This window comes from Camponotus vicinus, unplaced genomic scaffold, assembly GCF_025532165.1.
Source record: "Camponotus vicinus isolate PSW18456_S1 unplaced genomic scaffold, iyCamVici1.0 SCAF_10, whole genome shotgun sequence".
NCBI lineage: Eukaryota > Metazoa > Arthropoda > Insecta > Hymenoptera > Formicidae > Camponotus > Camponotus vicinus.
The window spans coordinates 15,385,158-15,457,246 of NW_028141946.1; the positions used below are offsets into that span (position 1 = coordinate 15,385,158).

The window sequence follows — 72,089 nt, forward strand, 5'->3', positions numbered from 1 at the left end:
CCATTTGGAAATCCGCAGCGCCAGGATACGATCGCGAGTCTCGTTTCGTCTCATCGAGTCGATGAGCATCGATGCGAAGATACCTTAACAGAAAAAAATAAACGTAAATTCAACGTGACAGGATGAGAAAGATTGCTTAACGAGATATTTTAAAGTCGAATATAATTAAATACAATTAAAATTACTTATGAAATAATAATTCGATTTTTTGGCGCATTATTTACGTTATAATTACATTAATATTCTCATAAAAATAATTTTGAAAATGAGCGGAAGACGAGACAATCGTGATTGCATCAACACCGGATGATCTCGATGATTTCGTTTCCCCTGCGCGAATCCCATCACCATCCGCATTTAAAGAGCCCCGAAGAGTGAAAGGGAAATAACGATTTATATATACAGGGTGTCCCAAAAGTCCCGGAACGGTCGAATATTTCATAAACTATGCACTTTAGAAAGAAATGTTTCAGACAAAAGTTGTATGGCTTGAAGGGGGCCATAAGATGGCGTCATTGGTTTGACCTTGAAAAGTTGTTTGAAGGACACGTGAAGGTCACCTTTAATTTCTTAAATAGAACCCCCTATTTTTTGTTACTTATTCTTATAGCTTATCTCAAGAGCTTTCCAAAACACTATAATAAAGTATTTCTTTATTGAGTACTTTTCGAGTTATGAGGCTTGAAATAATTTCTTAATTTTACATAAACCATAAAATATCTAGTAAAATATTCATTTTTCGATTATCTTACCTTAATACTTTTATGTACAAAATAATGAGAGGAATCAATTGGTGTAAAGAAAAAACATAGTTGTTTCGAAGAAAAAATATGTAATTTGCAATTAACAATTACATATTTTTTCTTAAAAATAACTATGTATTTTCTTTACACCAATTGATTCCTCTCATTATTTTGTACATAAAAATATTAAGGTAAGATAATCGAAAAATGAATATTTTACTAGATATTTTATGGTTTATGTAAAATTAAGAAATTATTTCAAGCCTCATAACTCGAAAAATACTCAATAAAGAAATACTTTATTATAGTGTTTTGGAAAGCTCTCGAGATAAGCTACAAGAATAAGTAACAAAAAATAGGGAGTTCTATTTAAGAAATTCAAGGTGATCTTCACGTGACCTTCAAACGACTTTTCAAGATCAAACCAATGACGTCATCTTATGGCCCCCTTCAAGCCATACAACTTTTGTCTGAAACATTTCTTTCTAAAGTGCATAGTTTATGAAATATTCGACCGTTCCGGGACTTTTGGGACACCCTGTATATAAAACGTATTTAACATAGTTCTTGCTAATTTCTAACTCGATGTGCACGTTTTATGATCGATTTCTAATCTGCAGCCTTTTGATTAATTTTATTCCTCGTTTCGCTACAGTTTCTGCAAATATGTACAGATATTTTAAACGCAAAATGTGTAAAATTTATTTTTGAATCGTCTCTTGAGAGAGGGACATGTCCTCGATAAATTTATTCGATTTAACATTAATATGTAAATCAACAATTCTAGAAACAAAATATTATTGATGATACTAAAATATATAAATTGAGAATTATATAAAAAATGAAATATCTGATTCAAATATCCTCTTTTATTCAATCCTTTCATAAAATTGATTACATACATTCCGCGGAATAGTTGCAGAATAATATGATTAATGCTTCCATAGGATTCTGTGAGGAATACAGTTCTGCAATTTCTCAACGTAGCTTTCGCGGTGAAATTATCCCGAGCAACCGCAAATTTTCTGGACGGCCTCTTTAACCGACTCATTTTTCAGGTTGTTGATTACACGGAGAAGCAAATAACGCGATTTTACGTGACGGGTGTAGAAGCGAGGAGTTCCGAGCAGGCGAGCACCGAGGATCATCCTGACGCCGATTCGCTCGAATCGGCGATTCGCGCCGATGAGAGAGGCTCGAGTGGCATTTTTGCGAGCGATTCTTCCACACCGGAAGCGATCTATGCGACGCCGCTCGCCGAAACGATCGATGATTATTCGTTTAAAGAGCGAAGTCGCGAGTTTGGATACATCGAGCCAGAAGAGGTCCTTCTCATCCAGAATGCCGGCAGTTTTGGACAGAGGATGCGGCAGGATCATCTGAGCAACAGGAATACCGTTCGGCCTGTCGGCGACAAAGGTCGAAAGGATGACGGGTATGCGAGTATCCGGAAGCCCTTCGGCAGCACCGTGTCGCCGTCCGAGGACGGGGACGGTCGAGCTTACATGTCCGTCACATCAGAGCCTTACGTGTTCGCGTTGAAGAAAGGAAGTGATTCGACATATGATCCGCCATCTTTCAAGGACTCTGATGAACCGAAAATGTACAATTCCGAGGAAATTTTCAATGTCGAAACCACGACGGAAGTGTCTTCGGCACCAGTGGAAACCGATGTCGCTTCGATTATAGATGAGAACGATGTCGTGCCCGAAAATCTTCAGACCCTACAAGCGAGGTCGTCCCGAGCGTACAACGATACTGCGGACAAAGTGACGGAGAGGTCTGCGGAATCCGTCGAGAAGAGCATCGTGCGAGTGTCATCATCGACGTCCGTGGAGATCAGTCCTTCGTTACAGTCAATGAAATTTTCAGGTCCCATCGTAGTACCTGATTTAGTTGATAAAGAGATTCCAGAGATTATGGTTGATTATCTGGACGATAGTGATGCCGGAGCGTTTAGGTCAATCGAGGACTCGGAAATTACGCCGGAAAACTACGCCGAAGGCTCCAGACCGGCGACTTCAAATGTCATACAGACTTCCTCGATCGTGCTGAACCCGCTGCAGGTCGGGATCGCTCTGATGAACGCCGACGAGATCGGTTCGATGGACGACAGCGAGCAATCCGCCGCAACAGACACCAAGGACTACCTCCAGGATTATCTCCAGGACGATCTACAGCGTTTGTCGGCGGATAAGAAGTTTGTCGAGAGTGACGTCGAAAATCGATCGCGGATCGATTATAAGGATGAGAGTTTTCAAGGCAAGAGAGAGGGAGAGAAGTTGGCTGAGGCCGTCACGCAAAAAGTATCCGACAATTCTGTCGAAATTCAAAAGTCCGTCGAGATTTATCATACTGCACCGGTGCACGAGATTCATTATCCTCCGGTATACATCCAGCAGACCTCCAACCTCGGTGTCATCGATACAAACAATATCGGGAAATCGAACCAGCCATATGGTCAGGATGAGCAATCAGAGTCACGGTCGAATTACGATATCTATCGAGGTAAGGTTACATCGATCGATATTTCTTCCCTCGTCGATTGATTTTTTATGTTTTTTTATCCTATTTAAATTAATAAATAATTTATATGTAAGATATACAAGTAGTCGATATTAGAAAAAAATCAGATTTTAATCGCAGCGTTTAAAATTGTGATAAATATTATAAAAATTGACGTTGAAATAACACGCGTCCCAGACAGCACTCATGTCCAAAAGATATCTAAAAGACGACTTAAAGACGCCTTAAAGTCCTCTAGACGTCTTTAAGACATCTTTTGGCCTTTTTGTGCTGTCTGGGGTACTTTCTATTTTTATTTCTTAATTAATTTTTATTTATTAATTTAATTCTCTTAGTCATTGTATTCAATTATCCGGTCCATAAAATTGAAAAACCTTACTAATACATTTCGAAGAAATATTAACTTTCGTTATATTAAAATTCGCGGATAAGAGCCGACATTTGTGTATTACGCAAGTTCTAGCTTAGTTAACACGCAACATCGAAATTAATGCTCGCCCGTATAATGCGCGTAATAATACGCGCGCATTTTACGGATCGGAGCACGCATCGTAAATTGCCAGGTTTCACCCGCGAGAGAGGAATGCGGCAGACAACACGTTGATATACCGAGTACTTCCGTTCCAGGTACCGAGCAAAGCGTCATTAAGGCATCCGAGCAGAAGTTCACCCGACCTAACCAATACAACTCTCTCGAGGATAACCTTGGTAAACCAACGGCCTCGACTTTGATCGCCGAATACCCGACAAGCGTCCGCGAGCAATCACCTATCGAGACTTCTGTCGAATTGCAACCGTACAAGTATAACGACATGCGGCCGATTCTGCTGGTACCGAATCAGTTCGATGACACGTCGTACGATCAGTCATCCAACGTGCGACATAGCTTCAAGGATGATGGCAGCGCGTCATTGCAGGCTACAAAGGTCCTCACTTATGCAGGTACTACGAGGCAGGAGTCAGCAAGCGAGACGTATCGATCCGAGCAACAGCAGCCGCAGTCGAATCAGCAGCCGATAATCGATCACCAATTCCGAACGCCGGATGTAAGACGACCGGAAGTGCCGCAGCTCCTCCTCAAGATCATTCCCGACGGTTCGTCCACCAACGGCGGTTTCGTGGTGCCGATCCCGCGACCCTATCCGATCGAGAAGACGGTTCATGTGCCGCACCCGATCGAGGTCGAGAAGGTAGTCGAGAGGAAAGTGCCATACCCGGTGGAGCGGGTGGTCGAAAAACGGGTGCAGGTGCCGGTGCCCCAGCTGTACCACGTGCACGCGCCGCTGGTCGAGAAACAGATACGTGTGCCGCACGTCTATCCCGTCCACGTGGAGCGGCTGGTCGAGAAGAGGATGCCGTACACGGTTCAGCGGCTGCTGGTACAGCCTGTTTCCTCCTATCATCCATCGCTGCGACTACCGACGCCGACGGAGAGGCCAACGACACTCGCACGGTTACCACCCTCTCCTCGACCGTATCCCCCGGACGCGGAGAGACCGGCCGACAGCGGCGGCTCGATCGATCCGAGCAAACTCAACGATGTTCAAGCCAAGTATCGACAGAAGCCAACTTCCGGGAATCCTCGCGGCGGCGATTCCGTCGCCTTCGAGCCGCAGATCGGGACGAACGCGTCCCTCGGCATCCCTCCTTACGGCAGACCGGTGACGTACGATTATAATATCGACGTCGGCAAGAGCTACGTGCCCTTTACCGATGTTAAATTGATGATACTGCCGAGGAAATACAATAGCCACGTAGTGCTGCGGCCGCAAGCGGTCGCGTCGCCGACATACACGGCGGTACCCTTCCGACAGCAGATTGTGTACAATCTGGTGGAGAGAAACAAGGACAACGTATACGTGGGCCTCGCGCCCCCGCGTAAAACCTCGCAGAACAAGACAAAGTCGTCGCCAGCGTCGGCAACTACCCTCGCCCTGAGGAGGTCCAGGCAGCCGGAAACGCAATATCCCGGAAGCTTCAGGCAGTCAAAGATGGAGTACGGCTTCAAGCCGCCTATGGTACCATCTGTACAATATGATGAGCTGACGGCTACTCAAGTGGAGAATTAACGCGATCATAAATGATAGCATGATTTAAATAGTAGGGCGTCTGAAGAACATCATATTAGATATCTAAAGAAAGGAGAAATATTTTAGATGTCTTGCGTTATTTAAATTTCTAAAAAAAATGAAGACTACTGAATCGACAGAGAAGGATTAATTTACAATTCTTCCTTCGTAACAAGAAAAAAATTTTTCTTTGTAACGTAAATTTTATCACATTTTATTCTATGTGTACTTATTATTGGAAATTTGCACTTTCAATCATTTGTTGTTCTAATTTATTTCGATTTTAATGATCTAACATTAGTTTTTTATAGTTTTTTCATTTTAATCGCAATATATTTGTTATATATTTTATAAAACGTTATATTTTGTATATATTTTATATTTTGTGTAAAGTGAAAATATCTGAAATTGTTGTCTACAAAATATTGTTGAATATAATGAAAGTAAAGTAACATAGTTTTGGAAGCGCAAAAGAATAATATTTACATGATTTTTTACTATAATATTGTTGAGATCGTATATAAATAATAAATATTTAGATTTAATATACATATTAAAATCAATTTAAATAAATAAACCGTGCAAAAATAAGAATCCAAGTGCAACAGCAGAGTTGGGAATGTTACTTCAAAAAAGTAACGTGTCAATAACCGTTACTGTTATTTTTCGTAAAAATTCATTACCGTTTCTCGTTATCAATTTTGAAAAGTAACTCGTTACTGTTTCTAAAAAAGTAACGTTCTGTTACGTTTCTTAGTTACTTTTTAATATTAAAATTTTTCGATTTCAAAGAATCGGGAATTACAGAATTACGATTGAGTTATTAATATCATATATATTTTTATTTATAACGACTAAAGAGCAATAAAATTAATTAGTTTTTATGATTAGTTTTTACCTTTGAAGCCAACCAATCACATTGCTACTTAGCCATTAACAATTAGTGAGCAATCATGCTGTTGGATGCATCCACACTGTTATAGTTAAGCTAATCATTGATTTTTAACATCGATCAAATCATCGATAAGCATTTATTATGTAACTATGTATATTCAATATAACAACTGCTCATGCTGATTTAAATAGAGATAATTAGGTAACAATAAAAGTAACGGTTAAATTCGTTATCATTACTGTAAAAATGTTACCGTTACAGGCAGAAAATAATAATGATCATTACCGAAAAAAAGTAACGGTAACGGACGTTACTTCCCAATTCTGCGCAACAGTGTGTAACAGGCGCAAATAATATAATATTACTAATAAAATTTCAGCTTATTTAATATCATAATCATAAACGTTTTAATCTTCTTCAGTACGAAAAGTTAATAATCTGAGAAAATAATATAAATTATGAATATTATGAACGTCCGAACGATGAGTGGTCAATTTCCGGGGTCATAATCGAGTAGTTCAATTATTTGTTACGTCCTTAAATTTCTTTCTCTCTCTCTTTTTCTCTTGTTTCTTACGTTGAAAATACTTACATTTACTATCATAAATGTATCATATATATCTATATGATAAGAAAATTAAGATAATTCATTACGATATAAACGCAGCACATGATAATATCTAATTAAAAATCATTCATGCAATAGTGCAACTATTAAGAGATCCGAATTATTTTCTTTATATAATTAATTTAACTTACAATTTAAAAAAAGATTGATTTCAGGAATGAATCATATTAAGAGACAAAAAAATATAATTTAAACTTGCAGAGCGATACCAATTTGTTAAAATATTTATCGATTACAAAAAGTCTAACTAGTGTTTGACATTGATTTGTAAATTTTATTTTTGTAACTTTTAATTTTTAAAACTTTTATAATAATTAACATTCTCACGAAGTGTGATGATTGCGTTTCATGTACTCTTATAATATTCATATTTGTTACTCATGTTATTCATGTTAAATCTCCAGATTGTTAACCTACTGAAAGTAGGATCGAAGAGAATCAAAATGTTTATGATTATGATATTAAATAAATTGAAATTTTATTAGTATTATTATAATTTTATTAGTAATATTATATTATTTTTACATTTGTTATTGTTGCGCTTTTATTTATCTGGTTTACTCATTTTAATTGCATTTAAACAAAAGAGTTTTATTCTAATTATTGTAAAAGCAATTTAACTTCTTAAAGGTTTGTTTTATTAGAAAAATTTTTGTAATGATATCTTTTTGTATTTTTATATATATATTAGACTTGTAGTTTATACATATTAGAAGTTTGTATCTTTTTATATCTTTTTTATATATATTTTATATATAATTTGTATTTTTTTTATATATATGTATATTTAGACTACGCACATACTATAAGCGTTTTGTTTCGGAGCTGTTTTACGTAAAATAACAAGAGAAAGATTCAATTATCGAATTAAAGTAACTTTAATATGTGTGTTTCACTGAATAAGATTTTTATTTTTCACCGCAACAAAATCTGAGTTTATAAGTGAATCATTGAGATAAACATCATTTGTTTACATTTTACAACAACGAATTGATTCGAGATCGCTAATTATTATCATACTAAAACTCGAAGTTTTATTCGATTAATTAGCAATTATTGGCTGTGGAAGACCTAAGTAAAGATTGAAATTTGTTTTTGAAATTGAAATTGAGTTTTGTTACAAAGAACAACTTACTCAATTTATATATTTTATACACAATGCCTAATTGACATCGTTATTTAGACAGTTATCGATTTAACAACATTGTTACTAATGCAAATTACGAAAATAAAATATTTAAATATAAGAATTGTATATGTATAAGTTTTGTACAATACATTTTCTATTTTCATATATTCTTTGCTCATTGTTATTTATTTCATATCTTCTAATATTATTCCTTATTCCTTTTCATGTGTTATAAAAGTATATGTAAAAATATTTCCATAAAAATAGAGACATGTCATTAATAATTACATAATTATTATGTAATTGTAAAAATTTAGGAAAGTCTATTTTTCTCTTTATGTATCTTTTTATACGATTTATAGTGCTAATCTTCAATTTTGTTCTTTGCATTATATCTTTATAAGAAAGTCACCAAGTGTTATTATTAGTAGATATTATACCTGCAATAGATACATGAATTTACAACGATATTACAAGACTTGGGGAACTGAATTATCGACATAGACAATGTTATAAATAGAGAGTAGGCTAAAACTTCGACTAACGAAGTACAGAAATAGAAATTTGATTTGTCGTCTCGATGTAGCTTGTTTCATTTATCGATAAAATATCAAAAAATTGTATGTTATCTATGCAAATGTTTATTACTTTAAATATTTCTCGCAATATTTTCTATAAGAAAAGAGCTTATTACGACGCTTACAACAACACAGCAGGGAAGAGCACATTTTTCTCTTCCCATATTACCCAATTTGCTTCGTTTCAGTCTCGCCGACTGCATTTTCTATTTGCGATAAAATTTGGCAACACTTTATATATCTTTGAAGGCATCGTTGCGTATCGTTCAACAAACCGCGACGTAATTTTCCATAATACCGATTGTGCATGCAATCACGAATTACAGCCTGTTGTAATTCTACCTGATTAAAAATATTTGCTATGATGATTTGATAATTTGCCCGTTTATAACGTTAACGAGCCATATAAAAAAATCTCTCACCTTCACGCGTTTCGATCGCGGCAAATAAGTCATCTATGTATGATGCGAGCGTCACACCTAAGTAAATATATTAAACAGATATATCTTATTCTCTGTGTGATTGTCTGTTAAGTGTAAATCGTAGTATTAATTTTATTCCTACTTTCAACTTTAATTTTGTCAAATTTAATTATTTTTATCAATTTTCAAAGATCTTGATAGATTTAATTTATATAGCGTGAATTCTTGTTCTTATACTTCAAATAGGCAGTAAACGAACAGTTTCACTTAAGGGAACTTTCGATAAAATGATTAGATTAAATAGTTTCAAAAGAGGATATTCTGTTGAAAATATTAAAACAAATGTCTGATATAAAATTAAGATTAAAAAGTAGAGGAAAATTTCGACTTGGAATGCTCGGAATTCCGATGCTAATCGGCGCGTCAAACGAGATCGAAAGGAAATGTTGGCGTGGGAAAACCTCGAGAGAAACGAAATAATCTTGTTGAATGCATCATTTTAACAGAATACGTTTCTGCCGCGTTATTGAGGAATTAGCTGTGTCATTAAAGCCGAGCGAAAGAAAAATTATTACAAGCTCGCCTGAGGGGAGATCTATCCTAGGAATAAAATCGCATCTCGCGGAAGAATTTCGGAGGATATCACTCTCTTGAATCCGACGATCAAAAGCGGAGCTATTTATCCGCGCTTTTTTTTTCCTCTCGCAAAAGACGCATGAATCGGCAATCATCATCCCAGATTATGCGCCGGGAGGTGGATCCCCGATGGTAGACGCTGATGAGGGCGAGATTGCGTGACCGTGCGCGGCGCGTGTTGCAAAACGAATTATCCGCCGTTAGGTAATCATAGGTAAGAAGAGCAAATAGCGTCAAATTTAAATCAGATTGTATCGCCGCGCGGCATTCCTGAACGCGTGGCTCTCCAGGTAGAAAGCAAGCAACGCGTGAAACGCATCGCTTAAAAAAGACGAGTCAAATGCCTTAAAGGGATCTTAAAGTGACTTTTTTACCGATATAACATTATATTTCTTTTTTTATCGAAATCTTTTTATTAATTGCACAGAATAGTAAATGCTTCTCCACGATTAAAGTACACACAGAAACAAACCGGGAACCCCCGATTTTATGTTAAAAACCAAAAAAAAAATTGAAAAATCGTAAAAAAGTCGTAACAATATTTGCTTAATATAAAAGTTTTGCAGTTTGTATGTACAAAATAAGATAGGTTCCCGCTAGATATTGCACGAAGGAATATAAATAAACTTTTAGAAATGAGTTAGAAGCATAATGAAAAAGATTTCGGTTTAGAAACCGAAATCTTTTTCATTATGCTTCTAAACTCATTTCTAAAAGTTTATTTATATTCCTTCGTGCAACATCTAGTGGGGACCTATCTTATTTTGTACATACAAAGCAAATATTGTTACAGAAGCCGATAAAAAAATTGTAATTTTTCAATTTTTTTTGTTTTTTAACATAAAATCGGGAGGTTCCCGGTTTGTTTCTGTGTGTACTTTAATCGTGGAGAAGCATTTACTATTCTGTGCAATTAATAATAAGATTTCGGTACAAAAGAAATATAATGTTATATCGGTAAAAAAGTCACTTTAGGATCCCCTTAACACGGGTGCCCCGTCCGACATGGCCATCCCTCGGAGATGATTGTCGTGTTGTGTACGAAAAGAATCTTCCCTAAACGATAATAATATTGATTTTATTATATATAATAAAGATATAATGTAGATTAATAATTTAATTATATCTACATATATTGTATTCTTTAATTATTTATACACGGAGAAAATTTTATATCGAAGATTACTATAATGTGGTAGTAGCTGCGGACCATCGAGAATTTATAAGCTTAAATGCTAGTCATTATTTTAAAAACAAGAAAGCAACGTAAATTTTACACTTTCTCATAATAGAAATTATTATGTTTTAAAGCAAAACTTGCTGGATAAAAGTTAGTATTGAAAAGAAAAATAAAAAATATATACAAAGTCAATTTTTACTGTATACTATAGTAAAAATTAACTCTTCCCACCTTAGAATATGGCTTGAGTGTCGGTTTAACAAAAATTACTTTACTTATGTGATAAAAAACAATGTTGCCATAGTAAAAGTTACGTCAAAATCATGTACTAGTTGTTAAGAAATCGGAGAGAAGAGGAAAGCGATAGGTGTCGCCTGCAAGAATAAGCCGAAACACGCAGAAGCTTGTTTTATCATACAGTGTACACTTCTGGCTGCAGCTTCCGCATGTCGCATTCAATCATTAACTCGATAACGTATGCGTTTTGTTGAGCTTTGTTTAACGCTTATTTTATTGTCTTTCTTATTCGTTATAGAAAAATAAAAGAAAGTGTTGTGAATGAAAATGCTGTGAAGATAAACGAAAAAGAAAGCGTAAGTATCTCTTCGATAAGTCGATTTGCAATCTTTATTATTATATTACATATTTATTTATTGTTTTCTATCTATTATTTTTCTGTTAATGTATCTCATCTATTTATAATTAATATCTCTGAGTGCTGTTAAATTAATTAATAAGGTGTATGGGAAAAATAGCTTTACAGCACATATAATAGTTTGATCATATTTAAGAGATCTTAGATATAAGATTCAATTATAAATACTTACAGATACATTTTGTATCTGTCTTTAATAAATTTTTATTAGATTAAATAAAATTGTATATTATTTATTGTGCCCGTTCAATAATGAATGAAATATTATTAATTATAAGTAAAATTAATAAGAAAAGCAAAAAAGAAGAATCCGGAAAAAAGTAATAAAAGAAAGAATAAAAAATACATTTATCGAAGTTGAGATTTAGTATTATAATGTTTTACAATAATACATAATAAAGATTACAATTTAGCACCTACGAATTTTTACTATGGCAAATAATGAAACATGTTATGTAAGTGTTAGTTTAAAATTTTACTATGTTGTACTGTAATTTATTCTATAAAGTCATGATGGTCCACCGATCATACAAAAAATAGTAAAATGTGATATAAAATTGTATTACATATTAATATAAAATTTTCTCCGTGTATGTACATCTTCGAAACAATATATAATAGAGTCCATTGATAGAAATCATAATTAAATAGTAATTTATGCACGGATTTACGCAACTAATTTCACTAAAATCCTCTGTAAAATAAAAAAGAAAACAAATACTAATTTAATAAGCATTTCGACTGATGGAGAATTAAATGCTTTAAATTCACGTCGCGTGATGTACACGACGCCTCTGCTATCTATAAATGGAATTATAGAGTCGACTGATGTATTAAACGCATTCATGTAATGCGCCGTCAACCCGCCAAACAGATTGCGGGATAATTCACGAATACGAGCTGTTCATGGAGACGAACGTCATTAAAAACAAATAAACCTCCGCGGGATTGTATCGCGTGTAAGGAACAACGTACACGATCCGACTGGGTGGTCCCGTTGCTTTTGTCATCTCCCATTAAATCTCGATAACGTGTTTCTCAATCAATAATACAATTCAGATGAAAAACGAACTTGGTAATAATTTCGAGGAAAATCGATATTCGCCTCTTAAGCGATATAATCCTTTTACAAACTACTTCCTTTATTCTATTGTCTGATTAATTTTGAAAGTGAATTTGATTTTAGCAAAATCTCAATTTTATTCAGATATAATTTAATCTTAATTTTATTCATAATTTGATTTTAAATTAAAAAATAAACGCGCGAATTAAATTTTCATAGAGGAAAGGAAGGATGTGCATTTTCGATAAATACATATATCGGCCCGTTCACCGAATACCGAGTATCGAGTATCTCGCTTGGCAAATCTCTCTCATACATTTCTGTAACGTTGAACAACATGAAGATGAAGTATGCCCATAATTGGATCCCGCCATAAGCGAAAGGGGTTAACCCGTTAAGCCGTTCGGATCTTACGCGGTCTAACTACTTGACGTAACGAGCTACGTACGTATTGCGGCATTAGCATATCGTTACGGTCGTTGCACGTCGGTGCACGTCGTATTAATATTACAGGGAGGATGATGACACGCCAGTGTCTTGCGTAGAGCGTGGAGATCTTTCAAGGACACCTTTCAGGGATCGGCGTGCGTGTATTCGCGAAAAGAAAAAAAAAACGAGAGGTGAGAGCGCGAGTCGTCGTTAGCGATGCTCCAGATGAGCGTGGGCCCTTCCTTGCGATCGCGCACGCTTTGACGAAGCGTTACAAAGGAGATCGAAAGGCAGGATTTACGGCAGGAGCGAACGTGCGGGCATCTCCTGCATAATTAAGGCCCCGAGATTTTGCGCAAGCGTTGAAACAGGAGCGATGTCATTTCGCTCGCTGCTCGTATCTTCCCGCTATACTTCCGATTGAAAGACATTCTTTTTCGATTGAAAGACATTTTTTTTTCGAAACTTCTACGATAGTCGCATTACGATATCACCGACACTTCAATAAAAAAATCTTTAGCCATCTAATTATGTAACTTTTTATACAATTTGCATAAAAAACGCACGCTCCTAAATTAAACAGTCAAGATTCTGTCTGCAACTCCATTAATATGTTTAAGATTTAATTCAATAACACAGGTCTACAAAAAATGGGGTCATGATTGTTGTTGGGCAGCTGGGGGTCATTTCCGAAGTAATTTTCTGCGTAGAATCCGAATCCGAGGTCAGAATTGGCCCATCACGTCAGGATTTTAAGATATTTGAGGTTATATACTCGAAAAATGGCTTTTTGGGCTACTTTTGAGGTTATGTACAGGACGCACAAAATTTTTTAGCTCTTTTCTTCTAATTGCATCATTTAGTACTACTCTTTCCCTTCAAAATGAGCTGTCGAATGGTCATCTACGATTTTTCCTTGCAACTATAGTTGTGGATTTAGTTATATAATAGGTTTGGGGTCGATCTGAGATCAGATTCGTAATCAGCGACCCCAAAAACCCATATATACAGTTTTCAGTCCAGGTTTTTGGGTTTATAGTTCAAAGTTTACAGGTTTAATGTGAATGCTCATGAGGTTGTTGGGCTGTAACGGCGCAGGGTTTGGAATTCATCATGTCATCTTAAAATGGCCGTAACTTTGCAAGGAAAAATCGTAGATGACCATTCGACAGCTCATTTTGAAGGGAAAGAGTAGTACTAAATGATGCAATTAGAAGAAAAGAGCTAAAAAATTTTGTGCGTCCTGTACATAACCTCAAAAGTAGCCCAAAAAGCCATTTTTCGAGTATATAACCTCAAATATCTCAAAATCCTGACGTGATGGGCCAATTCTGACCTCGGATTCGGATTCTACGCAGAAAATTACTTTGGAAATGACCCCCAGCTGCCCAACAACAAAACCTTGTAGACCTGTGTAATTAATATTTAATTGTTATTTAATTACTTATATATAATTTATATTTATATTACATATTATTTAATTAGAATTTTTTCCGCGATTCTTTGTTTCTATTTAATATTTAATTTTCTAAAAATATTCGCAGAAACATTTTAATGATAATTAGTGCACTGCTTTATCTGATCAGTGCTAACTACTCTTTTCCCATCGCGGTCCTCTTTCGATAACTAAGGAAGCGAGCGCGGGAGGATCATTCGTCCCGTTCACGTGGACCGTCGATCGCGTCCCCTGTCCTGCGGCTTAATTAAGTCTCAATTGCCTAATTAGTTCGCTCGCTCGCGAAGAAGGCGAGCAGCGGCGCGCCGCGGGCTGTCCCACGCGATGAAGTAATCAGCTTTCTCCGCGGCTCGCTTGTCTCGACTCCGCTCCGTCTCGTCTATCCTCGAACGCGTCTCGTCCTCGCTCGCCTCTTCTCGTGGTTCGGCGTTCTCCCCGAAATAGCGCACGCCGCCTGAGAACAATGGGAAATGAAGCCGCGGGGGCTTTCCACACGCGCGGCTTCCCTATGTGAACTGGAGTACACACGGCCGCCGTCTCTTATACTACCTACGCCGCTCGAGCGAATCCCTCGGCACGTTCCCCCGATGGTGACGACGACGACGACGACGATGGAGGTGGTGGCGGCGGCGACAGGAAACGGATCCTCTCCGGCGGCGTGGAAACGGAGAGCAAGAAGGAGAGACAGAACTCTCTCTATATATAAGCACCGATATGCCCACCGAAACGTCACCACATTTCAGCATTCAGTCTTTGGTGCTCTTCTTCCTCTCTACTCTCTATCTGCACGGTACCTGTCCGACGCGTCGTCTCGCACCACCGCCGCCTTCACCCACCCCCGCGATCACTGTTCCCCGAGATATGGATTTGATAGTGCGACAGGTAATGCATCGTGTGACGAGGGTAGCGAACGACAGTGTCGGATACGTGTTTTTTTTACGATAGACCCATCGGCTGTTACAAGTATTTATCGGTTGTACCTTTTTTCCCCCCTCTCCCTTTTTTTCTCTTTCGGCCGCCGGTAAAATCGCGGGTGTGCTTCCAGGGCGAATCATAAATGTGTCTAATCAAACGGCCCACTATGAGCTTCTGATATTGGAAACACGCTTAAGCTGTTAATCGAATTGACGCCGGATATCTGTATCGGAATTTTCGTTTCGTAAAACCTGTAACTCTAGCACATAACAACAACATGTATTCAAGTGACAAATTTCTAACTCAACAACTAACATATTTATTAGTGACGGATCAAAATTTTAAGATCTTAATCTGAAACCGGGAGAGATGGGGAACACAATATGTACCGTGAGAAAACTGGGACAAGGTAAATGTTTTATTATCTCACTTGTGCATGAGAATTTTGCTAGAATGTGGACCAAGATACAAACTGTAGATCTGTAGCAATACAGATGCCCGAAATATTTTTCATTTTGTATTTTGACGTATTTCTTATTTTATTTATTTAGCCGTTATTTAACGTAGAATACTAACATACATATCTTTCACATTCTTGATCTAGTATTGCAAGTTTTCTAGATTTATGAAATAAGATCTAGACTTTTTTTTAAAGTTTATTAATGCGGGAATGTAATGTGAAAAATATATATCGACTAATATGTATTAACTAATTATATGAATTCAGATTTCAGATGTACATTTATTTCCGGAGATATATAATAAGTTTAGTGTTTGCATTCAATGTTACGTGTGCACATTCCATATCATTCTATTCAATTCAATTCTCTCTTTTCCTTTGAAGAAGATTAATATTGATATCGCTTTTAATCCTTGTGCTGGAAAAAATTAAAATAATATTTTTTTAAATATAGAATATATATCCATTTAATATTAATATTTTATTTATTTACAAATATTAAATATTTATATTTTATTAATTTACAAAATATTGGGCTGTCTTTTATACGATTAAAGTAAGATAAAATTCGAAAAAAGTAAAAATATCCATTGCAATTTACAATTCTTAATTTATTATGTATATTTTTATTATATATATATATATATATATCTTTTTTTTATTCCGTAATTATATTAAAAATAAGAAAATTTGGATTACTGTTGTATATAAAATTTTACATGTTAAACATGTATGTTCATTGCAATGAATGGCACATGTTAAATTATTTAGAAAGAAATTATTATAGCAGAGAAAGGAAGAGTCAAAAGCTTTTTAGTCTAGTTGCAAGTTTAAACACTAGAACAATAATCTAAACCGGACTGTTAATACGAAAAAAAGTGATAATAATACAGAAGAGAAAGATTATGTAGATTACATCTTTAACATGCAATATCTCTTACTAACAAATGTTAACATACTTACTAACATTGTCATTACCAAGACCGTAATTGAATCTACATATTCGTACAAGATACGCATTGAGATACATCATCATTATGCTAATGCATATAATCATTACGTTTCTATATTCATTAAAGTAGAGAAATGTGATTAATTAAATGGTACGGAAGAACTTGTCGTTAGTTCAGATTGTTTTCACTAATATAGCATTTTCTTGCACAAAATAATGATTTGTATAATAATTATATATACTCTAAAGATTTATTGAGTCTGTCTTTTGCTCACAAATTTTGTAAATATAGATATCATATATATTTTATATTAACTTTTTAATAATATTAATGTGTATACATATATATATATATATATATATATATATATATATATATAATATACATATTAATATTATACAAATATATTAATATTAAACGATTAATATTGTACCAAATATTAATCGTTTTATACAAAATGTTACACGTTAAACATACATTTAAATTTTGATTATATACAATAGATAATTTATATATTAATATATATTAATTTATATATATATATATATATATATAATATATATATTAATATATACTAATTTATATATATTATAATTATATATTTATTATAATATACTATTAAATATAATATATATACATATATATAAAATCATCTAATGTATATATAATCAAAATTTAAATGTATATTTAACATATAAAATTTTATATACAACGATTAATACTTTTGATGCAAGTACTTTGCTTGATTTAATAGCAATAATTACAAGACAAGTAATGCAATATAATAATAAAACAATAATAATAAATATAATAATAATAAGAAATATAACATCTCTTTCATAAATATCGGCTCAAATGAATGTCGTAGTTTTGCATAACCGATTCACGTCCACACGAGAGTTTATCCTCACTCATTTCTAGTCATTAGCACGTTAATGTAGCTGCTTAATTATCTGAAAAAAAATCATTTGCGTTTTCCCGAAGAAAAGTCACTTGGGATTATGCGCCTAAGAGTTCGCTGATTCTTTTACAGTTATGTTTAGTCTTGCGTCAGTTTTTAAAGTGCCGGTGATGTAATATCGTGCACCTTCTCACGATACAGCGTAGAAATGGCGAGGGAAGAAAAGATAGAAGCGCGTGACTCTAATTTCCCGCCTACGCAATGCGCGCGTAGCTGATCATCTGACGTTCTCATCTGACGCATGAAAAGCATCCCACGGAAAGTCATCGGAAATTTTTTAGGGTCCCGTTTTAATTACCCGTCCGCCGACTGCGCATTTTTAATTGCTCGCTTTCTGCCTCGCGCGAGCTCGTTTATTACTTCGCTACATATTTAACGAATAACGTTATAGTTATACGTAGCATGTACTTGTTTGATAAATTGTTTTTTTTTTGTTCTCACACTTCTTATTCTCAATCTTAGTCTCAATTGTCACACTTATGTTAGCTAATCTTGAAAAGATATTTCCCAAGTCACTGAGAAATTTTTGAAATCTTATTAACCGCGGATCAGTAGCAACTTTTCGACTATATTCGTACCAAAACGTAAAGAAAACGTAAAATCAATAAATGTCTAGTTTTTCTTATTATAAGATTAATTATTTATTAATTTAAAGATAAGATTAATTACTTATTAATTTATTACTTAATAATTAATTTATTAATTATTTATTAATCTAAGAATATTCATTTTTTAAAGACAGAATTATTATAAATATTTGTTTTTCATTATAATACGTTAAATATTTTTAATAAACTTTTAGATGTATATTAAAGTTATTTATTAATCTAATAAAAATATATTTGAAAAGGTACTGCTCGCCCTGATGGCGAGCATCAGCATCGTGCATTGCGAGCCACCCCTCAGCAATCAGTATGGCGTTCCCGGAAATTACGCAGGTGGAAGTCATCATGGTGCACAAGGTGGTGGGAACGGATTCGGGGGCCATTATGATGGACATGATAATCAAGATTACGCAGATAATGAGGTATTTGTAATATATATCTGAGACTCTAAGCAGCCTTCAACGTAGTCGCACGCATGATTGAGAAGACAATGTACCCCATTCATAGTAATTCTTTGCTTTAACTTCATTATATTTTGCAGTCTTCCACTTACTCGGACCTTCTTTGACATAAGAATGGATCTTTTCTTACTGATCATTAGTGCTATACGTTCATTTACAATCTTATTACTTGATGATGTAAATTATTTGTCTAATCGTTCGAATCGCGATTCTGTCAAAATCATTTCTTCAATCTCAGTCCTTTCGTATGTGACACCGATAATGCCGATGTATCAATAAAATGTCAAGATAGTAATTTTCACAGGTACAAAGTATTGCGCATATCCGATTAAAAATTCTTGCCGTATAATCCGATATAACGTGAGATTGAATCTCGGTTTACCATGTTCGATCTTCGTTCGACGATTGCCAAACACTTCAATAGCTGGTGCAGGCGTGTTTTGCGCAATCAGGCCTCAAATTGCACGATCGATAATTAAGCCAGATGCTTGTTGCGTAATTAAACGGGGTGCGTTTTTCCATTGATAAATTGTTCGTAAAATGATGCAAAGTTTATTAATATCGATCATCGCGAGGGAACATCGGAGGGAACTTGTATATTCTTGCTAGAAAATCTCTCGTTGTTAGAAAATACGATCGGATAAGACTTTCAAGTTCTCAATTTCGTGAAATTTAAGATGACTCGCGTGATATTCCGCTGTCGATGATTTTGACGATTGCGCGATGCGAGGGGGAGTGCCTCGTTTGACCACGTTGCGATTGACCGCAGCCAATTATATCGACCTGTACCTAGGGTAACCAGCAACGATTGACCAATCATAGAGTCCTATTTTGAATTGGCCAATTGGCGACGTGGTCAATCGGGTGTCACCCGATGCGAGGCATTAACCTGAAAAAGTACATTACGTCATCGGAAAAAGACAGACAGCTCTTTTGTTCGAGTATAATTCAATGTTGCTTTCTAAATCTAGATTCCCGCTCCTAATATACGTACATACGATATCGCTGATCATTTTGACGTCTCTTACGAAAACGCCAGGCACTCCCGAGGTCAAAGTTGAAGACCTCGGATCTAGATTCGATTGTGTCTTAAAAGTAACATTGAACTTTTCGGATAAAAAACTGTCTGACCTCATTACGTAAAACTTTACTTAAAGTAGAATGCAAACCCGAGCTTGAACTCTACTTGTCGAGTGATCTTATGAAGTTAGATTTTTTTTACAAGTCGATAATGATAATGTATCTTGAGATATTTTGCATTTTGTATACACCGTGTGCCTCGATGTTTTTCTCATATCTTGTAATCTTTAATAATTACGATCTATACAACTAATATCAACGTAAGAAATCAACGCTACCCCTTACTTCGAGCTGTTATTGACATCAAGGCTGCATCACCTCTCATACCTCTGATATTTATCTTTACCGGTTTCATCACCGGAAGGGAACCTTTCGATGTGAAAAACAAGTATAAATTAGATCAATCGATAATTAAAGATTAATATAACGATTATATAGCGCTTGCGTGTAATTAAGAACTCGCTTATGTTGAAATACTTCGACATATGTAAAACGTCAAAGTACCGTTTATCTATTTATTAAAGTAACTTAACTATTACAACGAAAACTAATGAATTACATTTGAAAAAAAGTACGCGTCGCGGAGATAAAGGCGGCGAAATACATTTCGCGGAATAATTAACTCCGTAAATTGATTTCTCCTCACGATTCACATATCCATACCTAGACAAAAAAAGAATCCCTATAATCTCTCCGTACAAGAGCAAAGAGCGTCGCTTTTGCGCAAGAGACGCCTTGCACAAATCCAATCAACTCGGTTAAAAATCCACGATCAAAGGATATGTTCTCCGCTCTCGATTAGTACCTAACCTATACCTGAGCATTGTTTGGACGCGCGCGCGATTACGTGAACTTCGAGGGGGATCCGACGCGACGCATAGGGAATGTCTCGAACGAGGTTCGGAGAGACGGTACTACAAATTCGAATCCGGCATACGGAGCGAGAAGAAGCGTGGCGCAAACGTGCCACACGGGGAGATGACGTAACAATATTAATAGGGTGAACCGCGACCACGGGCATAATTCATGGTAAATCGTTATTGCTGGTTAGCTAATCGTTCCGGGGAATCTGAGCACTCGGCGAGATGCGCACTCGCGAATCTGCCCGTCGGCCAACAAGCGAGCGAGCGAGCGAGCGAGTTGCCGCGAAGGTGATGGTAGGGCGGCGATGATGGTGTGCGTCGTGAGCCAGATTAAATCGCGGCCCCTCTTCTCAAGCATCATTCGCTCCACTTTACCGGGGCAAAGGAAAGAGAACCGTCTCGCCTGACGAGAGGTTGCGTCGCATTATTAATACGTTCATTCGTTACCTTTTCACGTTTATCTCGCTTTTATCAAGGTGGGAATGTTCCATATACACTTTTTTTCCACTCTCTCCTCGACCTCTCCCGCTTCTCATCGTCTCCCCAAGCGAGAGAGAGGAAAAGGAGACTCACATTCTGATCTCTGCCCATTTGCCTCAGCCCAAGAGCTACGAATTCGGCTATTCCGTGAAGGACGACGCTACCGGAAACGACTTTGGCAGACGCGAGACGAGCGACGGCGAGACCGTGCGCGGCGAGTACAGAGTGCAGTTACCAGATGGTAGGACTCAAATCGTCACCTACACTGCCGATTGGAGGACCGGTTTCCACGCGGACGTGAGGTACGAGGGTACTGCGACCTATCCGGATCAATACAACACACAGGGGTATAACGCCGGTCAGGGTTTCGGTTACCAGGGGAATCAGATCGGCGGCGGTGGAGGCGGATTTACCGAAGGTAGCGCGTAGGATCTTTCTTTTTTTTTTGAAGATATCTGATACGTAATTTTTATTCGACTTTGAATCCCCTTTATTTCGACGTTTTTTGCCAGCAGGTAGCCAGGGCGGTTACAATTATCAATCAAGCGGTGGACAGTACGCAAACAGCGCCAACAACTACAACTATCAAGTCGGCTCCAACTCTATAGACAGCTATTCTAACAATTTCGGTGCGAGGAATACTTACTCGGGAATACCATCACCCACATACGGTCCTGCTTTTCACTAGAATATATAAGACAATATTATCGTAGGATTACCGATTTCGTTTGAGAGTGTAATCTTTTTTTTAAATAAAGACACTTTTTCTTAAAAATTCCTTTACTGTGTATACGATTTATTAGACCTTTAAATAATTAATGTATTAAGTTTAACAAGAGAAAGAGAGCAAACTGCATTTTCGTATTCAATTGCTCTCTCTCTCTCTCTCTCTCTCTCTCTCTCTCTCTCTCTCTCTCTCTCTTTTCTTTCTCGAATATATCTTTCGTTGATATTAATCTTCGGTTTTAAGTTAATTATCCGTTTACGATGAAAAATCATGGCGACAGATATACATACGTGATCGAAACAACATTGCAACATTGACTAATAATACATTACATTTCCATTATAATTATACAGCTGATGAGGAAGCATTTTGATTATTCAATTCTCGTGCAATTCGTGCACTGCATTTATCGTGTGTGTCGTTGGTAATCTCGGAGAATAGATATTAAACTCGCATATTTGTCTTATTTTTCTCTCGCATAAGTGAAATGAGATAAGATTCTTTTGAACAATAACATATGCTCGAGGTTTTATCTTAGTTTTCTCTCTCGCGTAGATTGTGTGTCGAGAAATTTTGTGAAAGACTCGTATACTTTTGTCAATTTTAACGATATTTTCTAAAAATATAAAATGATAAAATATTTATTTAATAAATTTATCTTAATCAAATTCCACTTTTCCATTATTTTTTTTTTGTAATACACTTTCTAATGTATAATAAGAATAATCATTTTCGAAAATAAGACAAATTTGCTTTCTTTTTCTTATTATGTCAAGTTCACCGCTTAGATTACTTGTAAAAATACTGTCAGTCGATGCTGCTGTTTTCCATTATGTCATCAGGAAGTTTACGTACTCTTCATATCTGCAGAGATAAACTTTCTCCAATGTGTAACATACTAAATTGCACACTCTAAATTTCATTAAATCGCGAGCACACGTCATCGCACGTATAAAAATATCTATCCAATTGCCATCATCATGAGATATACGAATATATCACCATAGCGCGACATTAATAACATCGTGGAAGTATAAGTTTGCAAAATTAGAAGTCATATATGTATCACAATAACATTAATTATCATTAGATAGTTTCTTCACATCTCATGTTGCAAACAAATATATTATATATATAAAACAATTCTCAAAATAAAAAATTGTAAAATAAGATTATTGAGGAGCTAAGAAACACATATAATAAAATGTTCTTTTCAAAAGATGTTCTTTTAATAACATTCTCTGATCAACCTAAAGTCGACTTTTTCTTAGCAAAAATATCAAGAAAGATTCATTTTTATACTAATTTGCAATTTTTCCATCATATATGTTTGCAATTAAGCCTCAAATTAAATTTTCTTAAAGTAAATTCCATCTCAAATTGACTAAAGAATGTAGTTTTGTTAATCTTTTAATTTTATAAAGTTTAAGAAACCCTTTTTTTTGATCATTTATAACTTGAAAATTATCGATCTCTCGATATTTTCGATTAAAAAAAAAATGTCTCTAAATTTGCTAAAAAATTTGCTATTAAAAGAACATCTAATGGCAATAGAATATTCCGTTAATAAAAATTAAAATATATAAAATAATAAAAATTAAAATGTATAAAAAATCTGTATATTATTATATTTTTAATAAAGTATTTGAAAGGAAATGGGAGTATGTGGCAAATTGGATAGTCGATCGCCTACTATAGATCTTTCGAAACATTTTTTACAAAGTGGGTTGTCCGCTTGTCAATGTTGCACAGACTTATTAGATTATGTAGCATAACCATACCATTCGGACAAAAGAGTGACATAACGGAAGTAAAGGTGAAGGTGATCGTGAGTGTCCTTGCCGCTGATCCGGACCATTTAAAAACGTTGAACATACGAATCGAATAGGTTTGATATTTGGGACGATTGTGCACGCGTGAAAGGAGTTCGCCAGAAGAGCTTACGAGTTATTAGCAAACAAACAAGCCCGGGATGCTCCGACCGTGTGTTCATCAGAGAAAGTGCATTTTCGCCTATGCGACTTGTGAATCTCCGAATCGATTAGGAAACGTTAAGGAATTTCTGATCTCATGCCCGCGATTGCTCCAATAATATATTTCTCTGTGCAAAAATTCCTCCTCTTCTAATTGACTCATAAGAGTGTCGAGAGTGTCGAGCATATAACGAAGGAAGTAATCCATCATAACGTTTTTTAAATTCTTCTACGATCGAAGAAAAGAATATGAAATCTTGCAATATTTTGTAACATCTATTTCTCTCTCGTTCTCATAAAATTTGATATGTATTTAAAATATTATACATTAAAAAAATCTTTAAATATGTTTCGTTTGTATATAACGTACATGTTAATATATATGTTAAATCTGTACAATATATATTAGGACTGCTGAATTACTTCGAAGGTTCGAAGATTCGGAGCTTCGGTATTAAAATCTTGGAAGATTGAAATTTCGAAGTTTCGAAGCTTCGCCGGTTATATTACTGCGATAAATAGACATTTATAAAATTATATGACAAAATTTGTAAACGTTTCAATTATGTTGCTAAATTGAAATGTCTAAAAATTTTGATTTTCAATATTTTTAATAATTTTTTAATAATTTATTTTTTAAATAATTTTTATGTATAATATGTATATATTAATTAATACATTTACAATATTTTCAACATTTTTTACATGAATTTGCAAGATTATATTTTTCGAAGCTTCGAAGATTCGAGGTTAATTTTGAAATTCGAAGATTCCAAGTTAACTTCGAAATTTCGAATTCTTTCGATGTTTCGAATCTTCGAAGTTGTCAAAAATAACAGTTCATAAATAAATAAATAAATATATATATATATACAGGGTGTCGCAGACCACCCGTATCAGCCGAATATCTCAAAAACTGAGCGCGGCAGACAAAAATATTTCAGACAAAAGTTGTAAGGTTTCAAGTAACGCATCACATGGCGATATCAGTATGACCTTGAAGAGTGTTGTCAAGGTCACGTAAAGGTCACCTTGAATTCTGTAAATGGAAACCCCAATTTTTTATTGCATATTCTTGTAGATTATCTCGAGAGATTTCCAAAGCACTATAATAAAATATTTTTCTCTTAAGTACTTTTCGAGTTATGAGGCTTGAAATCATTTCTTAATTTTACATAAACCATAAAATATCTAGTAAAATATTCATTTTTCGATTATCTTACCTTAATACTTTTATGTACAAAATAATGAGAGGAATCGATTGGTGTAAAGAAAACACATAGTTGTGTTTATGAGAAAAAATATGTATTTCTTAATTGCAAATTACATATTTTTTCTCAAAAACAACTATGTGTTTTCTTTACACCAATCGATTCCTCTCATTATTTTGTACATAAAAGTATTAAGGTAAGATAATCGAAAAATAAATATCTTGCTAGATATTTTATGGTTTATGTAAAATTAAGAACTGATTTCAAGCCTCATAACTCGAAAAGTACTTAAGAGAAAAATATTTTATTATAATGCTTTGCAAAGCTCTTGAGATAAGCTACAAGAATATGCAATAAAAAATTGAGGTTTCCATTTACAGAATTCAAGGTGACCTTTACGTGACCTTGACAACACTCTTCAAGGTCATACTGATATCGCCATGTAATGCGTTACTTGAAACCTTACAACTTTTGTCTGAAATATTTTTGTCTGCCGCGCTCAATTTTTGAGATATTCGGCTGATACGGGTGGTCTGCGACACCCTGTATATACAGGGTGTATCTGAAATGATGCACTAAACTTTAGGAGCGTATTCTAGAGGTCAAAATAAGACTTTTTTTTCCTATAAACATAGGTCCGCAAATGAACCCCCCTTCGAGCTAGAGGCCCCTAAAGTTTGGGGAAAAAATTGAAAATTGGCTGTATTATGGATTGCCTTATTATTTGACATTGGTTTTGACGTTACCTATCACCCTCTCTTGAAAGATAAATAAATTTGCGTTGCGGGTGTTTGGTCAATTTCACACATTTTCGAATTTTAGCTCGGAGGGGGGTTCATTTGCGGATCCATGTTCATAGGAAAAAAACGTCTTATTTTGACCTCTAGAATACGCTCCTAAAGTTTAGTGCATCATTTCAGACCTTGTATATATTCATTAAGGCTCCTTGAAAGAATATCTCAATGAAGTGAAAAAGATTATACGTTTTTAAAATTCAATTCATAAAAGAATTCTTTATTTTCAATGTATTACTATTCAAGAATCAATCGTTCGAAACCTCGAAACTCTCGATAAGAAGAGATCGTCACGGAATCTGTCAGTGAGAATCCTTCGATCAGAGATCTGGGATATCTTATGTAAACATATCTTTAGAAACGAATGTGAGCCCAGTGGATCCAAAAGTAGACGTCGAGTCAATTAAACAACTCTCTAACATTTTTACATCAGGTGTCTAGACATACCGATTCATCCCTGACTTACTTTACATACAGAATCTTCTCTTTACGAGAGATGATGTAGCGGGGGCTAGATCGGATTTTGCGCTGAAGAGGCAAGAAGAATAGTCGACACACACATACACATATATACATACATATACATGTATTTACTGGTGCACGTGTAGCATACGAGCAGCCTTCCGCATCGCATAGAAAATTGCGTAACGCCATTTATCCCCGATTACAGAGCAAACCGCGCATCCAAGCCTTCACTCGCACGAGTTACGCGGCCACTTATTTACACCGCGATTCTATCTGTCGATGCCGCGCTCGACGTCGAGTGTAATAATTAGTGGCAATTATGCTGAGATTAATTAACATCTCCTCGATCGCGCCGTTTATCGAAAAATCGAATTGTGAAATTGGATTTAACTCTTTACGATTCGCGAAGGGATCAAATCTATATCTTTTCCATAGTGAACCACCTCTGATACGTATTTACGACAGAGAATTCTCCGATGTATTCCGCTAGTAGAGAAAATCACGTTTGCGTAAAACTCGTCTTAGTTGGACGATGTTTTAGATTTTGACGAGATTAAAGAAACTCCTTGCTACTCAAGTGTGCTTGTATGCGTAAAGTCGTTAACGAAGCAGTGCGCACAAGTAGGCTGAGGTAGATGAGCGTGATGAATGGAAAGATGGCCCACGCATATGCCAGAATCCGACAGTGTTTGCGAAATAGCTGATTAATGTGGTGATCGATGTGTCGGAATTAACTTTACCTGGCGCGTGCCAAATTTTATCTCAGCACAAGCTTTATCTCTAGCATTAATTTTCTCGAAAAAAGGGAACCTTCAAGTTTCTCCTGCGACAAAAATATAGATCAGAAGAAAGTGAGAGAGAATATAAAGTCTTGATATATTCGTATTATAAATATATTTCTATGACGTTGATATAATTCTAAAAAAGAAGCTTTTAAAAAATCAAGCAATTTTCGAATCAGCAAATTTATCTTAATTATATAAATTATTAATTCAGATTAGAACGTAATTATAAATGCGATTAAGAGATTCTCTTTTTATTTACAATAAATGTTACATAACATGGAAAAGCGCGAAATAATATTCTTAAAATGTGGGGTAAAAGGTAACAGCATATCTCTTTTCGATAAACACTCGGCCTATCACGCCAATGAGGTTCGCAATTTCGATGAAATTACTGCCGCATGTATATTTGTTTTATGGTAATATGGCCGCGAAACGACCTGGTATCTATTGCAATTACATTGAAAAAGATGCTCGAAGTTCGCGTATGCATTAGACAATTGACGGTTAGCCAATCATGTACACGCACATGTCATATAAAAAAAAAAGAATATATATATATATATATATATATAATATAGATTAAATAATATCGCTAATTAATAAATTATGTATTTATGTGTATTTTATAATTATATATCCGTTTTTTAGATAGTTTAATTTAACATCAAAACGATTTGATTTAACTATTCAAGAAAATTATATCTCATTTCTCAAGTACGAAAGATAAGAATTGACTTTTAAAAAATATTAAGATTTTTCCTGTCGAGAAATATCTCGTTAATTGATATATGATAGAAGTACAAATTGATTAAAAATGTGTTGTTTTCGTTGTTAGGAAAAAATTATTTTTCCATCAAATAGTTAATTAGCTCTTTTTAAGATTTTTTTAAGGAGATTAAAGAAAGAATTATATAAAAAAAATTTAATAAAAAATGTATGTATATATTTTTAAAAATTTAATAATAAAATGAATGCTCAAAATTATTTTGATTATCATTAATATGTAATGTCGATAACAGATATAATAATTGAGGCAACGCGTGCATTGCATGCGAAGGAGTAAGAATGCACTTTAAAAAATGTGCGTACCGCAAGATTTTTATAAGTACGTTGTTAATGATAGTAATAACATTCGTTAATCATCTTCCATTAGGTTCTATACCGCGTAGGATAGCGTGCTCATTGAAATCGTCTTCCTCATGTACATACATGTGGTTTTCGAGCGAACACTGTGTCATTAGAAAAAAAACGACATAATAATATCTCAACTGATGTTGGCGTCCATTTTCACAAGTGTTAATATTAATATTATTGTTTAAACGATTAAAATGATTATTTAATATTAATATTGTTGTTTTAAAGAAGAAAAAATTAATAAAAATATACTTGCTTTTGCCAGAAAGATAAGAACAATAATCTCCAATTGAGGTAAAATCTTAATACATAAATATATTCGATTTAAAGTCTATATTTTTTTTATTACTCATCGATTTTTTGAACAATCTTAGAAACCGAATGCATCAGTAACTTGTAAATATATATCGTTGCATTTAAAGACATTATACAAAATTGACGATGCCACACGATGAACGGATGTTTAGCCAAAGATGTTATGTTATGTTTAGCCAAAGATGTTATGTTGTCTGGCGAGAGGAGTGTGTCTCACATTAAAGCAGAGCAAAGACATCGAGAGCAATTAATCGCGAAGATACACAGACGTAACGCTCTTGATCGGCATTACGCGCGAAATATTATGCAAACCATATTGCACATGCAATCTGTGCGAAAACTTTGAATCTTAGAGAGTGAATAATAGTGATCTATTATTATTCGCAGTTATCTTCAAGGATATTTTATCTTCAACGCGTACAAGAATCTAGAGAGTGGATGAACAACAAGAAAGAGAAAGAGAAATCAAACTCTACTCATATGTGTAATATAAAAAAATTTAAAAAAACTTTCATGCAGCTATCGGTGGCTTTCACCGATTACAAAAATCGAAATCATCCCGATGAAAGAATCAATGATTGAGAAAGCAGATCGAGTAGCAGCCAGCGTATTCCTTTCCAACAGATGTACATCACAGCTATATATAACGCATCGGATACAGTGAAGACGACGTTATTTTAATAAAGCGATATATACATTATTATATTACAGACATCCAAATGTTTATTGATTCGCACGCGCGTGCGGGAGGCACGCGCCTGATAATCCCGCGTGCGGCGCGTATGATCGACGAGCGGAGCCGTTTCGTGATCGTAGATTCGCGCTATGATGTATCTCCCGGAGCAGTTCTCGTAACAGCGTGGCCAATCGCATACCGGGCGCATATAAGGAAACCGGCATCGAAAAAGAGAGAATCAAGCGTGCACGCTTCGCGCGTGATATACATCGATTTATTTGCCGGCAACTAAAATTGCGTTGCGTTGCAATACGTAATATTTATCTGCATTCGCCGTAGATACACACGCAACTCGGGATGGGATACGGCGTGGGTCTTTGTCCCTTCTGTATCGGGCAAATTTTACACTGCGGTCATGATGGACCGACGATGGTTGTTGCGCGTCACAGCTGATTTCACAAATGCGGTAGGGTTGCACCACGATTCGACATCCAACGCCGGCGATGGCGACGAGACGACCGTGCCTGACAAATGAAGCGCCGAGAACGAGATAGGTCATTGTAGACCCTGAACCAGGCTCGTAAAAGAGCTGGCGCTGAGTCAATACACCTCGTCGAGAAATGCTTCCTCGGTTTGTCTCGATTACTCAACGCGACGTTAATGTCGAAATGATATCATATTGAGTGACATCGCCAATTGTTATTTCAATGATGAATATCGTTATCCGCGCGCATGAAATATCGATAGGCTAATTTAGCGAGGATCAAAACGAAGTGTCCGATCCTAAATTGCGTCTGATTCCCAATATAGTCAATTTGCAGCGCACTTATACGATTTTTATGAGACAACCGATGATTACTCAAGTCGCGATCATATTTTTAGAATATTCAATACCTCATTCATCGTGTGTCTATATGAATTTTGAATATCCTTCTTGAGAGGGCTACTATAAATTTTATACGTATAAAAACAATATCTTTTTTTTTGGATTTTTAAAAACTTCATTAGACGGGTTACGTCAATCCTAGATCTTTAAGTACTGTATGTGTTATTAAACGATAATAGCTACCAATTTAGAAAGAAAAGAATGTTTCCAGAAATGATTTAAAGATCCTGGCAAATTTGTCGACAATATCACCGAAGGCTTGATCAAATCGAAAGATACATGCGGGATATCGCGAAGACGCGTATTGAGACGTCACTCCGCGCGCGGCTCGGGTGACGTCGGATTACTCGTAAATTTGTTAAACGTTTACATAAGACGTAGCTGTCGAGAGATTTATGCTCGCCGCTCCGATATCGTCCGCAGATCGAAGAGCTTAACGGCGAGGACGGTATACCGGATTTTAGATCGGATTTATGTTCCACTACTTCGTCCACTACTTCGCGCGTCCCATCCACCACCATCTCTCTCCGTGATCCAAGAGATTTACCGGCAGGCCGATTTCTTCACATCCACCTTTCATTCGTGGCAGCCACAACAACCCGGTAATTGGTTCGATACACTTCGGCCCGGGGATGAGATCAGCGTTTGCCTCCGTTTGCTCGCGCGAGGCAGTTTATTTTTTTTTTATTTCGAAGGTCGTCTTCGGGAAAGTAGCAGGGATCCTTTTAGATTCTAGGTAGAGATTCCTGGAGCCGAAAAGGGTGCATCAGAACGAATTTTTCTAGAGCGTCTGTGTGCAACCGCATTCTTACGCGCGCACGCGCAAATTCGCTCGTTGCCACGTGCTCCATGGATTTTTTTTTATTACGTGATGTGAAAATAAGTCCACGCCGACGGAGGCTGATATTACTCAATCATCTGATGATGATTCGCGATAGTTTCGATAGTTTCGATTAGCTCGCGTGGCGAGGACATGTCTCTTTTTCACCCTATCATCTTCTGATGGGGAAAATTAATTATTCTCTCAATTTCGTACATTCGAGTATATAATGTTTCCGAAAATTTTCCAGAGATCTATTAAAACTGACATATAGATCTCCGCCCATCGCGCTTTATATAGCAAAGCTATGTCTAGCAATACGGCATCGTCGACAAAACAATTACTATGGAAATGTAAGGATGTCAAATTTTTTGACCTCAATTTCATTTAATCCATATATATATATATATATATATATATATATATATATATATATTGCGAAATCTTTTCTGTACGCGCATAAGACAACGCTCAAGTAATCATAATTGCAAATTTAAGACGTATCAAACCTTTCACTAGCCCGTCACTTTTTCCTCGCCCAACTGATCTGTATCAATCGATTGATACATGATATATTTCGATATAAAAGTAATATAATTTTTTCATATTATGTGAAAATTCAATTACATACAATGTATGTAATATTCATAGAAAAAAATTAAAATCTTCTCCCAAATGTCAAACATCAAATATCGTCTAGTAATAATCATTTAATAATCATCTGATATTCTTTTAACATCTAAACCTTCTAACAAAAATACAAAAAGACATAAATATTATAATTAAAATAAATATAATTAAATAACAAATATAATATATATATAATTAAATATATTCTAGCTTTTCTTTAAACGCTACAAATTAATTTATTCTATAGAATCGAAGTAAATAATATTTTAAAGTACCATATCTCGTTAACTTTACTTAATATTCGTTCATGCGCGAAGGAGATGAGATTCGTTCGATTTTTTTTTTAACCTTGGCACATCGGCAATTGATTTGTACGCGGTGCTCCCGGACGTAAGCGTTCTCTCGTGCCGTGGATGCCCCGATCGAGAAACCGAAGTCACGTGCGTAGATCCAATTAAAATTTTAAAGCCATTTCAGTCATCAACGGGCTATCTCTTCCCATAATGCATCATACGGAGTGAAGGGAAGATGCGCACCTCTCCACCTCCCACACCCTCCCACAGAGCGGTCGGTCATTCTAATACATGCCAGTTAATACATGGATATATATGCAGCACGAAAGATAAACTGTAACAAAGGGTCTGCGCAGTATATAAACTCCCCGGAGGATCATCTTCTCAGTTCACTTCGCGTCTTCAGTTCTACAGCAATATGAATAGCCAGGTAGGCCATCAGATAGTATCGTACACGATGTTGGGTCGCTTTAACCCTCTCAGCTACAAAAATTGTAGCCGTCGGATAACACGCATTGCAACTAATTCAATAATCTTAAATATTGCTAACAAAATGAATTCTGAAATCTTGAGCCACTCATGTTCGCTAGTAATTTTTATTTGAATTTATTTATTAAGATTTTTTTTTATATTATTTTTCATTATTATTATATTATTTATTTTCATCATTTCTCATCTTAAATCTTTGTACATGCATATGTTACTTAAAATTTAAGAAAAATGAAAAAATAATATTCTCTTAAATTATTTCGGTTGAAAAGAATCAAAAGGCCATCGAAATGAGGCGTTTTATATTATAGTATATATTTTCTCTTATAGCGTGTCTCTCGCTGTTGGTAGAATTTTAATTTTAATTCGTGAATGTCATGTTAATTATCCGTTGATAAATTTTAATATGTGATGAAATGATTTAATAATTGTAATTTTTCTATTTTTATAATACATATAACGTAAACAAAAATATGATTGATTAGGAGCGCTTTGTATACGCAATCGATCATTGAAAAAAAGAATACTTAATTTATAAATTATTATAAGTTGCATTGTTCTTTTGCGAACAGATTATATCTTCATGAATAAGCAAGAGCAATTATAATTACCTTGCACAGATAGCTTTTAAGTTTGCTTGATGGGAGAAGATGGAAGTAGTTGTAATGAGAATAAGTTGCAACAGTGTGATCGCTAATCTAAAGTCCTCTATAACGCTTGTGCTGTATAACGTACATATGCAACAGAATTTGTAATTATCTTCCATTGTGGCGGCGATGAATACCTGAATCGGTGACAACGCGTCGCAATCGTGAAAGGTGCGACGTTTGTGACAAATGTTGCAATTTATTCCGATCATATGTATATACAAGTTCCATCTTTTCTCGCATACCGCAATAAACATTGCGGTAAAAGCCAATGTTTATTTTTAAAAAATTCAATAATCGGGTGAAAAAATTGCCACATATGTAGAGAGATGCTCGCTTTAAGAATCGATCCGACAGCAACGCACTTAAACGACGTCTTGAGAGACGTTTGAAAAGAATTAGATGCCTCTTTAGAAGTCTTTACGACTTCTTTCAGACATGCAGGCGTGCTGTTGGAGAAAGAGCCGTTTCTTAACACGTTCGTGTAAACGGTAATAATATGTGATGAAATACTTGATTTTTCTATCGCGAGAGACATATAATAACGTAATCAGAACCAGAGATTCCGTGTCGATAGCGGCTGAATCTTCCCTGCATACGCGATGACGAACATATAACTATACTTAACGGAGAGATGTCCGATTGTGCCCCACTTTCCCTCAGTAGCACACGATTATCACAGCGGACACCGTCATTTCTCGCGTGTCGGACATTTCTTTCGTGATGATCCATCGAGACGGTTCACACACACACACACACACACACACATTCTTCCTGAGAATAAAAAATGTCAAGATTGAAACCAAAAGACAAATCTATTGCGCGTCTCCTATTTTTTTAATGATGCGATTAATAATACTCATTTTTAATAATTTTACAATATTCAGCGAATAACTAAAAAATAAAATATATACTTTACTTTGATCGTGTAAACATTTTCTTACGAATTCATCATCGAAAGTACCACAATCATCGATTCAATCGATCGATAAAATCAATCGATCCAAACTTATCCGGATTAATCGATTTAATTTCTTCATTATAATTCATGATTTATTTTGTTATGCCGAATTGTCACTCGCCGTTTGTTGCAAAACTACAGAAACGCTTTCTGATTGCAGTTGGCCAAGCTGGTCGTCCTGGTGCTGTCGTGCATCGGCAGCGATGTTCTGGCGGGTCTCCTGCCGGGGGGTGCTGCAGGAGGCGGTGGAGGATATCAATACAGTCGACCGGGTAGTGGCGGATTCGGTGGCGGTGGCGGAGGCGGCGGCGGAGGATTTGCAGGTGACGCCGGTTTCGGCGGCATCAGTAGAACAAGACCCAGCCAGGCTTACGGCCCACCCGGGAGCCAGGCTTACAGCCCACCCGGGAGCCAGACTTACGGCCCACCTGGGAGCGGCGGCGATACTTTCGGCAGACCGAGTGCTTTCGGTGGACAGCCATCGTCCTACAGACAACCGCAATTCGGTGACAGTGGCAGCGGTGGATACCAGGATCGTGGTGTTGGAGGATTCCAAGGAGGATATGGATATGGTGGGCGCGATAGTGAGAGGGTAAGATTATTTACATATTTTCGGAGAGTTCCGGAGAATTGAACTGTACATCTCTATTTCACATGAGAGACAATGAAAGAAAATAATTTCTCTCTCTCTTTTGACTTTTGAGATTTACTTATTTGCACGTGCTCAAAATTTAGAAAGATAGAGGGAACGATGTGAATGTCAGAAAAAAGGTGTTTTGTTTCCATCATTTTGCTTTCGTTTCCCTAACAGCACATGATATCATTCGAATATTCTATACTCATACTGTAAATATACGTTACAGATGTAATATACTGAGAATAATCTCATAACATCTCTTGTTGCATATTATTTTTCATATATTCTCAGAATATACTTTGCATATCTCGTATTAGTATATTCTTTCTCGTATATTTTCAGGATATTCTATAATATTGCATGTGTTTCCTCATTTTGCCGCTACGCGCGCCACCAAACTCGTACTTAATTTTCGGTGAAATGGATATAAAGGACTGGTACTAACTTGAGTTCCAAAGTTTCTTCTTTTTTCTTTTTAGTCAGTTTGATTTATATTAAACTTTTTTTTTATAGTAATTTTATATTAATTTATATTAATTTATATTAAACTGACTTAATTTAAAATTTTTCATTTGTTTAGTAGTTTAGTTGTTCTGGATTCCTTGTTGGGATTCAGAATACTAAAAAGATTATTTAAAATTAAAATGAGAAATAGTGTGTTTACTGCATTTATTAAAAGTATTTCTATTACATATATGAATTATATTACAAGATATTCTCAGTATTTACTATTAACCAAAATAGGCGGACATTAGGGCATTCTTAATATATACTTAGTATATCGTAGTATGTATCTCGAATGTTCTGAGAATATATGCATTGTACTTTTGCGATATTCTTCGAACATTCTCAGTATCTACATGTGCTGTTAGGGTTATTATCCATACAGTATAGACTATTGTTGTTACATTGCAGCAATATCGCAATATTGCTGCAATGTAACAACAACGGTCTGTGCTGTATGGGTACTTTTGTTTCACTATTCTTTATCGCCACTTGTCATGTATGCGATGATAGCTAGTCTATTACGTATTGTCACGTGTTATTTTCACTTAGCCACAGCCGTACAGCTTCCAATACGAAGTCATCGATCCGCCGAGCGGCAATGATTATTCTCAACGCGAGAGTAGCGATGGTAACGTCGTTCAAGGAGAATACAAAGTTTTATTGCCAGACTCGAGGACGCAGATCGTCCGATATACAGCTGACGATGTAAACGGATATAACGCGGAAGTTCAATATGAAGGGCAGGCTCAATATCCTCGCGCTGGAGGCTATGGCGGCGGTTATCAAGGAGGTCGGTATATTTTTAATACAAAACAGCTAAACATTGGATACAATATACGCATGCAAAATTATAAAATCATATGAAATTACATTAATAATTATGAACCTCTCTGGTTTTAAGACGTATATTATCTTTTCTAAAAAAGTCATCTGTTCTAAAAAGTTACAAAATAATTCTAATAATATATATATAAATAGGTGACACCCGATTGACCACGTCGCCAATTGGCCAATTCAAAATAGAACTCTTTGATTGGTCAATCGTTGCTGGTTACCCTAGGTACAGGTCAATATAATTGGCTGTGGTCAATCGCAACGTGATCAAACGGGACACTCCCATATAAAATATGCACGCAGAATTTAAAACATTAATGATTGTACACATTAATGATTGTATATTAAATTAAAAGAATCTTAGAAAAATGTCCAATTACATGTCACTATACATATTTTTTATATTTATAAAAAAGAGATTCTTAACTTTTCGTATATTATATCTCTTAGCAGGTAGAGGCGGTGGCTTCGGCGGACCTGGAGGTGGTTTCGGCGGATCCGGAGGTGGTTTCGGCGGATCAGGGGGTGGTTTCGGCGGAGACAGTGGCAGCAATCAATATTTGCCGCCGCGCAATTCTTATCGCAAATAATCGTCCACAACACGGGCTATCTTACCAAAATAACGACATATGGATGATGCGCGCATTTACGGAGACAACCGTCACGGACCTCCCTCGGCTTTTTTATTCTGAATACGATAATTCGCACCCAATACAACACACATAAAAACACACACATATATACCCCCTCCTCCCAATCACCTGCGCATCCACAGATCACTTTCACCCGTATTTAACATTTACACGACGACTAATTAGGGTAACTTCATACGCATGCATGAGTGTGTATGTGTTTATATATATATTATACGACATATTTTTTTGTATACATGATATAATTGTGTACTGTAAAACATACGCTTCTGTACTTTTCGTTAAGCGATTATCAATCTCTTATGTTATGTATTTACGTATTTATATGAGCTTTGTAGTAAAATATGAATGAAGTACCGTACGCGGCGTGAACGCCTGGTGGCGGAGTGGGAGAGTCGGTGATCAAGTCAATTACGCTATAAATTTATTGTATTTAACAATTACTAAAATAAATTACAAACTAAGCACAAGTATATTATCTCGAAACTTGCTACTTGGATTTACCTATAAAAAAAGATCGAGCTGAGTCGGATTGAAAAGAAGGATTCCAACACATGTATGGTAATTTTAGATGCCCACTGAGGGGCCTTTTGTCTCTCTAGTAGAGTGAGATCGTTAAAAGCGATCCCTGAAAGTTTCTTTCTACCTCAACTCCACATATGGTTCTCTCCCCAATTCGTCTTTCCAATATATCGTCTTTATAATCAATCTATTATATATATCTTTTAAATTATCTCTTCTATTATATCTTTTCAAATAGCAAGAAAAGACATGTTTTACTTTGTTTTAATTAATTTTCTGCGGAAAGTGTTTATAAGATAATGATTTAGACTTGAGCAAGATATTAATAGAATATTATAATATATTAATTTGCAACGCGCGATTTTAATTTCACAATTTTTACTTTTTACACCTATTTAATATTTCATAGATAATTATCTTTTCGCCGTTACTATATATTTGTTTACATCAACTATTTATTTTTGCTATGATATTTATTGAAAAAACGTTTGTGCACAGCAAAATTTTCTAAATTACGTAAACTTTGAAAAAAGCTATCTTCAATGTAATCTTTCGTGTAGGATAATGTTCGCAATATTTGCAAGAATTTTATTAGGAATAAAATAATTTTAATAATAATAATCTTATGTCAAAAATAATCTTCGAAAAATTCTCTACAAAACAGAATATGATTTTTCAAATACAAGATTAATAAAAATAATTACGTGATAATTGTAATGCGAGGAATATTAGTTCTTATTACAATTATAATCTTTAATAGCAAAATCAATATACAAAATGTTATCCATCAGTTATAATCTACATTCGAAGATATAATCAACATGATTATAAAACGCGTTGATTTGCACGCACATATCTGGCGATGATCGCGGATCAATTAGTCGCATCCTTACTTTAATGAAATACAATAACGATGTTTAACATATTACATACAAGGAGCACTCAACATTTTATAAGATTACTCTCATTTTCTGCACTTGATAGATTGACTCTTACGTTACAATTTATAAAACTCTTACGTAATAATATGGAAACAATTGTGAAAAATGCGCGTTTGATCACTGCCGATGATTCAAAATTTAATCTAATCAAACGACATTGCGATTCTAGAAATATCGAAAGGGTGCACTTCACCTGGTGCCCAAATCGACCAATCAGAATAAAAGTAGAGTTAGTAGCATTTAATTGATCGACAAATTTTTGCTCCTTTTTACCCTGATTGATCAATCAAGTGCTACTTCACTCAATGGATAAAATTTCTGAATGCACTCTTGAAATATATCAAAATTATCGATGTGAAATTGAAGTAATTTTCTTAAATGCAAAAATGAAATTTAAGATATCGAAACGCGCTATTTTTCAAAGTAGGAACTCTAATTATTATTCAAATAACGTAGAAATTACAAAAACTTATTTACTTATTACTAGTATCTTGTCAGCGATAACATTATCACTAAAGTTTTTGATTCAGAAATTAATTTATAACAGATTTAATTCAATGTGTTAAGTATTAGTAAAAATATTATTGTTTTTCATTCCTCAAAAGATAAATATATCAAAAGATCACGAAAATTCATTTTATAAGAGAAATCAAATTCCACAATCTTTTAAACTACTTATGCAGTAGTAGTAACTTATAAAATAATGTTATAGATATTAATACTATTAATATAGAGAGAGCAATAAATGATATTAATTGATAAAAAAAAATTCTTATCTATATGAATAGAAAAATAAAATTTATTATATCTAAATGATTATAAAATAGTATTATTTAATGATAATATATTGAAATGTTGCATTATATTTATTGGATATCTTAGTAATTATTTTATAACTGAGATAATATTATTTTTTATTAACTAGATGTATGTTTTAGAAACAAAAAAATATTCTAGAAATTTTTATAATCTTAATTCTTCTATATATATGCATAAAGTTTATAATGTAAACAAAATTGTCTATTTATGATTAAAATAATATTTTTTTTTCTCCTTATTGTCATTTCTTTGGTTCATTGTAAAATAAATCATATGACTGATATATTTCCTTAATATTATATTTATAATTAGCCAAAACAACTGGTTTCACACAACTGGTTTCAACAATCTGTCTTACGCATGTCCTTGCCCTATAGACAAATTAGGTATAGTTTTTGCATAGAGTGAAGGATATTGTGTCTAATCTAATTGTAAAGAATTTTATGACAGTAAAGTATTACCTTTGCCTAAAGGTGGCTTCTTTATTGTCGTTCGAGATTTGCATGGCACACCTCTTCCACCTGTATATACAGATATATATCAATTTTTATTAGTGAAATGAAAAATTATATTCAAATATAATGTTAAATGTATAGTTATATTATATATTTATTTACCAATAGGAGGAAAACTCTGTTCGTCATCCATTGAAATAAAGTCTTCCATGGTAGAAGCACCAATAACATATGCTAAAAAAAATAATTAGATATGTAAAATAAAATAATTTTACAACTACTATATGCAATAAAATAATAATTACATTAATAATAAAAAAGATAAAATATGGCTCGAATATTTAATTAGAATTGTCTAACTTACAGTTTTCGATATTTGGAGGTCGCAGTGGTTTTTCACCCAACTAAACATAATATGAAATTAGTGAATAATACATTTCAATTAATGTAAAGATTGAACACATACATAATTTGGCACATGTTTCTTCTTCCATTCATTAATAGGCTTGTCGACAGACATATCAGGTTTATCAACAGATTTATCAACAGGTTTATCAACAGATTCATTAATAGATTCATCAATAGATTTATCCAATTTGCTGTAATCTATAACTTCCACTGGTTTCGATTCATTCCGACGACGAATTTCTTCTTGATATGTCCTACTAGATACTTTCAACCTATGATGTTCACTTACCTATCAATACATATTAATGATGATGAATGATAATAAAAGTGTTATGTATAATTTGAAATTTTATAAAAAAATAAAAAAACATATATACATATGTATAAATCCCTACATGATATATTTTAATACTTACACCTGTCATAGATAATACTGTATTATATTCCGGTACAGATTGGCCAGCATCACTAATTTTCAAATTGTTGACTGAATGTGTCAAGTCGGAGACATCAGATTTATCAGGGTAATGTATTCCTAGACGCATATTCACTCCTAATGGTTTACAAAATTCATCACACAATGTCCATGCCCATTGCTGTAGCCTGGCTTTACTGCACCACTCGCAACCTCCATCGACAAATTTATGAAACTACATACATTGTGAAATATCGTTATTAATTTAATATACAGTGAAATATAAAGCAATAAAACACTACTTACGGAACATTCAAAGCCTTTTTCAAAAATATAGGTATAACATGTAAAGACGTGTCCAGCATAAGCGTTAATAAACTCTATTTCCCGATCTTTTCTTTTCTTGTAAGCTTCATTTGCCAAATATATAAACAATGTTTCTAATTCATAAATCTGAAATTGATCTTTATCTTGTTCTGGAATAGAAAAAGCAATTTATTTAAATAATATATATTAATAAGTATATTTATATATAAGTTAAGATATATATATAATCAATACATCACACATTTTCTTATATCGTTATGTGTGCATATGCGTATGCAAATTCTTAAAATATATTAAAATGATCAAATGTATACTTACGTGCTGCATCACTCAGTTTTGCTATCACAGATTGCACCATTATTTTACAATCTTTTGTTGTGTAAATAGGAGGATATTTGTTTACAACCTTCCTAGGTTCTAAAAAATTAATCAATTTCATATACATGATAGCAAAATCAGTTTCTCCACCTTGATATTCTATAGGTATATTATGAGAGGTTTGACTTGTTTCAAGTGCTTCCCGTTTATATCCCAATGGAATATTAGCACTGACAATTATATGATGTACATCTTCTATACCATTTTCAAGTGAAAAAATTCCTAACGCATATTCAGCTGGGAAATATTCAAGATTGTTGTTAACAATCATTGCAAAAAAATAGTTAACGTGCATAAAGCAAAATTTCGATTGTGGCAAAACTGCAACAAAAAAATAAACTTTTTAATATAGTAGTTCATTATTTGATATATTCATTAAATATTAATATATGTAGTTTGTATTAAGTTTATTCAAAATTATATTTAGAAAATGTTCAAAATAAAAAAATATAAAACTTGCACATATTATCATGTTATACTATTTAGTATATTTTTTATACATTTCATTCTTTTATACATATACTTTATTTTTTTATCTATATATCTTTAAAACAAGAGTAACAATCTTTGAAATTAAAAAGGAAAGAATATATATCACATTATTTTCAAATCTCATCAATCTATCTTATATGTATGTATATATTTTATATAATATATAAAATATATACATTACAATATATACATATTTTATATAATATATAAAATATATATATATATATATATATATATATATATATATATATAAAATTACATACTATTAAGATTTATAGCTGTGTCAATAGTAAATTTTATATTCTCTTTCATATTTTTAATGGCTTGCAACTTTTCCTTTTCTTTTTGTTCAATCATACTTATTGATTCTCCATAGCTCGTTTTCTTATCTTTGTTTTTTATTTGTGCTGCAACTTTATCTTGTTTTGCCATAGCTTCATATGGACCTTTCTCTTGTTTAGTTAAACTCTACAACATAAAAAGGTTGACATCTATTACACAAAATAAAGAAAGTAAAAGTCATATTTTCGCATCATAATTTTTGCGAAATACATTTTTACTAGATTTGTATAATTATAAAACCATTATTCTACAGAGAAAAAAAACATTAATTTTTTTCAGAAATATAGAATACTGGCAAATAATCTTTTTTTTTTCTTTCTTTGTACTCCAATAGAAATGTAATTAAATTAATTAAAATTAACTTGTTATTTCATTATATATTCCAAGACGATGAATAATTTCCCGGTAACGTGTAACGTTCCTAATACAAATAAAAATTTAATTAATTTCTTGTAGACATTACTTGCCACTCCTCGTTACATTCTGGATCTGCTTGAACATCTTTGAATCCATTCGGAAATTTACAACCCTGCGCTTCCGCGCGCTTTCTCCAGTCAACCATAAAGAAGAAGAACGCATTCCTGCCTTTGTTTTTCGGCATTTTCTTCCGATTTACGCAGTCAAGAGAACGACCAAAACCTTCTTCTACTTCTTTCACGTTTAAACGCAACAGAATTACAATTAAATTAAGTTAGGTTAAATCACAATCCTCAGAATAACCGCGCGATTGGCGCGAGATTGAAACAAAAACTCCTACTGTAAAGTTATCTCGGTGACCTCTCCTTCCTCTTCTCGTCTTACCAGTGAACTCTATACTATACTGGAATGTGCACTGCCTTTGTTAGCGCTCGGGACATCGAAAGAAAAGGACAGGTTGCTTTGGAACGATTTCTGTCTCCGTCTAGTAAATTTTGATTGGTCGATCATTTTATATGATCTTCGTTACAAACATGATCTTCGTTAGCTTCGTTACTTCATCACAAACTTCTATATACAGGGTGACCCATTTTAACTTAGGCAGCCAAATAACTCGAAAAATAAGCAAGATAGAGAAAAATGTTTTAGACAAAAGTTGTATGGTTTCGAGGGGGCCATAAGATGGTATCATTGGTTTGACCTTGAAGAGTCATTTGAAGGTCACGTGAAGGTCACTTCAATTTTTTTAAATGGAACATTCTATATATTTTTGTACATTCTTGTAGCTCATCTCGAGAGCTTTCCAAAACACTATAATTAAGTACATTTTCGTTAAGTACTTTTTGAGTTATGAGGCTTGAAATAATTTCTTAATTTTACATAAACAGTAAAATATCTTGTAAAATATTCATTTTTCGATTACCTTACCTTAATAGTTTTATGTACAAAATAATGAGAGGAATCAATTGGTGTAAAGAAAACACATAGTTGTTTCGAAGAAAAAATATGTAATTTGCAATTAACAATTCCATATTTTTTCTTCGAAACAACTATGTGTTTTCTTTACACCAATTGATTCCTCTCATTATTTTGTACATAAAAGTATTAAGGTAAGATAATCGAAAAATGAATATTTTACAAGATATTTTACGGTTTATGTAAAATTAAGAAATTATTTCAAGCATCATAACTCAAAAAGTACTTAACGGAAAGGTACTTAATTATAGTGTTTTGGAAAGCTCTCGAAATAAGCTACAAGACTGTACAAAAATATATAGGGTATTCCATTTAAAAAAATTGAAGTGATCTTCACGTGACCTTTAAATGACTCTTCAAGGTCAAACCAATGATACCATCTTATGGCCCCCTCGAAACCATACAACTTTTGTCTAAAACATTTTTCTCTATCTTGCTTATTTTTCGAGTTATTTGGCTGCCTAAGTTAAAATGGGTCACCCTGTATACTAGACTGCTAACTCCTTATATATAAGACGGCTTCGATTTTATGTACAAATCACAGATAGGTATATAAAGGTATTCTATTCTGCGCATGCGCTCTGCGATAACGCATGTTTATATGTATATACATACGCAAGCTAGGTTAAGTATATGATATATATCTATATCGATGGTATCTGCGCATGTGCAGAATAAGTCACGTTAGTACATAAAATGTGAGGACATTTTATATAAGCAAAATATGGGGAATTAGCAGTCTAGTTATATTAGAAATCTGTGTACTTCATACATGTACGCACATGTATACCTCTTTCAACACTAATCATCACTCAACTCAACACATATGCACTGAACGTAGTCAATGTTTTCAGCTCGAAGAGTACGACGATAGAAAAGGACACGTATTGTTTCACTTTTCCCTCTCGCTCGTCCCGTTTTCTACGGCAGTGCACATTCCAGTATAGTATAGAGTTCACTGCGTCTCACCGACCAATTGTGATGCGACATCCGACACCCGCTTCCTCAGCATAAATGGCTGCGTTCAGCAGAAAAAGCTGCTTTGCAACTGTTGTAAAATTCGTGAGCCTGATTGGTGTATGCTCTTAATTTTGACTGAATCTAAGAGCATACACCAATCAGATTCACGAATTTTACAACAGTTGCAAAGCAGTTTTTCCTGCTGAACGCAGCCAATATTTGAGAATACGTGATGAGCTAAGCGATATTATTGACCGCATTCAGCGGACTCAACCGCTAAGTAGCAATCGAACATGATTGGTTTCTACTTTCAGGTCCGACCAATCAGCGTCGAATTACTTCGGAAAATCTAGTAATGTTGCTCAACTGTTGAGTCTGCTGAATGCGGCCATTATGATTGGCCACATTCAGCGGACTCAACAGTTGAGCAACATTACTAGATTTTCCGATGTAATTCGACGCTGATTGGTCGGACCTGAAAGTAGAAACCAATCATATTCGATTGCTATTTAGCGGTTGAGTCCGCTGAATGCGGCCATTGTATGACCCCAAAAAATGTAACGAAACAAAGAGAAATATCTTAAATGCTTTTAGAGGTGTATATACGTCTCTATTTATTTTCAATAAATTCTTTATTTTTTTACAACAAAGTGTGAACAGAGAAAAGAGTAGCCGCATTCAGCAGACTCAACAGTTGGATAACATTATTAGATTTTCCGATGCAATTTAACATTGATTGGCCGGATCTGAAAATAGAAACCAATCATGGCTGTGTTCCAAAATTCACTGCCAGCGCTGTAATCGTTACGTCATAAAGCATGCTATCAACAGCGTTCCATTTTATGAGAGCGTGCTGCAAGTACGAATACGGGTTCAGTCCCACGTAGAAGAAAAAGCGGAACGGAAAAGAAGTATAGTGGGGGTAACCAATCAGAACGTTTCTCCAAAAGACATATCTGTTCCGATTTTAAATAACCGGGTTTCTCATGTACCGGAAAAAGCGGAAATAAGTAAGAGTAAAAAATTATTTTTTATGAATTATAGTTAACAAGAATAATCAATTTTGTAAAAAAATATCTTTTTATAATAAATGGAAAATTCCAATGGAATATAATTTACGAAAAAACAAAGCTAATTCAGAATTATTGTTTTTAGGTTAGAATTTTTTCCGTTTTTGCGTAAAATATATTCCATGGGGAACCCAGTCATATAAAAGCGGAATGAAATAAAGAACTTTATAATAATATAAATTTAACAAGAGAAATATATTATTTTAGTGTAATTTTGTTATGTTTTTATATTTTGTGAAAATATAAAATTAAACTAAACTATTTATATGAAACAATGATAAAATTACATTTTATATTGTAACAAATATTTTATTCAGAATAATATATTTTCACCTAATTTAATGTTAACCTAATATATTTTCACCTAATGTTAAGTGTAATAAATTGTTACAAACAATAAATTTAATATATATATCTGAAAATAAAACACACGCACACATATATTTTATATTATAATAAAAAAATTTACCGATGACATTATTATTTTATATAAAAATAAATTTATAAATTTTATTTATGAATAAGAAAGACTAGATATGCTAGGTATGTACATACATACGAGAACGCTAGGTATGATGTCTTTTGGAGAAACGTTCTGATTGGTTACCCCCACTATACTTCTTTTCTGTTCCGCTTTTCCGTTCCGCTTTTTCTTCTACGTAGGACTGCACCCTAAGTTGGAGACGTTAGTCAACGCCACGGTCTTACATACAGGTCTGGAAACTCAGGCCTTTTTTAGTGGTGGGGGAGGTCTCACTTAGTGTGTCCGTTTTTCGACTAGAAGTCGCAATACGAGCGAGAGAGACAGAGATAGACGGCAGTAGTCATTCTCTCTCTAACATACGTCTAAATGCAACTTCTAGATCGCAGCGAACCTAGCAGGCAAGCTGTGAACTCCCGAAAAACGGACACACTAAGTGAGACCTCCCCCACCACCGGAGTTTCCAGACCTGTATGTAAGACCGTGGTCAACGCACAAGGATTTTACGTAAACGTAGGTATCGCATAACATGCAATACAAGATACGGCCTACGTTTACGTAAAATCCTTGTGCGTTGACAAACGTCTCCGACTTACGCATACGACTTTGTCGGAAACAGTTACAACATCTTTGTGCTCAGGCCCGTATGCGGATGCGCGGCCAATAGCGCCGTTACACGACGAATTGCGCCATGGTGGAAGGAAAACAAGATGTGCTCTTGCACATCCTTCTGTAATAACCAATGAGTGCGTTGGGCCAAGCAGGAACATATTGATTTATTGGCCAATAGAATTAAGAAGTATATGAAGTATATCTATATATCCAATATGGCGCTTCCTTGGCCCAGTCCACTGAAATGTACAAGGTTTTCGAAAAGTCCGGAAACGGTTGAATATCTAAAAAATAAAGCATTTTAGAGAAAAATGTTTCAGATAAAAGTTGTTTGGTTTAAAGAGAGCTATAAAATGGTGGCAATGGTTTGACCTTGAATAGTCGCTGGAAGGTCACATGAAGGTCACCTTGAATTTTTTAAATGGAATACCCTATATATTTTTGCACATTCTTGTAGCTCATCTCGGGAGCTTTCCAAAACACTATAATTAAGTTAGTTTTCATTAAGTACTTTCCGAGTTATGAGGCTTGAAATAATTTCTTAATTTTACATAAAACGTAAAATATCTTGTAAAATATTCATTTTTTTCGATTATCTTACCTTAATACTTTTATGTCCAAAATAATGAGAGGAATCAATTGGTGTAAAGAAAACACATAATTGTTTCGAAAAAAAAATGTAATTGTTAATTGCAAATTACATTTTTTTTTTTAAACAATTATGTGTTTTCTTTACACCAATTGATTCTTCTCATTATTTTGTACATAAAAGTATTAAGGTAAGATAATCGAAAAATGAATATTTTACAAGATATTTTACGGTTTATGTAAAATTAAGAAATTATTTCAAGCCTCATAACTCGGAAAGTACTTAATGAAAACTAACGTAATTATAGTGTTTTGGAAAGCTCCTGAGATGAGCTACAAGAATGTGCAAAAATATATAGGATGTTCCATTTGAAAAATTCAAGGTGACCTTCATGTGACCTTCCAGCGACTATTCAAGGTCAAACCATTGCCACCATTTTATAACTCTCTTTAAACCAAACAACTTTTATTTGAAACATTTTTCTCTGCTTTATTTTTTAGATATTCGACCGTTTTCGGACTTTTCGAAAACTCTGTATACTAACTGGAATGAGCGCTGGGCCTGTCGGTGCGTGACGAGAGAGAGCATATCAAGGTGTCTCTCGTATCGCTCTATCCTTGTTTAATACAGTCTGAATCAAAATTATTAGTCTTTATTAGCTACACTGTAACTTATATATTTCAGTGTTCTGATGTTATGACTTTTTGCTTGGACTGTATGCTATCCTCCCCACTCTTGACCACAATGTAAGTTAGACAAAGATAACCGAGGAACTTGGGACCTCTCTCTCGTCACGCACGAAGACAATGGTTTTGTACGCCAGCGCTCATTCCAGTTAGTATATATTTCAGTGGCCCAGTCTACGCAGAACATGCTGAATTTCAACCCCTCTAACGAGCACACCTTGTTTTCCTTCCACCATGAGGTAAGTGAACCAAATAAGATACCCTAACAAGGCCCAGTTTTTAAGTTTCCCTAAATGAATTCGGAAAGACCACGCGACTATGTGGTAGTGTAAATGCCTACAAGTGTCAAATGTTCGTCTCGCAGGGTTCGCTCGGACGCGAATCTGTTAAGTGCCTGCAATCATATAACATCAGCGGAGAGGTAACGCACACCCTTTTTTGAATTAGCTGCAGCAAATACGTGAATATTTTTGTTTATTTATGCATGAATATTTATTGTTTTTTGGTTTTTTATTTATATTTGATCTATTTATATCTATAGGATACAGATACATTATTACAATATTCCTTGTATTTTTTCTTATTAAATGCATAAATAATGCGAGGTGGAAGCAGAAAGACTATATTTCTTCTATTACTAAGAGATCACTTTTGACTAGCGATGGAGTTTTGTCACGAGCTTATGGTTTACCGAAAATTCACAAAGTCAATTGTCCGTTAAGAATCATTGTTTCATCCATCAACAGTCCTCTCCATAAATTTGCGACTTTTCTCCATAATTGTTTATATGATAATTTACCGCATGCCAAGAGCCACATATGCAACAGCTATGAATTGGTTGACAAATTAAACAATTTATACGTGGAAGATAATTTAAGACTCATTTCGCTCGACGTAGTGTCTCTTTTCACGAACGTTCCAATAGATCTTATTATTGGTGTAGTTGCTAAGCGATGGCACTTGTTGCAAAATAAAATCAAGATTCCATATCATGAATTTTTAATTGGGCTAAGATTAGTTTTGAATTCCACTTTTTTCAAGTTTAATGGGATCATATACAAACAGATTTTTGGTACTCCTATGGGGTCCCCGCTTTCTCCTATATGCGCGGATTTAGTCTTACAGGATCTAGAAGAAAAAGCTATTGCACGCCTTCCTTTCCATCTTCCTTTCTATTTCAGATACGTGGACGATATTGCTTTAATTGCTCCCTTCTCCTTTTCAGATCTCACATTACAAATTTTTAATTCATTTCATGAAAGACTTCAATTCACGATTGAAATTGCTGATAATATTGCCTTAATTTTTTAGATGTGTCTATTATCATTAACAATAATCATATCGAATTCGACTGATATAGAAAACCTACTTTTTCAGGTCGCTTTTTAAATTTCTTTTCGCAACACCCATTAGCGCATAAAAAGGGTGTCATCATTGGACTCACTGACAAAATCTTTAAATTATCTCACCCTCGTTATCACGAAAAGAATTTTAAATTTATTTTTGATACACTACTTATGAACGGTTATCCGGCAAAATTTATTTTCACTACTGTTACACATAGAATCAAATCTCTCATATGTAGTAATATCGTTCCCCCCTCTCCCCCTTCTCCTCCTTCTTCCTCTCGTTCCTTTTTTGTAATTCCATTTATTGATGGTGTCTCTAAACTGTTCAAAGATATTGCCGCGAATTTGAACAAATCGTTAGCATTTGTGGTTTTAAATAAATTAAATCGTTTTATTAAAGTTTACAAGGATCCTTTACCAGCAATAAATCATTCTAATGTGGTTTATAAAATCTGTTGTGAAAATTGTACAGCATCTTATGTGGGGCAGACCAGCAGACAGCTTACCACCAGAGTCAAGGAGCACAAATCAAACATTAATAGACCCTTTGCATCCCTTTCTGTTGTCTCTCAACACAGGCTAGAGGGACATGAATTTAGTTGGGATGAAGTGAGAATTTTAGATGAAGATCCTTCGTTTTTAAGGAGAATCATTTCTGAAATGATTCACATTACGCTGCAAAAAAATAGTTTGAACGTGCAAAATGACACTATCAATTTAGACAAAGCCTATCTTCCTATTATAAAATCTTTTCCTTCCAAATAATTATGGGCTACGTTCTTTTCTCGCTCCGTGCCCGAATTTCTGCCCCCCCTCTTCCTCCTTTCTATCGGTATGCCTAATGCTTCTTTTCGCTCGGCTTAGTACGTTTCGCCTGCGATACATCGTTCGCTTTCTGTCACCGATCTTTTGTGATATGCTTGCTTTTGCCTCGCTTTCCTTGCATAATTTGTTGCTCGTATGTATTGCGCTTTATCAATTTTCTTATACTTTTCACATTATTTTTATTTTTTATGACTTTTTTGCTTATACTGGTTTTTGTTTTGCTTGGTTTTTGGTTGTGGGAATGCGTGTTGCTCTGCCTGTTTTAATTTTTCAGATCCTGGCTTTTCATCTATTTGGATCGATTATTAATTCCAAAATAAGACGCTTTAATCTCGGTTGCGAGGCGGATTTTTTTGTGCTATCATCGCCTGATTTATACCGACAACATTTTGCTTTTTCTCCATCTTTTTTACTCAGCTCCGATCTGTGTTTGGGAGCACAGGTGAGTAGCATGCGGACTCGCAGGCATTGCCACAGCGGCGCTAAATTTATATTTGCGAAATTCTTGTTTATTTTGTTATGTATTATTTATTTCGATTGTAAAATTTTCATTTTCGTTACTTAAATTTTAAATTTTGATTCGACTGTAACCTCATGTATGTTAGCAATTTTTTTGATGACTCCGAGCGTGACATTGCATTATGATTCTAGTGTTATTGCGGTTTTTTTGAAATACCTTATAGCATTGAAAAGGATCCGGAGAGAATCGAAACGTTTGCGTTTATTTATGTATTGATTATTGCGACTGTTTATTCTTTCTTTCGCTAAAACATTATTATGTTTGTAATTTAATACATCTTTGAATTATTATATATTTTTTGTGTTTTGCGTCGACCATCAACGCGTGTGGTTCGTTTGCCTTGTCATTATTAGTTTGCATAAATAATATTCAGTTTTTCTTTAAAATTTAATATGAGCCTTATTAAGAACAGGGCAGCGATCATGTAACTTTTGCTGGAGGCCTGCCCCGGCCCTATCTTAGGGTCCATCCGCCACTGCTATTTGGTACAGTGGGGATTTTAGTATATACTAGAGGGATCTTGGGGGATGTGGTCACTCTACGGCGTTGTGCTCATCGGTGCCGTTTCATACGGAAGGCCAGTCGGAAGCCAGCATGCACGCGAATACCTTCACCGGCACTTATTTGGTCAGCGAGCGACCTTTCAGGAATCCTCCGTGGCAATCGGCATTGCATCCATCGAGTGAGATACCAACATCGCTCTGGAGTCGCATATCATTGTGTTAAAAAGCAGCATTAGGTGTGAGGTCTGGATAGCTCAGTGGTCTAGAGCAGTTGCCCGGAAAGCGAAAGACTCGGGTTCGATTCCCGATCCAGCCACTTGCGCCTCACATATTTTTCTAGTCTGCGAATATTGTTTTCTAGCAATTATTCGTTAAGCTGAAAAATGTGTGAATGCTCTCTCCACAGGATATGCGTCAATGCCGTTGCCACGGATGGATTCTGTCGCTCGTTGATCAAATGGGCGTAAAGACACGTCCGACCTCCTCTCACATACATCCCTATCTTTCTTTGGATCCCTATCTTTCCTTATGGCGGAAACATGAAAAATGTCACGTGACCTTTATAATCATGTACGATTTCGCGCTATCAATCAATGTAACTTTCCGAATCGCGAAAATATGAAACCTTTCACGTGAACTATTTCGCCATGAAACTTGGTGACGAAAAAGCGGAAATCTAGAGAATTACTATCCACACGGAACATGACATTCATTGGAGGTCCATATAACCTCCATACCTCCATGCGACCTCTATCTCCACGGTGGATGTTCAATGGATCTTTAATAGCATTTTCGACTTGTCGGGTTCAATCGCTCTGGGGTAGTTTACTAGACGTTATTGACCAATTATAGTCATTCTTCTGAAGAATATATGGTTATATTCTTCAAAAGAATGGCTGTGATCGGTCAATAACGTCTAGTAAACTACCCCGGAGCGATTGAACTCGACAAGTCGAAAACGCTATAATAAAAATCCATATTATCTCCACGGTAGATGTCGTTTGTAAATCCATCATGGATGTCCATTAGACGTCGGTTATGGATGTATGATAGATATGTACACATTTCTCTTTACATAAAGTAAAAATGTAATTTCTAAGTATTATTTAAAATTCTCACCTAGTATTTTGAGAATATATTGAAAATTTGTAGTATTTAATATTTTATTTTTAGCATTTTAAAAACTTTTACACAAAATTTAAATTTTTATTAAAAACTTTTAATAAATTCTAAATATCTCTATAATTAACAAAAATTTAATACTAAAAAGATTTTCTTTGATGATAAAACTTTTTTACATAATTTATAATATACAGGTTGTCCCATTTTAAATAATACGCTCAAATATCTCTGAAACGGTGCGTTAAATAAAAAAATGTTTCAAACAAAAGTTGTATGGCTTGAAGGAGGCCATCAGATGGTGGCAATGATTTGACCTTGGAGAGTCATTTGAAGGTCGCCGTCAATTTCTTAAATGGAACCCCCTATTTTTTATTGCATATTCTTGTAGCTTATCTTGAGGGCTTTCCAAAACACTATAATAAAATATTTTTCCCTCAAGTACTTTTTGAGTTATAAGGCTTGAAATCATTTCTTTGACATAAACCGTAAAATATCTTGTAAAATATTCATTTTTCGATTATCTTACCTTAATACTTTTATGTACAAAATAATGAGAGGAATCAATTGGTTGTTTCGAAGAAAAAATATGTAATTTGCAATTAACAATTACATATTTTTTCTTAAAAATAACTATGTGTTTTCTTTACACCAATCGATTCCTTTCATTATTTTGTGCATAAAAGTATTAAGGTAAGATAATCGAAAAATGAATATTTTACAAGATATTTTACGGTTTATGTAAAATTAAGAAATGATTTCAAGCCTTATAACTCAAAAAGTACTTGAGGGAAAAATATTTTATTGTAGTGTTTTGGAAAGCTCTCAAGATAAGCTATAAGAATATGCAATAAAAAATAGGGGTTCCATTTAAGAAATTGACGTTGATCTTTACGTGACCTTCAAATGACTCTTCAAGGTCGTCATTGCCACCATCTGATGGCCCCCTTCAAGCCATACAACCTTTGTTTGAAATTTTTTTTATTTAACGCACCGTTTCGAAGATATTTGAGCGTATTATTTAAAATGGGACACCCTGATGTTAATTATTATATTAGAAAATAAAAAACCTTTAATTTTTAAATTAAAACTAAAGCTATCTAAATTTATTATACATAATTGTATTTCGTAAAATTATGGTAGCTCTTGTTAATGTAATTATTTTTAAAAAAATAAATAAAATGCATTAAACAATTTTTATCTAAACAAATTATGTTTTTTATTAATTATTTTCTCTAATAATTGTAAATATTATTTGTTGTTACTTTATCTTACATCTCACTAATAATTATAGTCCCAGGTAGCACATATTTGTTTCAAAAACGTTTCACAAATGTTTCTTCGAAACGTTTTATAACCGACTCTTGAAAATGTTTCTGATTGATTAAAATGTTCACTTGAAGAACGTCGAGAGATACGTTTCTTTTCTAATAAAAAAACGTTTAAAAAATGTTTAAAATACGTTTAAAATAAATTTTTTTCTTTTATTCGTTAAACGTTTGGTATTTATGGAATTAATAAAGAATGCATTCATAAACACTCTCTAAAAATGAATTAGTATATTATCACTGAAAACAGTAAACAGAGTTACTGATATACAGTTGATATGCAGTTATAAGTTATTATAGTACTGTAAATCAATAATATTTCACTAAAAGAATTAGTAATATTGACTGTTTTAATTAGTAATATTAATTTATCTATTTATCGCGTTTAGCTCTGATGGCCCGACTAAATTTAAAGTTTATGTTTTAATATACAGAGCTTAATTTCTTATAGTTATTTTAAAATTCACGCCGGCGGAAGATGGCGTTATTTCCTAATTTAATATATATTTGTAGGCGACCGAGAAGTATCGAGTTGAAGGGTCTGAATAGCTCAGTGGTAAGAGCAGTCGCCCGGCAAGCGAAAGACTCGGGTTCGATTCCCGATTCAGCGACTTTTGGCCCGATATTTTTCTCGTCTACAACACTACAGGGGAGAAAAGAGGGATAATAATTAAATAATTTCTCGAATTGAGAATTATTTAAAATTTACTTGGTATCGTACCAAGAAAATTTGTGCCCCGTGCACACAAATAAGTTTCAACGAGAACTTAATTCTCGTTGAAATTACGCACTACCATCCGCGTTTAGCTCTGATGGCCCGTCTAAATTTAAAGTTTATGTTTTAATATACAGAGTCTAATTTCTTATAGTTTTTTTAAAATTCATGCCGGCGGAAGATGGCGTTATTTCCTAATTTAATATACAGGGTGATCCAGAACAAACGTTTGTCTTTAAAAAGATAAATTGTCGTGTCTATTCTAAGACGATTTTCCCTTTACCAAAATTGTCTACGAGGCTTAGTTTTTAAATTATTAAATAAAATAGTTTGCGAATTACGGAACGAGTACAAGAGGTAGACAGGGACGGCGCAACTCACCGTCCGATACAGGCGATCATGTGGGGCGCTCGACGGGATCAGCTGATTGCTGCACACGATGAGTGTAACAATCAGTGTGTGTGTGTGTGTGTGTGTGTGTGTGGTGTATTTATGCACGCGTATCCACACATGCACCGTACTCTCTCTCTTTCTCTCTCTCTCTCTCTCTCTCTCCCTCTTTCTCTCTCACTCACTCACTCACTCACTTATTCTTACCTTAATAATGAGATTCTTCATACTGCTGATAAATAGCAGTGCCCAGTGTGTTGCACGATAATAATCGTCGTCGACGAGACGTCGTTTCTTCAACACGCAGTCTGACACATCGTCAAATAAGCGAAGTTTTTTCTTTCATCACTTTCGACACTTTTACAAATTTACTCGCGCACTTAATCACTCACGATTGAAAAAAGGAGGAATTTACCAACGGTTACGGTACGAATTTAATAAACGGTTAATGCGTTTATGTTTGGCAGCGCTAGAGGCGCTAGTACTAACCTGACCTGCTTGTCGTCGGTCGTCGCGTCGCGCGCTTTGCATCGAGTATCTCGTTCTGTTAACGCGTTTCTTTAATCGAGTGTGTAATTAATAATTAAATGCGTTAACCGTTTATTAAATTCGTACCGTAACCGTTGGTAAATTCCTCCTTTTATCAATCGTGAGTGATTAAGTGCGCAAGTAAATTTGTAAAAGTGTCGAAAGTGATGAAAGAAAAAACTTCGCTTATTTGACGATGTGTCAGACTGCGTGTTGAAGAAACGACGTCTCGTCGACGACGATTATTATCGTGCAACACACTGGGCACTGCTATTTATCAGCAGTATGAAGAATCTCATTATTAAGGTAAGAATAAGTGAGTGAGTGAGTGAGTGAGAGAGTGAGAGAGAAAGAGGGAGAGAGAGAGAGAGAGAGAGAAAGAGAGAGAGTACGGTGCATGTGTGGATACGCGTGCATAAATACACCACACACACACACACACTGATTGTTACATTCATCGTGTGCAGCAATCAGCTGATCGCGTCGAGCGCCCCACATGATCGCCTGTATCGGACGGTGAGTTGCGCCGTGCCTGTCTACCTCTTGTACTCGTTCCGTAATTCGCAAACTATTTTATTTAATAATTTAAAAACTAAGCCTCGTAGACAATTTTGGTAAAGGGAAAATCGTCTTAGAATAGACTCGACAATTTATTTTTTTAAAGACAAACGTTTGTTCTGGATCACCCTGTATATTTGTAGGCGACCGAGAAGTATCGAGTTGAAGGGTCTGAATAGCTCAGTGGTAAGAGCAGTCGCTCGGCAAGCGAAAGATTCGGGTTCGATTCCCGATTCAGCGACTTTCGGCCCGATATTTTTCTCGCCTACAACACTACAGGGGGGAAAAAAGGGATAATAATTAAATAATTTCTCGAATTGAGAATTATTTAAAATTTACTTGGTATCGTACCAAGAAAATTTATGCCCCGTGCACACAAATAAGTTTCAACGAGAACGTAATTCTCGTTGAAATTACGCACTACCATCCGCGTTTAGCTCTGATGGCCCGTCTAAATTTAAAGTTTATGTTTTAATATACAGAGCCTAATTTCTTATAGTTATTTTAAAATTTACGCCGGCAGAAGATGGCGTTATTTCCTAATTTAATATATATTTGTAGGCGACCGAGAAGTATCGAGTTGAAGGGTCTGAATAGCTCAGTGATAAGAGCAATCGCTCGGCAAGCGAAAGACTCGGGTTCGATTCCCGATTCAGCGACTTTCGGCCCGATATTTTTCTCGCCTACAACACTACAGGGGGGAGAAGAGGGATAATAATTAAATAATTTCTCGAATTGAGAATTATTTAAAATTTGCTTGGTATCGTACCAAGAAGATTTGTACCCCGTGCACACAAATAAGTTTCAACGAGAACTTAATTCTCGTTGAAATTACGCACTACCATCCGCGTTTATCTCTGATGGCCCGTCTAAATTTAAAATTAATTTTTCTACTTCGTATAAAATTAAAAATTTTATTTATATTTACATGCATATTAGAACTTGAATGTTAAATAGATGATGATTTATTTTACATCTTTAATATATAATGAACAGATCATTTTCGTTTATCCGCCGGACATGTCCGACTTATAAAATCGATTTAATATCTGATATTCCTCTATTGAGATTGTATCAGAAATTAAATCAAAGTGATACTTTTAGTTTTATCTGTCGTCTTTTGCAAGCTTTATATAATCCTCATGACTAAAACTTAAGTACGAGAAAAATAGCGCACCGTAGCGGTAAACAAACGAACTAACGATTACTGATTTTGCGATGAAATTTTACTTCCACTTACTATAATTAATGAGATATAAGATAAAGTAACAAAAAGAAGCGTTTCTATTAGAGATCAATGAAATACTGATTCTTAGACCGAGTTTCCACTGAGCGCGTCTCGCGTCGCGTCAGCCGGCACGTCACGACCACGGTCATATATACAGGTGTGGAAACTCAGGCGTTTGGGGTGGGCCTCTTATTGAAAACGTTTTTAATTTACTTAGCGGCCGTTGGAGTCATTGCGATAGGTTTTCTCAACATGGCGATCTTTCCCATGTGTCGGGTGGGGGAAGTGACAGATAGCACTAGTTAATATTATTTTATCTTCTTGCAGGTGTAAATCAATAGTTTTATATTTGTACTTTTTTTTTATTATTATTATTTTTCTTTTAATAGGTGTTTTAAATTAGGAAAGGTATTTTTAAAAGCTTTAGGACAATATATCGAGATAAGAAAGAAACATGTTGGGGCATTTTTTTCAATGACGAAAACATTTTATTGATTTGTCAATTTAGACAACTTTTTTTTTATGACAAATTCTTTTTTCAATTTTTTGTTTTCTTGATGAGCGTTTTGCCTCATTCGTAAACGGAGATAAACGATGGCATAGGACAGGATGTCAGAGGCGTGTTGTTTGCAAGGAAATGTAAACGTATGAGTTTTTCAAGCACATCGTCAAGCGTAAAGTCGAAGACGTCAACACAAGAAGAATATTTCGCAAATGACGCTTCTATATGTCGAATTAGGTTGAAGAAATGATGATTAGCGTGAATCAGACCACCGTGGGATTTCATTTGGACCAATTGTGACACTGAGGATACACAATCGGACTTGAATCTCACACCTTCTTCACACCTCGTGCAGGATTTGTATTTTTTAAGGATTTGTTTGCATAGGTAACCTGCCAACATAATGTAAACAGTTTAGTACATCATTTTTAACACAAACCTCCAGCCCCTGAAGAAAAAAAATATTATTTTTACTTCAACAATATATAAAAACAAGCTGAATAAGCTATGACAAAAAGCAATGGAAGATTAGGGCAGTAAAGCAAGCGGTGTTAGGATAGTACAAACCTACGTAATTTAGAGAAAGAAAATAGATATCGCAGAAAAATGTTATTAAAATGTAAAACCTGTCACGTAATAGATAATACAATCAAGGATTGGGGAAAGGGCATAATTATGCTCTAAACTATATTCGATTATATCGTCTGCCTCCCACTCATCCAATATACTGTCGAGTTTTTCTTTGATTTTTCGCTGATATACGGCACTCATGCCCTCTCGTTTATCGCTGTAAGCAGCTTTAAGGTCACTAATAGAAATGAAAATCGGTGACGACGAATCTTCGGACACAGTACAATTGCCATATTTTGGAGGCCTTATTACACTATATACGGATAACAGTTTATACAACTGTAAGAACGTTGGGCAGTTTGGATGATCGTTATATCCCGCACACTGCCATATCGTCCCAAAGGATTTCTGGAATAGGTGTCACTGATAAGTACACATTAATGATCTATTCAACACAATGAATAGTTACAATATTATTTCAGATAAGTAGAAATTACCTCCAAGTTATCCTGATTCAGCTTTCCAGTCAATACGTACTGGAATTCAAATTTTTCAACCAGATAACGACAGAGATTCATCGTCGATGTCAGAGATATCCTCAGCCCTCGAGCTGTTTCGACTGTTAGGAACTCTTCTGCGGAGATGTCTCGCTTCGCCACTGCCGACTCCCAGTTATTTAGCCAGAATCTGCAGAGAATCTTCCAGGACCTATTACGAATTAAGTAATTGAAAATATACATATATGAGGTATCCCGTCGCGTTTTATATATCATAAAATCCTGAACATTTTGATTTATTTACTTATATTATTTTTTTACACATCTGGTATTAATTTATCGACAAAAAAAAACAATATTTTGAAAATCATTAATTTATTATACCTTAAAATCGTTAGTTTCTGGTGTGAGTCCTTGGTTTGGCGATTTCCTATTAAGGGCATCGAACATGGCATTAAGACGTTTGCAAAATTCAATCGTTTGCTCGCATCCGCTCAGTTCTTTGCATCCGTGTGATAGATAAAACGCTAGCCCTTGGGCAACGGAATTACTAAACATCTGTAACACAATAATAAATATTTAAAGAATTAAAAGACAAAGATAAAACCCTCTCTTTTCGTGATACACGAACGTACCTGAGTGGCTAGTCGGACTCGCATCTTCGACGTATTGTCTAAAACAATGTGTCTCTGGATTATTTTCGGGCATACCCGGATATTTCCTGGATGGATTTTGTCTAAATTGAATAAGGTTTCGAAATACACCCAGGCAACGTAGTCATCTGTCGATTTCATCTAAAGAAGAATGTAAATATTAAAAGCCTGACGTATCATATTATATTGTTTATGGTATTATATTGTTAAAACTTACTCATAATTTCTTCTTGTTATACAGCTGGTTTCGGATGTTCTTGAAGACGTGACAGATATCGGAAAATACGAATATTTTGCGTTCGTCGTCCATGGGATGAGTGAACCACGTTTTGATATCTTCCATTGTCCCTCTGATACTCAAAAGCGACTACATTTTCATATTTGTTGCAGTACCGTCGGCAATTACCCCGTGAATCATCGCACCACATCGTTCCAAATAGGAAATGGCTTTTACTACCAGTTTCGCGAGTTCGTCTCCTTTGACGGGGTTTTTTGAAGCGAATACTGCAATCGGTTGTGTATAAACATCGGCAAGAGGCTGAAACATCAGCACAAGACCGTGTGTTGCTTGTTCGTTTATGTCGACAGATTTCGGTCCGTCGTCGCCAAAATCTGTTAAGCCCACGTAGGTTAAATTTTTCGAACAAACTGCGACAGATTTCCGAAGATTTATTTCATCGAGCAACAGTACACCGTGACTGAAGTGGTGTTTTGGAGGCCAAATGTTTCTCGAATAATTTCGCGAATTGATCATCAAAGCCACACTTTGCGTTGATTATTGAGAAGTATCCACGAATCGTTCTTGTACACGGTAATGGTAAGATACCATTCTTGCTCAAAAACTCGTAATATCCCGGTGAACGGATATTCATAAGCATGCATAGCATGATCCATTCTTCGGCGTAACGATGACCTTTCGCATTCTTTTTGCTTTCTGCTGTGATGATTTCCTCCAGTGCTGATTTTTGAGAGGCTGGAATGTTTAATTCAGCGCATCTTGCATCTAAAGTCGAGTTTTGAATTCCTGCTATTTGAGCTCCTTGTTCTTTAATGCACGTCGTTAGATGTTTCACACGCTCTTGAGCTCGATGTTTCTGTCGTCTTTCACGCCTATTTCTGATTCGCATCGCCGATAATTTACATCGATTAATTGGGTTTGAAACGTTACGAATTCGATGCAACGTCGAGCGATTTTTCATCCTTGTTATCCGTTGCAGTATATATTTTCTATATTTGACGCAACCTTTACATCTTTTCGTTTCAGAGATAAGAGAGCAGTCTTTACTTCTCCATCTTCGAACGTTGTCTTGATATGCTCCATTAGTAGGAATGAGATCGATATTGACGTCACAAAGACCATTGCAAATCCTCAACTCCTTGAACTTTATCAGGATGTCCGGAAGCATTTTGTTTTTACTTAAAATATGATTAAGCTTTATTTCTTGTTGATTAACGTGACATCCATAAACGTAATAGTTTAATGTTCTGTTAGCGTCAAGCGTCACACATTTTTGCGTTACGGGACAATGCATGCCATTTTCGAGTTTTGTTATCGCATATGAAAACAAAATGTGTTGTCCGCTTTCAAGACGCAACTCAGCGACACTCCACGAATCTGGTACAATCATTAACAACCCCGAACAAGTACTTTCACTTCCTTCGGAAACTCCTAAAACAATGTAATTAGAAAACAATAATGCCAAATTGTTTCTTTTCGAAAAAGACAGAGAAAAGAGTATGTGACGCACTCTAACATTTTCAACATTTTTTCACGGGCGTAATTTGAGAGGTACACATAAAACATAAGATACCATTACTCACGTTTACCGATAACGATAGATGAGGAAACTTTGAATGGCTAATTTTTCATCAGCTAACGAATTATAGCTAACTGGAGGATCGCAATTTGATACCTCCATGAGCAAAAGCGATGGTGCATCATTTACAGCAAACGAAGCGTCACACGAGGTATCTGTAATATACACAAAATAAAATATATTCACTTTTGAATATGCATTTGTTATTTTATTCTATATATAATAAAATAATTATTTTGTTTCAAAAAACTCACCGGTTAAAGTATCAGTCACTTGCATTAACTCAGGCTCGATGGAAAAGTCTATCAGAGAATTCTTTGACAAATGGCCGTCATTTTCATTCGTTGGAATGAGAGTATACTCATGCAACGGGTCACTGCTTCCCTTGCCATAAGTTGACATGTTACAGAATTGCGATGGCACGGCGTCTTCTTTTAATTTTGGACACTTGTACGGAACCTTAAATTAAAATATACATTATTGTATAATAAAAATGAATTTTGACGTAGAAAATAAAATTGTAAATAAAAAGTGTTTTAAACTTTTTGTTAATGAAAATTTATTCTCAACTGGTGTGTGTAAAATTAAGGCGGGCTCGGATGTATCTTGGATAGGGGATTAATTCTTTCATTAGAATGTCTGGGTGGTAGGGATGGGCAAAAATCACTCGATTATTTGAATATCGATGCTTTTTTTAGTAAGAAATCGATTATTTATCCGATGCTTTTATGTTCGATTAATTGTTATATCGATATTTTTTCTTCTCGATGTTACTAAATTTATCACTAGATTTTACTAACATAACTTTTCGTAAGGTTACGTTAAAAAACGGTAGAGTAGCGTATTAAACAATCAAAATGCTTCGAAGCATTCTCAGCGTCTTCTTGACCGCAGCCCTTATATGCTTTTAGGCCGATATTACGTTTGTCGTACGACATATTTTCTCAACGTATTAATTGGCTGCTTTCTATGGACTCGAGAAATTTTTTGTCCAATAGCCAATCAATACACTTGAAAAATTCGTCATACGACAAATGTAATATCAACCTTAAAAGTAGATAATTTCTGGTATGATATTTCTGGTATCCTTATATATATAAAATAAAATAAATGATATTATATATGTAAAAAGCATTATATAAGAAAGCTAAGTGTAAGAAAAAATATAAATTGATATTTTTTTACTTATGCAATACATATTATATTATATATCTTATCATAGCTGATATACATCAAATATATATCTTACTACATATTCTAACGTTTTTGTTTTATAAAATTATTTATCTCCTTTCTTTAATTTCTATTTAATTCTATTCCCAAAATTATTTATTTTGTATGATATCTCTATATGTATATACATTCTTATGTAATATATATATGTGTGTGTGTGCGTATGTGTGTATTCTTATAACTGATGATTATTGATGATATAATTTTTATATAATGCCATTAATTTAATATTAAAAAATATGAAATAATCGATTATTATCGATTTTTTCAGTCATAATTGATTTTAAAAAAACCGTTATTTTTGAAAATCGATTATTTGAATGTCGATACTTTTTTTAAACATCGCCCATCCCTACTGGGTGGCAATATTCGTGATTTCCGGTGCTTGTTTTAATAATGGTTGTATTGGTTCTAATTATCTTTGAATGAATTGTAATTGGTAGAGTAATCCTCGAAGTGTTGTGGGAGGGACTCCCAAATTTATTTTGATTAGGGAATGGTTCTACATCCGAGGCCCAAAAAGAAAGTTTTGGATGAAAAAGTTTGGTGCTTGTTACTCGTTTAATTGTTTTTGTTGTTTAAGGGAAAGAAATTTTGGTAATAATTCCGAATTTGACAACGAGGGAGAAAGAAGGATTAAGGAAGGAGAGAGGAAGACGACCAGAAGGGGATGAAGGCTGCCTCACCCACGGTTTTTGACCCGTGGTTTTCCCGTGGGCCTTCGGGCGAATGCCGAGGCAGGGGCCTGAGGAGTTCTCTTGGGAGAACGGAGGGTCCACGGGAAGATACCCCCCCTTTTGCCTGAAGATTTTAGTCTTTAGAGGAAATTTGTGGAATCACTGGAGTCGTTTGGTCCCAAGAAGGTGTGCAGTTCGGTAACCTGGAACAGCAGTTCAGGGAGAACATGGAGACACATCGGGAACTATAATTCGATCAGATTCCTGAAAAAACTTGCCATTTTGTGATTGTCGGGACGACAATCTTTCGAAGAGGAGGGCAAGTGTTACGTCCTTGGTTTGAGTCGCGGTCGAGTCTGTCTTGAAAAAGGAAGAAGGTCTCGTTGTCAAGGAATTGTTGATGGAGCAGCCGTCATTTGAGTCTGGAGCCAGCTGTCAAGCTGCGCGGACGCGTCTTGATTTCCCGTGTGATAATTATCGTTACATCTTGTTACATTCTGTATTCCCTTGTGTTCATTAAAGTTCTAGTGTTCATCTTCAAACACGAGTGTTTATTTCCGTGAGCGCGAGCGTGTGCGCGAGTGCCGATCGTTGTGTCGCGCGCGTTCGATAGATATCGTTCCGCGGGCGCAACATTTTTGTTCCATGTGGGTATAAAGATACTTCGAAATTAAAATAAATGTGATACATTCTATTTCGTGAGTATTGCACAATGTGTGTGTGTGTGTGTGTGTGAAAATAGTTATATACAGGGTGAGCCATTTTAATTAACGCACGCAATTATTTCGGAAACAAAGCATTTTAGAGAAAAATGTTTCAGACAAAAGTTTTATGGTTTCGAGGGGGCCATAAGATGGTATCATTTGAAAAATATGTAATTTGCAATTAACAATTCCATATTTTTTCTTAAAAACAACTATGTGTTTTCTTTAGACCAATTGATTCCTCTCATTATTTTGTACGTAAAAGTATTAAGGTAAGATAATCGAAAAATGAATATTTTACAAGATATTTTACGGTTTATGTAAAATTAAGAAATTATTTCAAGCCTCATAACTCAAAAAGTACTTAACGAAAAGGTACTTAATTATAGTGTTTTGGAAAGCTCTCGAGATAAGCTACAAGAGTGTGCAAAAATATATAGGGTGTTCCATTTAAAAAAATTGAAGTGACTTTCACGTGACCTTCAAATGACTCTTCAGTGTCAAACCAATGATACCATCTTATGGCCCCCTCGAAACCATAAAACTTTTGTCTGAAACATTTTTCTCTAAAATGCTTTGTTTCCGAAATAATTGCGTGCGTTAATTAAAATGGCTCACCCTGTATATACAGGGTGTCCCATTTTAAAGGATCCACTCAAATATCTCAGACACACTGCGTTAAATCGAAAAATGTTTCAGACATAAGTTGTATGGCTTGAAGGGGGACGAGATAGTTCCAATGGTTTGACCTTGGGTGGCGTTGATTAAGGCAAGGTTACTTTGAATTTTTTAAATGGAACCTCCTTATTTTCTGTTACATATTCTCGTAGCTTACCTCGAGAACTTTTCAAAACAATATAATGAAGTATTTTTTCATTAAGTACTTTTCGAGTTACGAGACGAAATAATTTCTTAATTTTACGTAAACCATAAAATATCTCGTAAAATATTCATTTTTCAATTATCTTACCTTAATACTTTTATGCACAAAATAATACGAGGAATTAATTGGTGTAAAGAATAAACATAGTTGTTTTTGAGAAAAAATATGTAATTGTTAATTGCAAATTACATATTTTTTTTCCGAAACAATTCTAAACCTCTGTCATTTCGAGATATTAGTCTGTTCCAATTAAAATGGGATATTCTGTAAATTAATCTTTTACACTCCATAAGCACTGCTACGGTGACATACATATTTTGTATTACAACTCCAAATGCGTTACTACGGCCTATATTGTAATGAAATTATTTATAATATTTTTCAATCAACTGTAACGAAATTATTTATAATACTGAACAACATTGAAAGTAATAAAATAGTAGATTTTTTTATTTGATAATAACATTTTTTAATCTTCTCTAAAAGTATCACAAACTGATTTGGAATTACTGGTAGGTCAACAAAATTAGCTGAAGTGCAAATTAATATATGACAATAATAATATATTTTTAAAAACTGTATTAATATCAATAACAATAATTTACTGTTAAAAATTGCATCTAAATAAAGCATTTTATTTATATTCTCATACTTTTGATTTTTATCATAAATGTTTCATATCTCTTCCCGCAGTTTATCTTGAATATTTTGACTTAAAACTAATTCATATAAAGTGTTCACTATTGTTGTAGAAGACGTTTCGTGGCCGGCGAAAAAATTCAAACAATTGCGCAGAAATTGATCCGTTACATTCAAATGCAAATAGATATTATATGCAAATAGGAGAATTTTTTTGCTATAAGTTTTTATTTATAAATTTGATTAATTTATAATCGTTTTTTTGACAGTATATTAACCAGTTCACTGGTAATGGTCCATATATGGCCAAAAAAAGTCACAACTGGTAATGACCCACATATGTCCACTATGAATAACTTTGCCAATTTTCAACGGATTTGCATGAAACTTAATACACCCACATTTTTCGGGTCGCTGATGACAAATTTGGGATCGAAATTTTTAAATTCAAAATGGCTGATTTAGTATGGTGAATTAATTTTGTTATTCTATTATTATATTTGTTATTCCATTAGAGAAGATTCAAATTCGATATGTTCAAGTTTGAATGTCTTGAACTAATCCGTTATCTGCGACCAAAAAACGTACCGAGTGTGATATATATTTCCATAATGGAATATCAAAATTAATCACTAGAAACCACCATATTGGATCTGCCAGTTTAAATTTTGTAATTTTGTCTATAGATTCATCATAAGAGACTCGAAAAACGTGAACATATCGTATTTGATCTTCTCCATAATGAAATAAAATTAGTCCGCCTTATTGGATTCGCCATTTTGAATTTTAAAATTTCGACCCTTGATTCGTCACCAGCGACGCAAAGAACCCCTTATAGATAAACTTTCATGTGAAATACGAATTTATTTGCTCTCACCAGTTTTGGCACAAAACGTTGATTTCGGGTGTACCAGTGAACTGGTTAATAGGAATGTACAATTGTGTAAAATTAATTACATGTAATATTAAAAAATTCTGTTAAAGAAATTTAGTTGATAACTGATTTAATTACAGATAAATTTATATAAAAATTCATATATTTTATATATATTAAAATTAAATTTTTTGGAGGATAATTGTTAAGAGAAATAAGTATATTAATCTTAAATCTTAAAATAAAGTATATTAAACTTAAATCCTTTATTACAGAATGGATTATATGAATATATAGTTATTAAGAGAAAATTCTTATCTGTTACTTCAGTCAATTTTCCAGGATTTTCCATCATTTTTATAAGTATAAAATCTTGTAAAGACACCATATTTTTTACATTGCTCTATAATATTGATCACTAAATCGGTGTAAAATTGTGTTATCTTAGCATTATCGAAAATGTAGTTGCCAACTACGTTGTACAAATGTACAATATCAGTATTATATCCATTGCGGATTTGACTATACCTTTCCACAATTTGTGCTTCGCATTTTTTCAGAATATTCTATAAATTTATCGTCTTTGTTTTTTTCCTTTGTTAAAATATTCATGTTAATTCCTAAGAAGCATCCGTTAAACATATCAGCAGTTAATCTTTCTATCAGAGTTATAATTTACGCAATCATCTTTCAATAACAATTCTTCCAGGTAATCGTCAAAGCGTTCGAAAGATTCTAGCATCAAATAAGAAAACATATTCTTGACTTTTGCTCGATGTAAATAACAATGATATATTCATCTTCAAGAGTTGCGTTGTGTGCAAGAGTTAATCCAGTGTTATAGAATAAAAAATGTTGAAATGGTTCCGTTTGCGTCAATATAAATTTAGATTAAATCAAGTAAAAAAATAATGTAATGCTTACTACTATGGAAAAAGATACATACTTTTGTATAAGGATCCATATTTTGATTGTAGAAAATTGAAGAATCTGATTCTCCTCATTTTGAATATTCTAATAAACGATGTATTCTCATAGGCATCACAAATCTTTTATATATGTTCCATTGAAAACTTTCTTGAGTATAATGTCCTTCATCGTATCGAATGATACAGGTGATACAGATTTAGGTCCGGGCATACCACGTTTTATTCTAAAAATCGAAAGTTGCAGTAAGATATGATAGCGATAAAGCACTAAAAGATGCCGAATCCGCAAATAATTCCAAAGTTTTCCATTTTTTTTCAGGAATGGACGTCCAATAAACTGCTGACTAACAAATTCTTTTATATTCAAAACGCATACATATTGGACAAGTGAATTGTGAAGATGCTTTATTATTTAATATCTAAATCATACTTTATATTTATTAATATGCTAATTCTAGCGACATAAGTTTTGTAGCTATTTCTATAGCTAAAAATGTTAATTTTGACGATTGTAACTTGTGCATGTATATATATGAGTTAATCAATATATAATAAATTTAATTTATCTAAACTACAAAAATATTATGTTATTCTTTGTATAGTTTAAATTTTGTCATTTTTGAGTATTTCAAAAAAAGATTTAGAATTTAAATATATGAGAAGAAACTGATTGAGATCTCAAATACGACGTAGAATCTACTTGTTAATTGTTTTTTCTCCTTGTGTCAAAAAAAATTAATAATATATACATATATAAAGAAAAGAAAAAAGTGAAGAAAAGTAAATACCTTTTTGCATGTATTAATGCAAACTATTGAAACTAAACTGCTGCTGCCTTTTATTACTTATACTATATGTGACGAATACTTATAAGATATACAAGATAGCACTAAATATCTTTATAATGTTGTTGAATAGTAATTTATGTAAAAAAGATAAGAACCGAAACGTAAAACGTAAATATCTGTCATGTCTATCTTGCAAACATAAGTCCGGCATTTAAGGGGGTATTCTAGTCTAGAAGCCGGATTTCTATACTATTTTTGCGAATTTTTTAAAAAAAAGTATAAGTTTTTCTTGGGACAAGGATTTCTCCTATATATTTGCCCATATTTAAAATATTTTAAAATTTTTTTATTAAAAAATAATTATTAATAAGCGCAGTATAAAACATTGAATGTACTCATGAAAAAAAAAGTTGGTCCACGGTTCGCACTATTCCGCTGTTCTGCTTATCTGAAACAAAAAAACCAAAAAGATTCTTAATTAGAGTTTGGCTATCGCCGGTACCAGAATGAAAAAAAAATATTGAAAATTAAAAAATTACATCATTTAGAAAATCAAGTTTCGATTTTTTCCATTTTTTTCCTTCATTAAAGGGCTGTAAAAATTAAAAAATAGAGATTTCGACTTGATTCTGGTAGGAGCTATAGCCACACATATCCTGAAGATGTATACATAAGCCTCAATTGATCAACTGGTTTTTGAGATATCATGTGAAAATTTGAAAAACATGGTTTCGAGAAAAACGCGTTTAAAGTTTTTCGTACTAATTACATAGAGATAATTTTACTTACGATCAATCAGCTAGTCCAGGACCATACAAGGGACCTTCCTCCTGTTCGTAAAAGTCCTGCTGAGCTGCTCTTTCTTCTCTGCAACTTATTCTTTCGTCTCTGACGAAGTCAGTCGAACGCCGTTCCGAGCGGGTGATATGAGCTTCGTTCCAAAAATTTGCGTACATTTCCGCTTGCTGGCAAATAATCACTCCCGTTACGTTTATAACTTTCAAAATTGCCATAAATCTTTCATTGAAGATAATAATTGCTAGAAAAGTTGCTATTTCAACAATCTTTGCTCCAGAATGAAAGTGTTTTGAAGCACAAGTTCAAATCAATGAATTCAAAAAATTGTCATTGTTATTTTGTGTTTCTACTCCTAAACAATGTTCCAGCAATTCATTAACCGCAATATAAATGCCGATACAATACTATATTGTGAGCCGTGGGGCCCGAGCGCTGAGCGCACGCCGGAAATCGCTCCATACAAGGTGCTATAACTTTGTCAATTTTGTGAATCGGACTAAATCTTCTTGCAGATATATTTTTCATATCAAATACTTGCAAAATATGCAAAGAAGAAAAATTTTTCCGACTCTCTAGACTAGAATACCCCCTAATCGAAGATCAATTAGATCGTTTACAAGGCGCGAAAATTTTTAGCACGCTCGATCTGAAAAATGGTTTTTTCCATGTCGAAGTAGCTGAAGAAAGTAGGAAGTACATTTCTTTCGTTGTTTGAACAGGCCAGTACGAATTTATGCGGATGCCTTTCGGACTTTGTAATTTCCCCGCGATATTCCAAAAATTTATAAACGCTGTATTTAAAGATCTGATTTTTAAGGGTATTAACTTATATGGACGATTTGATTATTCCTTCGCAAAGTATTGAACAAGCAATTGACGATCTAAAACACGTGATAAAGGAAGCAAGCAAAGCCGGTTTGCATATCAACTGGTGAAAGTGTCAATTTATCCAAACGAAAATTGAATATTTAGGACATGTTGTAATTAACGAAACCGTAGCACTATCGGAATGTAAAACTAACGCCGTTATGAGATTTCCAATTCCTAAATGCGCCAGGGATGTGCAAAGTTTTGTCGGTCTTACGAGTTATTTCTGAAAATTTATTCCTCGATATTCCCGATAGCACGACCGTTGACGAATCTTTTAAGAAATGATGTAGAGTTTCGACATGAAAAAAACGAAGAGCAGGCATTTTTAAATTTAAAATTTGCGCTGAGCAATAAACCATTCAATAAATTATACAAAGTCGGAGCTGAAACGAAATTACATACAGATGCTTCAAAATTCGGTTACGGTGCAATTTTATTGCAGAAAGATGATTCGGATAACACTATGCATTCAATTTATTACGCAAGTGGGAAAACCACCTCGGCCGAAGAGAAATATACTAGCTATGAGCTCGAAGTACTTGCAGTCGTTAAAGCGTTGAAAAAGTTTCGAGTATATCTGTTAGGTATTCGCTTCAAAATCATCACTGACTGTAAGGCGTTTACTCTTACAATGAATAAAAAAGATTTATGCGTTCGTGTAGCTCGGTGGACTCTGGCCTTAGAAAAATACGATTACGAGATTCAACATAGACCAGGAAAGAATATGATGCATGAGTAGAAATCCTCTTCCAGAAATTCTACTTGTCAGCGAAAGTAACGACGGTTTAATTGCCAAATTTAAAAAAGTTCAGAGTACCGATCAAAGTCTGCAGAAGATTATTAAGTTAGCGACACTTAATAAAGCCGACGGATACATATTAAGAAGCGATTTATTATATAGAGACGACAAAGGCGAATTATTGTTGTAGTACCTAAGATATTGATTAAACTTCGATAATTAGACAAGCGCATGAGCAAGGGCATTTCGGTGTTAATAAAACGGAAATGCTAGTGCGTACTATTAATTTAAGAATATGCGGCCGAAGTTCGAAAAGGTTGTAATGAGCTGTATAAATTGTATTCTAGCGGAACGAAAGCAAGGTAAACAGGAAGGATTTTTAAATGTAATTGATAAGAGAGATGTACCACTACATACGTATCACGTAGATCATCTAGGTCCAATGCCAAGTACAAAAAAAAATTACCACCATATTTTTGTTGTAGTTGATGCGTTTAGTAAATTCGTGTTGTACGCTACGAAATCAACCGACACTGCCGAAATAATTGATCGTTTATGTAAACAGTCTATTGTGTTTGGAAATTCATATAGAATTATATCAGATCGCGGCGCAGCATTTACGTCCGGCATGTTTAAAGAATATTGTAGCACGGAGAATATCCAACATCTCTTAATAACTACCAGAATACCTAGAGGTAATGGACAGGTTGAGAGGATGAATCGTACCCTGATACCACTATTAACAAAATTGTCGGCTCCAAGACCGGAAGAATGGTTTAAGTATCTCGACGCTGCTCAGAAATACCTAAATTTTACGTCAAATAGAAGCACTGGTCGGTCACCGTTCCAACTAATATTCGGTACTCGTATGCGTTTAAAAGAAGACCCACAAGTACGTGAGATACTTGAAAATGAATAGACGCGAATGTTCGAAGAAGACCGCGACGATATTAGATGAGAAACTAGAGAAAAAATCGCCAAAGTACAGAAAGAAAATGTAAAAAACTTTAATAAAAAACGACAGGTAGCGTTGAAATATACGGATGGAGATCTCGTCGCAATTAAGTGCACACAGTTTGGCCCAGGACTCAAATTCCGTAGTAAATTTCTCGGTCCGTATCGCGTAGTTAAAGTAATGCGTAACGATCGATACGTAGTTATGAAAGTAGGCGATGACCATGAAAGGCCACAGGAAACCTCAACATCCGCTGATCATATGAAACTCTGGCTGTATTTCGACGATTTAGATGAAATGGAGAGTGAAGACGAAAAAGAGAAAGTTTACAACTTATGAACAATCGTGAGCGTGACATTCGAGGGCAAATGTCTGGCAGGACGGTCGAAATGTAGGATATTTTATGAGTGCTTATGCTGACCAGCCCGATCACGTATTACGCACGGTCGCACAGCACTAAAACCCGAACTGTTTGCTGTCGCCGGGTAAATATCATCGCGTTGTCGCGTCGCCGCGTCGTGTAATAACGTAGTATGTGCGCGTGTGTTTCTTTAATCGAGTGATTTTTAATTGCCAACAGTGATTATTCGACAGTGATTGATAGTGATTAGTGATAGAGTCATTGGTAAATTTCTCGTCTTATCGAGTGAGTGAATGAATGTGATTATGTTGAAGTTTATAAAAGAATACAGTTTATAAAAGAAAAAAGAACTTTCGATTAATTATTTAGTGTGGATCTCTATCCCTTAGAACGTGATATCTACGTTCAATTTGAGTGAAAGTACGATCTGTCGGAAAATTCATTTCTCAAAAAATTGCAGCAATGCATCGAACAAGGTAATAATAACTATTCTTTGGTATTGTATGAAAACAGATTTAGGGATGTCAAATAAACAGTGTTAGAGAAAATTCGCGAAAGAGAGGGGTTTTTAGTGGATAGGGAATACCGAGTTGGTAATTCGACTTGGTACTCGAGTCCCACATAACTCACCGGACTGGCCTGTGAGTATGCATAAAATGCATTTTCCCCTCTCTCGTTAAAAAAAAAAAAAAACTACAATATAAAAAAATAATAATAATTAAAGTGAAAATGTATAATAATAAAAAGTAAATAATAATTTAAGTAAGAGTAATAATAACCAAGTGAGTAAGCAAATGAGAGAGATAGAGAGAGAGAGAGAGAGTGTGTGTGTGTGTGTGTGTGAAATATATATAATGTAATATGTATAATATTTGTATATATAATCTGTATAATAGTTTGTATATAATAAACATGAAGAATACTAACACTGTCGAATCAAAAATTTGAATTTTATCCAGCATTTCATTAGGTGTTAAGGATGTTTCGTATCTATTTTCAAAATATTGAGAATTTAATGAAAATT

The 72,089-nt window shown here is 34.5% G+C and overlaps 4 protein-coding genes and 1 long non-coding RNA gene across 11 annotated transcripts in view; 3 read left to right on the forward strand and 2 right to left on the reverse strand.

The window, feature by feature from the left end:
• The window catches only part of LOC145960367 (uncharacterized), a 140,946-nt gene extending 132,879 nt beyond the window's left edge, over positions 1 to 8,067 (forward strand). For both annotated transcript variants that reach the window (XM_083079762.1, XM_083079763.1), the window contains exons 3-4: positions 1,802 to 3,251; positions 3,897 to 8,067. In XM_083079762.1, the coding sequence (XP_082935888.1) occupies positions 1,802 to 3,251; positions 3,897 to 5,338 (2,892 nt within the window). In that variant the 3' untranslated portion in view covers positions 5,339 to 8,067. The remainder of the gene's footprint in view (positions 1 to 1,801; positions 3,252 to 3,896) is intronic.
• Positions 8,068 to 15,130: 7,063 nt separating this feature from the next.
• On the forward strand, positions 15,131 to 21,953 carry LOC145960294 (uncharacterized). 3 transcript variants are annotated; one of them, XM_083079652.1, is made up of 4 exons: positions 15,131 to 15,291; positions 18,549 to 18,725; positions 21,308 to 21,605; positions 21,700 to 21,953. In XM_083079652.1, the coding sequence occupies exons 1-4, from the start codon at positions 15,271 to 15,273 to the stop codon at positions 21,873 to 21,875; spliced, it is 672 nt and encodes a 223-aa protein (XP_082935778.1). In that variant the 5' UTR covers positions 15,131 to 15,270; the 3' UTR covers positions 21,876 to 21,953. The 3 variants fall into 3 exon arrangements, with proteins under 3 accessions (XP_082935778.1, XP_082935779.1, XP_082935780.1); XM_083079653.1 differs by having other exon boundaries at positions 21,703 to 21,953; XM_083079654.1 differs by lacking the exon at positions 15,131 to 15,291 and adding an exon at positions 15,328 to 15,733.
• Positions 21,954 to 32,262: 10,309 nt separating this feature from the next.
• LOC145960380 (uncharacterized) lies at positions 32,263 to 37,097 on the forward strand. 2 transcript variants are annotated; one of them, XM_083079788.1, is made up of 4 exons: positions 32,263 to 32,326; positions 34,154 to 34,585; positions 35,687 to 35,927; positions 36,422 to 37,097. In XM_083079788.1, the coding sequence occupies exons 1-4, from the start codon at positions 32,315 to 32,317 to the stop codon at positions 36,559 to 36,561; spliced, it is 825 nt and encodes a 274-aa protein (XP_082935914.1). In that variant the 5' UTR covers positions 32,263 to 32,314; the 3' UTR covers positions 36,562 to 37,097. The 2 variants fall into 2 exon arrangements, with proteins under 2 accessions (XP_082935914.1, XP_082935915.1); XM_083079789.1 differs by having other exon boundaries at positions 36,425 to 37,097.
• On the reverse strand, positions 36,027 to 42,695 carry LOC145960379 (protein maelstrom 2-like). Of its 3 annotated transcripts, none has more exons than XM_083079785.1 (10): positions 42,187 to 42,692; positions 41,645 to 41,849; positions 40,830 to 41,210; positions 40,491 to 40,660; positions 40,186 to 40,419; positions 39,828 to 40,058; positions 39,726 to 39,765; positions 39,524 to 39,595; positions 39,368 to 39,427; positions 36,027 to 39,277 (listed from the first exon to the last, which is right to left on the reverse strand). In XM_083079785.1, exons 1-10 carry the CDS (start codon positions 42,322 to 42,324, stop codon positions 39,261 to 39,263), a joined length of 1,548 nt encoding a protein of 515 aa, XP_082935911.1. In that variant the 5' UTR covers positions 42,325 to 42,692; the 3' UTR covers positions 36,027 to 39,260. The 3 variants fall into 3 exon arrangements, with proteins under 3 accessions (XP_082935911.1, XP_082935913.1, XP_082935910.1); XM_083079787.1 differs by having other exon boundaries at positions 42,191 to 42,331; XM_083079784.1 differs by having other exon boundaries at positions 39,190 to 39,427; positions 42,187 to 42,695.
• A 17,362-nt stretch (positions 42,696 to 60,057) lies between these two features.
• On the reverse strand, positions 60,058 to 61,232 carry LOC145960679 (uncharacterized). Its single transcript, XR_014435442.1, has 4 exons — positions 61,158 to 61,232; positions 60,870 to 61,074; positions 60,620 to 60,770; positions 60,058 to 60,467 (listed from the first exon to the last, which is right to left on the reverse strand). It is a non-coding gene; the product is annotated as an uncharacterized LOC145960679 (long non-coding RNA).
• Between the last annotated feature and the right edge of the window lie 10,857 nt (positions 61,233 to 72,089).

Coding starts and splice junctions, on each gene's coding strand:
- LOC145960294 (XM_083079652.1), top strand. CDS start 15,271: ATGGATTTGATAGTGCGACAG. Junction 15,292..18,548: donor TGGATTTGATAGTGCGACAG/GTAATGCATCGT, acceptor ATATTTGAAAAG/GTACTGCTCGCCCTGATGGC. Junction 21,606..21,699: donor TGGAGGCGGATTTACCGAAG/GTAGCGCGTAGG, acceptor GTTTTTTGCCAG/CAGGTAGCCAGGGCGGTTAC.
- LOC145960380 (XM_083079788.1), top strand. Junction 34,586..35,686: donor GTGGGCGCGATAGTGAGAGG/GTAAGATTATTT, acceptor ATTTTCACTTAG/CCACAGCCGTACAGCTTCCA. Junction 35,928..36,421: donor TGGCGGCGGTTATCAAGGAG/GTCGGTATATTT, acceptor TATATCTCTTAG/CAGGTAGAGGCGGTGGCTTC.
- LOC145960379 (XM_083079784.1), bottom strand. CDS start 42,324: ATGCCGAAAAACAAAGGCAGGAATGCGTTCTTCTTCTTTATGGTTGAC. Junction 40,420..40,490: donor AAAAAGGCTTTGAATGTTCC/GTAAGTAGTGTT, acceptor CAATGTATGTAG/TTTCATAAATTTGTCGATGG. Junction 39,766..39,827: donor AGAAACATGTGCCAAATTAT/GTATGTGTTCAA, acceptor TATTATGTTTAG/TTGGGTGAAAAACCACTGCG.